The following is a 72089-nucleotide window of genomic DNA, read 5'->3' as shown; positions in this document are numbered from 1 at the left end:
ATTTTGATTTTCTATTGGTCGAGTGTTATTTTCAGACCTTTTTTTTATGTTAATTTGTATGTCTTTCTCAAAATTATCCAGTTTATGTGGCTCAGGCGAGATCGTTTTTTCAGCAGAAGTCTGTATTACCGATCTACCAATTTGCATACATTTCTTTCAGCAGTTCATCTCTCAAGTCTTTAATGTCTTTAGCTAATTTCTTTCCTACACACTCAGTAACATTTTCAATTTTTGATTCGATACTGTCTGCTTTCATTGTAGACTTGGCCAATCGATCGGCTAGTTGTGTTTTCTCTTTTGACAGTGTAACATTTTGCTTTTTTAATTTTTCATTGGATTCTTTCTACATTTAGGTGTAGCTTTACTCAGATTATGTTTCAGTTTTGATAACTCACTTTCAATCTTTTTCACACTTGTCACTTTGTTCAATGACTTTTATGCGTAGAATATCATTTTCACGTTTTGTATTTTCTAGTACATTGAGCAATTTTTCATGTGATAAATAACTTTTTATCATTCAATTCTATTATAATTAAAACAAATGTGTCATTTTTTTTCAATATAACTTCCATTTTTGTGAATGTAAGTATTTACAACAGTATAAATAATTTTCATTTTCAAGGAGACGCTTGAAGTTCTTATGAAACCTGTGCCTGGTGACGTGGAGTGTATAGGACTAGAGCGACGATTTCGTTGTCGGTATATGTTTCCGAAGATCGACAAAGATATAGATATAAATTCTCCAGCTACCACCGTTATCGTGTCCAAGTCCGCAAATGACCTGAATATAAAACCATCAGTCCAGTCTATGTCGTCTGCGGAAAGGGAAACTATCGGAGAAGAGGGGAAACGCAAAGCAAAAACAGGCGATCTTCAATCATTGTTGAAAAGTAAGAAATCAATATTGTTCTTAATGAAGCATGTTCGAAACTACTTAATAATGTTATTGCAACTGTTAAGTTACTTTTGATATGTATGTGAGAATAGTAGGCTTGAAAGAATAGCCCTTTAAAAATGAAATTATAAAATACTTGTTTTCTTCTTTCTTTTAATTAGAGGTTTAAGTCATTCTAAATGAAGTTAAATGTCACTTTCTGGGCGTACTTTACTGCCCCAAATCTTCAGCCTATAAGTTTGTATGTTCAACCAATTTTCTTTGCATTTTTTTATTTCTGATTAGGTCCATTGAAAGAAGCTCAGGTTGAATGCGAAGCATCATTAAGTTCTCCATCTCTACCGGAACTGACGCCGGAGAATGACGATACCGAGGGGTCAGAACAAGACAATAATGTCCATATGAATGTCGTTAGTCCTATTTCAAATGTTCTGGCATCGTATATTGGCGGAAAGAAACGAGCGTTGATCGGAAATATTCCGGACGCAACGAATAAGATGATCTGGAGCCTGGCCTCCGATTCATTTGCTAGTGGACCTTTTCATCAATATCTGGAACAAAACTGGAAAGATACAGACTTGAAATATTTGGAGTTTTGGAACGATGTGAGGAGATATCTTGATACAGAGGAACATGTTATTGATAGACTTGGACAATCCATTAAGCTTCAGCTGGCTCACAAGTATGATAATTATTTCACTTGTGGATTAATACTCTAATATTATGGTGGCTGATTTGTACCATGTCGTATTTTTGCTTCGATGGGCGCAAGGGGAAAACACGAAAGTACGACAAAGTGTCTATTTTGTCGTACTTTTACTTTTTCACCTTAAGCTGCGCGGGGCACCAAACGAAATAACGAAATCACGAACATATGATAAAATAATCACTTTGCAAAGGTACGATAAAGTGTCTTAATTTCGTGTTATTGCCTGGCGCCCCATACCATATATAAATGAATAATCAGACATTTCCCCTCACGACTATTATAGCGATCACATTTTCGGCCAGACATGACAGTAAGTGCGTGTCACTGTAACTACTGTTCAGATCGTAGAACACGAAAACTTTACGAAAGCTGCACAGTTCCCTTTTGATTTTTTAAAATATCTGTGTGACCTAGATATCTGACCAACACCGACAGCACAACAAAAAGCGCCATTTCAAACTCCAAAAACATCACACAAATAGTTAAGATTTCACTACAAATGTGACATTTTCTTCACATAACTCTTCTTCAAAATTACTTTCCCGTTGAACCAGTGATACATGGGCGCAAAGTTTATTCTTATGTTATTTTATTCAATTCTACCGATGTTGATATAGCAACGCAACGTCCGTTTAACTATACGCTAAACGGACGATATATCGAAATAACACAATTTGACGTCACGTAAAAAGATTACGTGACGTTTAATAAATAAATTTATAATTATTTTAGGATAGCTAACACATATCTTTCTAAAGAAGAAGACGAAAGCAGCATTTTCTCTGAGAGTTTGAAAACGTCTTTATTTACTGCAATCAGTACCAAAAACGACGTCTCCTTGCTTTGTATGACTCAAGATATTGTTGAAAAGGTATTTGCTCAAAACGTTAAGTAATTTCTGATGGTGCATCTAATTTTAACGTTTTAGTATATTTTATACTATCTAATTTTAAAGTTTTTTAGTATATTTAAACATATCTAATTTTAATTTTTTTAGTATATTTAATACAAATGATGTATAATGCAAGAAAAGATATCAACTTGACTGGACCTAACTTTTTACTGCATTTCTACTACATTTCGTCTGAAAAATCTCTCACTCGATGTTCAGAATTGGTTTGAAAATTGGTTTGTCATAAGCTGTTGTTATAAAAGAGTATTTTTTATTGTTCCTTTTGGTTTAAAAACACGCCATCATCAGATTTTGTTTATTTGTTTTAGAACTTGCAGGAGACACTCAATTTATATGTTGCTGCTGACAGAGAGCGGTTTTTGAAGCAAGTGGTAGGCTTAACAAGTTTACAACTTTTACAGTTTTCCTTTTTTATTCTGTTACTATCAAACGAGAACAATATGTGCATAATGGAAACACTTTTCTTTATTTAAATAATGTTCTTGCCTTTTTGCAACAATAGTTTCTTAATTTATGCACTTTTCTTGATAAAGAAAAACGATCTTGTCTTATTTTTTATGATATGTTATATGCTCTTGTAGAATATGAAAAACGATAACATAATATGTTGAATTATGTATACAGCTAGGTGACCGGTGCCAATTAAGTAGACGGCAACGGCACGCAATAGACCACACATCATCATACCGAGTAAAGTCTGCCAGATGTTCTGCTGATATAGATCCAGAGTATTTCTTCAACTGTGTAACCCTTGATTCAGAGTCTTCAAGGTTATCTTCAGACTGTCCCACAATGCCGTCCGACTATTCCACTTCTCGTCAAGAATCTTCGTACCAAGCGAAAATTACCGAGGAGCAAATGTTAAAGGCGATGGAATCAGCTGTACTTTGTAGCGAATATGGCAAGTTATATATGTTTTAGTCTGACGCAGATACTGTTTTAGTTTATTTATACATGTACAAAGATAAAAATATCGATTCTTTCCTTTGCAATATTTCAAGGTTTAAAATTCTCTATTTAGGTTTATTGTTTGAAGATATGTTACTATGAACTTGAACTGTTAGTCAAAGGAGAATACTTTCTTGGTGTACCAAAGCTAACTTTATAATGTATAATGCTATATATCTGTTACAAAAATAATCGTTTGAATTAAAAAAATACTGCCAAGATGTTTGTATGAAAGAAATATGGTAGTAAATTGCCTTTAAAACGAAAATCGAATGAACAAAAAAATCATTGCTAAACGGTTAAAAGCCTGATTGAAAAAGTAGCATAATATTTTGTTACAACTCTTCATCATATACTTACAAATGAAATATTGATAAAATGAAATGCTTATTTTCATTTTCCTTACTTTCACTGCAAACAAATATTTTTCACTGTAGTGAAATATATTTTCGTATTTTCACTGGTGTCTTGCCAGACTACTTTTTGCTATATTCAGCCAAATTAATTAAAGTCTTTCATATTGTGATGTCAAAAAGGAAAAAAATGTATATAATAAACAGAAAATTCAAGTATTTTCTATAAATACAGAATTTATTTTCATCTTGTGGTATGAAAATTATCATGTTGCACTCAATAAAAATAAATATTGCTTTTATTTATAGAAGAAACTTGGATATCCTCTATAAAGTGAATCGACCACCAGATTATGGAAACAGTATAATTTTACTGTTGAAATTTTTTTTTTTAAATATTTTATAAAATATTACTTTATACCCTTTAATAGGACTATGTCTAGCACTCGCACTGAGTTATAAATTTTTCATAGTATCCTTTATTTGAATCACTATCAGTTCTATAAAATTATGCTCTAGTCTGACCACACAGGTGTAGATGCTGGCCTAGCTTTATAACTGAGGGATATACCTACCCACATTATATCTATATCTGTCGCGAAACACAATGAGGTACAAATGTGAATGAAATTCTATCGATCAGTTTTCTTACATTTGCTAAATTTATTTCTAGGTGAACCTATGATGAAGTCTCAATACCTTATTGAACCGTCACAGCTTGTTCAAATCCTATACAGTGATTATGGCAGTTTGCATTTAGTTCGACATCCGACCGTCCGCCACAGTAAGACTGATTCACATTTGAGCCGCGTCACGACAATACCAACATAATGGGTTTGCGACCAGCATGGATCCAGACCAGGATCAGGATCCATGCTGTTCGCTATCAGTTTCACTACTTGTTATAGACTTTGTAAGCGAACAGCATGGATCCTGATCCTTGTCTGGATCCATGCTGGCCGCAAACCCATTATGTTGGTTTTGTCGTGACACGGCTCATTTCTTTTTTTATATTGTTACAGAAAAGCGGTTAAATGTCCAAAATATAACGGTAAAATATTCAACACTTCAATTGTTCGTAACGATATTATGGTCTAACAAAGCAATTGATATTCACGTATCTAAACATTGTCAGTAACGGTAGTCTAATAGCGTTACAAAACCACTGAGTTTCGCGATAAGGCAGCTCAATATGCTTTTTGTCTTTTACGGAAGCATAGTCAATAAACCTCTGATAGACACGACAGAAAAACAAACATTTTCGTTGCCAATTACGGTAGCACAGTCTAAAAACAATGGTTGACATCGTAAAACAGTCCAGCATTCCCGGTGTCCGATATTGAGGTATAGTTTCATTGAGTCCCGATCAACGCCCAACAAAAATCAGCTTTTCTGAATAAAAGAATAAACCTATAATATATTATGTGTTTGAACATGTTTCTAAATAGATTGAAATAAGTAACAACAATATTATCTTTGCAGAGTGGCTAAGGAGTTTGCTGGAGAAGCCAAAGATAGATATAGATACAATCAGAGTGTCAAAGCAAGTACTCTATGAAAGGATTGATATATCCAAGTTCAGAAAACCAGATGCTGTTCCTAGGAATAGAGGTCGAATGGTAAGGAGGGCTGGTGTCGTTGTCGAAAGACCTCCTAAACCAAAGTAAGTCTCCAATCACCAATGCAATTGATATACCTAATGAAAGCAATCCTATTACTGATAAAGTTAAATGTTGTTTAATTCCTCATGGAGATTTAAATATGAGCCGCGTCATGACAAAACCAACGTAATGCGTTTGCGACCAGCATGGATCCAGACCAGCCTGCGCATCCGCGCAGTCTGATCAGGATCCATGCTGTTCGCTTACCAACTCTATTACAAGTAGAGAAACTGATAGCGAACAGCATGGATCCTGATCAGACTGCGCGGTCGCGCAGGCTGGTCTGGATCCATGCTGGTCGCAAACGCACTATGTTGGTTTTGTCGTGACGCGACTCATTTATATCGTGACGTCACACTTAGTTGTATCTGTACACAATTGCGTCTATTGTACTGACAGATGAACAAAGTATCCAACATTTGCTAAATAAGTATCAAATATATTCAATATTAGAAACTGTTCTATCAAATTCTTAGCGAATATCTATATTTTATAGATGTGTACTTTAAAACATGTGCAAAAAATGTATGAAAATAACAAATGATCTATTGAACCCCTTGGCTTTAAATTCTTCCTCGTATTTCTGCAGATGTTAATGCACAAATATAGGGGCATTGACCCTCTTTTAAAACAAATAAATATAAGTATGTATATTATATGTGAGGAATAATTCATATAGTAGTTTCAATATTTAAGAACTTGATAAATCATTACAATTTCATTGTCAAATTGTGCTCTACAACTAAGTACATGTATTTTTATTCTTGGCTAGACGCAATAATATAATATCATGAAAAATTCTTCTCGTCTGATACAAAACCTGTACAAACAATCATCGCCTAGACAACAGGCATGTCATCATCGATACAGTTCTCTAGAAATTAAATAACCTTTGGGGTACTTCATTAATGTTTTCTCCTTTCTGCACTCATACCGATGGAAAACCGATATTTTCACACTGTCTTTTGTCGTTTATACAATATATTACAAAATAATGATGCTTTCTTTTTAATTATAAACAGAACTATTTATTATATACCTGAAACTCTTGCCACCTTTAGCACCTTCAGTCAAGATATCTTCATTATTTTTTTTCTCAGTTCCTTCAGATATGCTTAAAATGTTTATAATATAACAAGGTGAAACAAAAAACAAGTATATAGGATTGGTTAATGCAGCCGTTGCTTACTTACTAAGGGATCATATCACTTTCACACTTTGATGTATGTCATGTATATGCTAAAACTAAATTAACCGATTTCTTGTCTAATATTCATTTCTGTCGCGTTGTTTTAAACCAAGAGGTCGCTAAATGTCAGTTACAGTGCCGAAGTGACCCAGTATCAAATGCAATTAAATTAGGTAAGGAATTGATGACTTTTTCGAAGTTTTGTAAATATGGCCAAGAAATCTATTTATAATTACAGCATTAACTATGCCAAAATTTGTTTGTAGGTCATTGATAGAGGTGCTGACAACTCAAGTCCAGTTCGATTATTTCAAGAAATTTTTGACAATGCATAAAGTGACTCATCAGCCAATTTTGTTTTGGAAGGCTGTTGAAAAACTTCAGGAAATGAGTAATGGTAAACAACGACAGAGCCGGGTCACGCAGATATGTATAAAATTCTTCGGCAAACATGCCAAATATGGTAGGGCTGATTCACGTTTGTAAGACTAAATAACAAAATACGTCCAAGACAATGTAACTTTTGATTCTAATGGTTTGTCATAGGTATAAAATTATCTTTCATTTAAAATTGAAATTTTATCGTGAGATGTGCAGCGTGATTTTGTTTGGCAATAAAACCTATTTTTCGTCAACTATTTGATATTTTTAAAATTTTACAAGAACAACCAAATATATTGTTATTGTTTTTTTTTTCTATTTTAGTTATACTATTTGTAAACAAGACGTAACATATTAATTTGTTTTGTTGCTTGTACGTTACAAATATAATTTCTATAAATTTGTGACTAATTTAGTCGGTGAAGACGTGTTTATCTTTCGAGAAGTGATAGCTTGTTTGTCTACCCTTTTGTTAACTATTTCAAAGGACTGTCATATACACGTATGTGCTATTTTTTAAAAACAGCAATATGTTAAAATCAAAATCTTAGATTTTATAAGATTATCGAGGATAAACCAACCTTACAATTCTTTTACGACGTGTTTAAAATATTTTCTAAAGGTTTCTTTTTCTCGTTTTCATGTCATAATTTAAGTTCGTGATTTTTAAAGGTTCGGCTCTTCAATGCGATGACGAAATTATACGTCAAATACCACATTTAGAGAAAGTCACGCCGGGGATTTTAATGTGCGCTCAAGCTGCCGTATTTAGGACCATAGAACGAAAATGGTAAGAGTCCCGCTCTTGTATATGAATATATTTTGTAGTGAGATAAAATTATTCATGTCATTGTTACCATTTTCGGTAATTCAATCTATGCCGATCATTTCGGTAATTAAGTCAACATTCGTTTTATGCTAATCTATTCGGTAGAGCAAAAGCCAATCAGAACAAGGTCTTGTTTCACGTGACCATACTTAGCCAATCAGCGCACAGCTGATTCATATCGGCTTAATGTTTCTCACTTAAATCTTCTTCCATCTTATTTTTTGCACTGATTTTATTTGTCCGTTGGGTTGTCTTAGTAACAAGGGATAAAAACACTTAAGTGAAATCAATATTAACTGGTCTAGATCTGTACATTTAAATTCGTGCCGGTGAAATGCTAAATTCTTTCTTTATGAGATATTATTTGTATAATTCACATCTATCGCTTCTCCTAAACCTCATATTTCCCGCGGTAAAAAATAAACAAGATTTCCACTCGAATGTTGTTGTGTGTATTTCATTCAAGCAATTCGACTGATTTTATTTTGAGATTTAGTTCCTACTTAAGTTCGGTAAATAGGGCGTCCGTGGCCGAGTGGTTAAGGTCGTTGACTTCAAATCACTTGCCCCTCACCGCTGTGGGTTCGAATCCCGACAGGGACTTTGGATTCTTTCATGTGAGGAAGCTATCCAGCTAGCTTACAGAACGTCGGTGGTTCGACTTTCTGAACTATGCACGGAAGGGCACCTGAGGTCTTCCTCCACCAGTAAAGCTGGAACGTCGCGATATGACATATACTGTTTCGATGTGACGTAAAACCCAAAAACAAAAAACAAACAAGTTCGGTAAATCGTTTAATTTAAACAATTGTGACAGAAATGAATTAAATGTTGTTCATTTCACTTTACTTTCTGAAGTATGCATTCAATCATTTTATACATTTTTAAGTTTTCTATTTCATATCGTTCTCAATGCTATATTTCACCTATCATATGAACCACTATAAAACAAATGATAATAACGCGATACGAAGAGTTTTACTTTTGTCGTTCCAATGGCGATTTCAGACAAACATAAATGAAACTGTGTGCAGTATTTAGAAGCTGGTAAATGAACTGTCAAACATTGGAATCATGTCAGGTTTCAATATATAATTATACAACAGTTCATATTTCTGACAAAGTGTTGATATTTTGATGTAATGTTTCCTGTATGACGTATGTAACTAAGGAATTATATACATTTATGTCTGTATAGAACAATTAACAATGCACCATTGTTGATGGCATTGTAATGTTTACATACACCTATCATTTATATCATAGCACTGTTACATAGCCTGTTCGAACTTAGATAATGTAAGATCTAAATTTAGATGCATATAGAGCGGTTTACTGCGTAGTCGAGTACAGAGCGGTAAGCTAAGTGTAAAGCCGGTTCTTAGTTAGTTAATTTAAGAGTCGAATACAGAGCGATTAGCTAAGTGCAAAGCCGGTTCTTAGTTAGTTAATTTAAGAGTCGAGAACAGAGCGATAAGCTAAGTGCAAAGCCGTTTCTTAGTTAGTTAAGTTAAGAGTCGAGAACAGAGCGATTAGCTAAGTGCAAAGCCGGTTCTTAGTTAGTTAATTTAAGAGTCGAGAACAGAGCGATAAGCTAAGTGCAAAGCCGTTTCTTAGTTAATTAATTTAAGAGTCGAGAACAGAGCGATAAGCCAAGTGCAAAGCCGGTTCTTAGTTAGTTAATTTAAGAGTCGAGAACAGAGCGATTAGCTAAGTGCAAAGCCGTTTCTTAGTTAGTTAAGTTAAGAGTCGAGAACAGAGCGATTAGCTAAGTGCAAAGCCGGTTCTTAGTTAGTTAATTTAAGAGTCGAGAACAGAGCGATTAGCTAAGTGCAAAGCCCTTTCTTAGTAAGTTAAGTTAAGAGTCGAGAACAGAGCGATTAGCTAAGTGCAAAGCCGGTTCTTAGTTAATTAATTTAAGAGTCGAGAACAGAGCGATAAGCTAAGTGCAAAGCCGTTTCTTAGTTAATTTAAGAGTCGAGAACAGAGCGGTAAGCTAAGTGCAAAGCCGTTTCTTAGTTAATTTAAGAGTCGAGAACAGAGCGGTAAGCTAAGTGCAAAGCCGGTTCTTAGTTAGTTAATTTAAGAGTCGAGAACAGAGCGATTAGCTACGTTCAAAGCCGTTTCTTAGTCAGTTGATTTAAGAGTCGAGTACAGAGTAGTTATGGGGCTGTCACACCATGACGTTCTGGTCAGCGTTCTTTGACGTTTGAGAAAACGCTGGCAGTCGCCCATGGTTGCTGGGATAGCGCCAGAAGAACGTTGTGTGGACGTGGAAAGTGAACGTCGGTAATCGCAAAAATTAACGTGCACAAAAGTTTTTTCTCAGACTAATATGACAATGTGAGAAAGATGACAGCTACAGCTATCAGCAACACTTACAATTTATCATTACATTAATTTACTTTAAAACAAAATAAAACTTGAAAAAAGCCAAGCTGATTTTTATCTATGACATGGAATAATGATTTTGAAGCAATCTCGAAACATTTGCTTTAGTGCATCTCTCTGCCAGTTTGTTCTTACAGCATATACGAATGGATTTATTCCTGAATTTAGAATAAATATTGTATTAACTATGTATTTAATGTCCCTTGACATCTGTAAGCTCTCCATGCCGAATACTGCAATCAATGGTATGGTACAAATGTTGAAGATCATCACCAATGCACCAACTGTTTTAATAACATTCTGTTGTGCTCTAATGCTTGCACGATTATCGGTTATACTAGCTGTATTGTTGTGTTGAGTTGATCCTGGGAGTACTGAACGAGGAACTCTATTTATATCCACTTCCATTTCATTCACCTGAACGGGAATAACCTTCATCAAAATGCATCTTAGGCGCAAGCATAGAAATAAATAGAGTAAGTTTGTGAAAATGCATGGAACAAAAAACACAATGAATAGAAACCTTGCGGCGTTCCTGGCTTTCCCTTTAAATATTTCGATAAATTCACATTGCCTTAATGTCGTTTCCGGCCTTCCATACATGAATTGAAGCAAACAGTTAACAACAATACTTAAAATCCACGAAAATGCCACTAAAGCGATAGGAAAGCGGATGTCAGGTCTTTGTTCATTCATCCTATACGCTTTATTTATCAATATGCATCTGTGCACACATATTCCAAATATCTGATACAACGAAGCACACTGAGACCCGTAAAACAAGAAAAAGAACACTGAGCAAGTATCGTAATTCAAATCCCCGTTTAATAATGGTGATATTACGAATGGGAGGGTGGAAAATCCAACGAACATATCTGTGACGGACAAACACAAAACTTGAGTGGAAAAACTCGGCCATGTCTTTTTTCTGTTGATAATGAAGCACAACACAATAACACTGTTTGCTAGAAATGTCCACATAACGACGATGAGACCAGGAATAACTGCCGCCACACTGACGTCATCTATTTCGTCATCATATGTCTGGTTCTGTTCCAACATGTTCCATGTTCTATTCATAATTGACGATTTCAGTAACAAATTTTCCTTAAAACTTTTAGATCTATATATTCCATGGTTTAACCATAGGAGTGCTGCAAAAATACGAATTATTATTATTATTATTTTTTTACTCTTATTATCATAGATTTCTGGTGTCGTATAAAAACCAATACAGGAAAAATACCGCAACGTAATTCCTGGTTACCTATTAATGAAAGGTTTTATAAAAAACTAGAGGTGTTAATTGTAGCCTTTTCACTTATGACTGATACACGTTATCTTTAAATTAAATGGTCGAGTTTTTTTCTGTCTGAAAATCCTTCGCAACATAGTAGGATAATTGAAACTGCGTCACTTAAATTCTTGCGCACACTCAACAACACGTGGACCAGACTTGCTTAACTGGTTGGTTTTCTTGTCACAATTATCCATGCGCACGCACGCTAAATTCAAAAGAGATAGTAATCCAAGAGTCGATAGTTCGACCCTCTTGCGTGGCTAAGTTTCTATGGAATAACTGATTTCGGATATTGGGTCTGATGGTCGTTTGTCTCTAAGCGTTGGTGAGATTATTATTCTGTTGATTGCGGTTTATTACTGTTTTGTTATCCAAGAAAGCCGGTTAGGTTGTTCAACCGTCGAGATATAACCAAACCAAGACTACTATACTGACAGCTCGCTCCGCTTTACTCACTGTTAGGTAAATAGGAGCTTTATTCCGCAAAAATACCTACCTTAATAATCAACGACTATTTCAATTTTGAAGTGCTGTTGTTGTTGTTGTTTTGTTTTGTTTTTTAGAAAAAGAAAAAAGGCAATATTTACAATAAAAAGAGGAATAATTAATTTTTTTGAATATGTTCAGATTAAACAAGAATATTTTAAGTTTTAACTGATTTACTTTGGCAGTCTTTAAGAAATTAAGTGACCTTAAAAACAAAAGTAAAAAGTGGGAACATTTTGCAAAAATGAATTACAAAATAATCTGTCCTTAAAAAATATTCCAATTATAAATTAAACAAGTATTTCAAATTTGACTTAAATGGAGAAACTTTGACAACCTTTAAAATTTTGCCTTAGAAAAGATGAAAAATGGCAAACCATTGCTTCAATGTGTTTAGATAGATAGGTTATAGACCTAAACAAAAAGGTTAAGCAAGACTAACGACACTAACATTTTGTCAACTCCACATTGTTTTCGAACTAAATGGAGAATGTGTACTGTTTATATTTATCATTATTTGATATATGTTTTTTTTTTCTTTTTTCTTTATATTTTTTTTGTATTGGAAAACACTCAATGATTTATTTAAAAGTATAGCCAATTCAACTTCAGCATAAATATGCTACATTTTTACATGTTCACCATAAATTGGAAGAGTAATTATAATTGATGAAATGTATGTTCTGTAAATTATTTTTTTATTTATTATAAGTTTGATAGTGAGATGTTTTGCTATTGTTATCACATGTTACATACACAGAGTGCTTTTTTTCTGAATAGTTGAGAGATTGTCACAATTACTGGTGGACGACTGTACTTCCTGTACAGAGATCATGGCCTGGGGAGTCAATATTCTTTAAACATTGATGACCGCGCGTCATTTTCATTAAATAATACTGAATCCTCGGCCATAATGCTATACGACCCATTTTCCGTAAAATACTGCGAGCACAAAATGTCAACCTAATCACACGTAATAGAAATTAAATTACAACACTATCGAACTATTGCAAAACTTGTTTTTTTACTTGTTTCTTTCAGTAGCTCTGTTCATCTGAAAAGAAGGGTGTATTGAAAAAGAATACTGAGATCCCTGTCATGATCCTTTATAAAATGTGATCCTTTTTCTACATATACAAACTTACTTCTGCTGAAAAATTATTACCCAAGTTAAGCCATCTTATCTTAAACCTCTTTTATATTAAAAAAAGAACAAAAAAGCAAATAAATAAATAAATAAATAAATAAATGAATAAAAAGAACAAAACGAAAACAACAACAACATAGTCGTGACCCAAATAAGGCTATATATAAAGTCCCCTTCTTTGTAAACTTCAACCCTAATCTATCTATTGCTTAAAATTAGTACGAATTATCGACAAAAGGTAGTTTTGCTTCGGTGCTTATATATCTGCACAGTCCAATCCCCCCCCCCAAAAAAAACAAAAAAAAACAAACTTTGTTTGTAAAGATCATTCCACTTAAAGCTGCCCCATTCCATTTTAAAGCTGCTGCATTTAAGATAGTTATTGATCAAACTTAAAATTTCAGCTTGAAAAGGAAATTCTATTCTATTATAAAAATTCATAACAAAAAGGGTTACCTTTCTTTCAAAACGACAACAAATGACAGGGGGTCACTTTTTGGGCGTGGGGTTACTTTTCTTCGTGGGGGTCATTTTCATATAACATCATGACCCCCAGTATGTATCTTGTTAATGAATATTGAATCCTTGGTCATAGCATTATAACAAGTGGATCATAACATGATGACCTGAGGACTTAATTCTATCGGGGTCACTTTACTTCAATTCTATTGACAAATTAGATTTCTCTAACAATTATCCATGCGCATACTTACTGTTACGATTAAACCGCAACAATTCACGCGCATGCTTACAGACAATCTTAGATCATACTTCTTCGTCACAATAATTCATGTGCATGCTCACCGACATTCTTAAATCATACTCCCTCGTCACAAATAATTAACGCGCAGGTTCACCGACATTCTAAGATCATACTCCCTCGTCACAATAATTCACGCGCATGCTCATCGACATTCTTAGATCATATTTTCTCGTTACAGTAACTCACGCGCATGCTCAACATCATACTCCCTCGCCAAAATAATTCTAATTCATACGCATGCTCACCGACCGACATTCTTAGATCATACTCCCTCGTCAAAAATAATTCACTCGCATGTTTATCAGACTCCCTCGTCACAACAATTCACGCGTATGCTCACTGTCACTCTTAGATTATACTCCCTCGTCACAATAATTCACGCGTATGCTCACTGTCACTCTTAGATTATACTCCCTCGTTACAATAATTCACGCGTATGATCACGAGACAAATGATATTGAAATTACGTCACCAAGTAAATACTTTACTATTTTCCAAATGCAGCTTGCGCTGCGTAGAATTTGTTCATAGGGCATAGGGTAAAATCAGATGAAACATTTTTGTCAACATCATAGTGGTCACGATTTTAATTTGATATAAACTTTGTCAAAACGCTTGCCAATCCTTTATTTGTTATAGTTTTTGGTGTGCTATAAATGGAATACTTTATACAAATAGCTTTATTACTATTTTTTTAAATTAATTGAATAATATCTAGTGTTTAAAATAATATTTGTCATGTGCTCGCATAATATAATTTTATTCAACTCGTTCAATAAATAAATAAATGAATGAATGAATGAATGAATAAATGAATGAATGAATGAATGAATGAATGAATGAATGAATGAATGAATGAATGAATGAATGAATGAATGAATGAATGAATGGATGGATGGATGGATGGATGGATAAAATAAATAAATAAATAAATAAAAAAAAAAAATCCAACCTTCAATTCCAATAATCCGAACCAAACGTTGATATATCTTGGATATTGAATGCTACTAAAGGGTTGTTAGCCATTCCTTGCATTATTTATTACATGTGACAGCATTAGTATAACAGAAGATAGGAATATCAATATAAAAGTATATAATAAACAGAACATTCCAGTTTTTTCTATTTATACAGGATTTGTTTTCAGCTTGTGGTATGAAAATTATCACATTTCACTCACGGCTACTGCCACCCGTGAAATACTGATATTCATACCACTCTATGAAAATGAATCCTGTATTTAAAGAGAAACTTGAATATCGCCTTTATATTATATATTAACACTATATATATTTACAGTTACCAGTTTCACACATATATCATTATTATCTTGTATCATAGTTTGGGGACCATTCTGTTGAAAAAGTGTCAGAGTTAAATCGTATACATATACATGCACAGTGCGGTAACTGGAGTGCAGGTATCAGTTACCCGCACTCCAGATAATGCCCGTGGATTGGTTCATTTTTGCCGGGGTTTACATATTGTGACGGCAGAGAAAGGGAAAGGGGCAGAACTATCATATTCAAATGCTCGTTCATTGGTTAATTTATTCTGGGGTTTCATATTATGACAACAGGGAACGTGCTGTCATGTTTGACTATGATACAAAAGAGAAAGAACACCAAAACACTCGGCAATCTTTTATACTCGGGGGCTACGCCCCCTCGTACAAATCAGATAGCCTCGTGTTTCGGTGCTCTTTCTATTACTTAGCACGACACAATATACTGTGCGAAATTTACCTCACTCCTACATTGTTATGCTTTTGACAGTAATGTAGAACGTATAACTGCAAATGTTTTTTTGAAGAATGTCACATACCAAGCCCATGATCCATATGATTTCTGAAAACCTGTTTTTTTTCAGCACGTATTCTATATACTAAAGGTTACGTGGTATTTCAACATTAACTACGCCTTTTATTCAAGTGTATAAAGCTACATGTATATTTCTGCTGCTAGCAGTTTACAAATTTTTTGCTTCCATTTTGAAAAATACTTATGCTTAAATGCCTGTTTGAAAAAATGTCGGTATATATTTCCTTTTGAGTGAATTGTGCATGCACACAATCAAAATCATTGCTAAACGGTTAAAAATCTGAAAACAAAGTGATCCCTCGGAAGCATTAATCACAAAAAATTACAAGAGAATTGAATAAAACCTACTTAGCGGTATAATATTTTGTAAAGAAAAGGAAAACAACAGACAAACAAAAACACATTAAAACTACGATATTTATTGACTAATGGAAATTATCATGATACACTTTGAACGCAACACCTGAAGTGTGTTGTTACCTACCCACATTTGAGCCGCGTCATGACAAAACCAACATAATGGGTTTGCGACCAGCATGGATCCAGACCAGCCTGCGCATCCGCGTTTACAAACCCTATTGCAAGTAGAGAAACTGATAGCGAACAGCATGGATCCTGATCAGACTGCGCGGATGCGCAGACTGGTCTGGATCCATGCTGGTCGCAAACGCACAATGTTGGTTTTGTCATGACGCGGCTCATTTGTATATCTTATATCTAATGTATTTATTATTAGTTTTTTGTTAGCTTTGATGACGTTCTGATTTTGAATTTTCATGACAACAATACACTTGTTTCGACAGTATCAATAGGTTAGAGACACTAGGGAGTACTGGCGGAACTTGTAAAATAATATGCCTATTTATGCAAATATGTGATCATTATGCTGGCGCTAAAACTGACAAATTGAGACGTACAGACAAAAAGAAACAGAGACAGATGAACAGTCGTAGCTCGTGGTTATGAGTGAGACTAAAAAGGTTTCGAGCACCTCACTAAATACTGTACTCATGTACATACCGGACAAGACGCTTGAATTATTAAATGCTAAAATCCCGCCTTTTCACCGTACGGAATGAACTTTAAAACGTCTAATTTATCTTTTCACGCCGATTTATATACAATTATGAATGAAAAAGTAAGAATCGGCGGAAAAAAACCCCGATATTTGTCTTTTTTTGTGATCACGATTTCTGCAAGCGTTTAGAGGAACTGCCCCAATCCTGTATTGAGTTAAATCCATTAAGATTATTCTTACGTATATTTACAGGTACCCTATGTATTTAGATACTTTCCCTCCGGATTCCGCGAAATCTAAAGAGAATACCATAAGCTTTTCTTTAAGGACAGGTCTCGTAAAGAATTTCGAGGAGGCCGCAAAGTTAATTGACAGAACTAAGAAGGCCAAGAAACGCACACTTGGCAGTAGGCGAACGGTAATTAATAGAAAAATATTCTCCTACAAAAAAGTTCTTTGTTGTCATTGATATGTTATTGTACAATAATAGGATAAATTGTATTCTATGTGACTCTTAAATTTTTCTATAATATGTCACTTAATATGAGGAAAGAATTTATTCATTTATATTATTCTTTTATATATAATGCTTGTTTTCTGGTAACGTCATTTGTCTGCGTTTATGTAAACATAGTTGAGATCATTTCTCATAAAATGCAAAGATCATAAATGTATGAAACGTAAACAAAACATAAAAATGTTAACACAATCCTTTGGCCATTATTTTCAAAATGCTATCGATTGAAAAGAAACATATGCGAGCGCCTTTGGAATGCTTTCATTTATTTTTCATCATATTTTTCTTTATAGAATTTATATATACAATAATGGCATAACGAGACTCTTTTCATATAATTATATATACATATATTTATAATTTGATAGTTATTTGACGAACTCTTTTAGACTAGGTAGTATATAATCTATACAACGGGTAACCGGCGATGATATGTGCTTGACTTTTATATTTTTCTATTCCATACAAGCTGGCGCTGTGGAAGAACTTTTCATCAGCGCTAACAAGTTTTGTTAAAGCAACAAACTGTAGAACTGAGATGCAGTTATTTGAGATGTTCCTCAAGTACGAAGTAGAACGAGAGAAACAGGTGGCACCAAAAGAACCAACAAGTAAGTCTTCAACGCCTTATTGGTTTGTAAACAAATCATTTGTAGTACATGTCCTTATTTTGATATCATATGAAAACAAATGAATGATACATGCTTGTAAATTTGCTAAATAGAATAAGTTAAATTAAAACATAAGAAATGCATGTATATAGAAATACATGTACATGTTAACTTCCATCATTTTTTTCTAGAATAAGTGCGGTGCAGTTTTGATCCGAACCGCCGCAAACATATGTCAGATAGTTTTAATGTATATTGTACCGTATTCTATCATATTTTAAATTCTTTACCTTTATAAAGTAATTTTCAATGGAATTTTATATTATTACACCCGTAACTATTCTCTTACAACAGCGTCTGAAATTACAACTTCATTCATAGCGTCCAAATTACGTCATCCTTATCATGTCATTGTACAGCATGCGACTCATCTGGCAGTTCAACCCTGGCAGTTGTAATTCCCGGCATGGGTTAAAAACTAACGGAAACATCAGTCTGATATGCAAGAATAATGGGTTTTAAAGTACATTATCTTGTTTTCATTTTTTTTTGTTATATTCTTTTAGAATTGATACATAAATTATCTGTTTGAACTGGCTTCTTTTTTTTGCACAACTAATCTTTTGGTATATGCCTTTAGTACAATGAATCTTTTTACAGGTCAATTAGCTCAACACGACAGAAGTACAATGATGGCAAACGTGAGCACCAATGTCCAGACGAGAGTTGTCGTCTGCAACAGACTTATCAGTATGAACAGATTGCCGGCTGATTTAAGATTTTGGCTAGAGGTCAGAAAGTAAGTTGCGTTTGCCAATACAACACAAATAAACAAGTATCTAAAAAAATGGATGCACATTTTTTTTTTTTTGGAGAAAAAATTTGAAATATTCGGTTTCTGATCTGTTCATTCTGAACATGTATACGTTAAATTTGTAAATGATTTGAAAGTCAAACACACAAGCATTACCTAAAATGTCGTGGAAATCGAAATACCAATGGACATTTTTCATTTGATAATATGTTACAAAAGAAAATGTGCACTTGTTTACTTAGAAATTCTGGAGATCTACTTAAGCAAAATATCGGCAAGTTTGGTATCAAAATTTGCAGAAAAATATTGAACACAATGGCTTAATTAAGTTGTATTGAATTTGAATTTAATAGTAATCAGAAATTTGATTAAGTGTAAATAGCGGACGGGTGAACATTAAAAGTTGCAGATTGTCATTTTGTCTTGTAAGGAATTATTAACCTATAGCTCTTCAGCGCTTCTTATGTAAAATTCTTCCAAGTATAATTTCCAATAACCGTAAATCATACCATACCCAGACTATGGTATAATTTTCAGTTTTGAAGATCGAAGGAGTAAAGTGTTTCTGGGCGGAGCTATAGGTTAAAACAGATACACCATTGGTGCGTTGACGATTTCTGGGTTTGCGTAAATTATACCATAATCACGTGACCTTTCTTATGCCTTAACCTCACGAGACGAAGTCGTTTTAATTCTTCTAATTTTTAAATTATTTTTCTTTATTATAAAATTATATCCATCAAATTTAGCCGTCCAACTTATCCGACTTATTCGATACAAATGATTCCAGCACTTTAAGTCTTAAAAATTGAGTACCTCTCAAGCCGGTGCTAGAGGGCATGAAGGATATTACACTTTTCATTGTCCCTCATGTACAGGCTTAATCAAACCGGTTCTGCAATTTTCATGTTATTTTGTTGTGATTTATGTTTCCGAGGGATCGCTTTTTTTATCAGATTTTTTTTTGATTCTACGAACTGAAAACATACACCATATCCGAAAATGTGTTACCAAAATTCAATTCAAATTATTTGATCTATTTATCATATAAAAAATTAGTCATTACCATAAAGATAATATGTATTTTGTCTAAATTGCTAAATACCTCTATTTGGGCCTTTTAATATTGCCGAAATTCTACAACGCAATCATTTAAAGACTGTAATATACGCAATTACAAAGAGCAGAAGTTTTTCTACCCATTCTCTAGCGATTTAAAAGTCAGCAAATTTCTTATCATTATCAAATTTCAATTTAATGTACGTCATCGTGTTGTCAAAACATTTCTGCAAATTTTGATTCCAAATATGCCTATATTTTGCCGAAGTATACAAACATCCTTATTAACAAGTAACACTTTCTCAGTATGAGTGCAACTCGGCATATTTTCGTAAAACAGTAAATATCAACTGCATATTGCATAAATAATTTGAAGGAACAATTGCTATCACTTAAATTATCAACATGTTTTTTGTTACGACTATTGTCTGACTTACAAAAACATTACTATTACTTGCCAACGATCTAATAGTGACGAAAACCAAAAAGAGAATACATCATTGCAAAAGTGTCTGCAAACTCTAAAATTGTATTAATGCAATTTACATCATAATCAGATATGGCAATGCATATAGATACTTTGAACATTACATTCAAAGCTATATCAACAAAAAGAGTTTCGCATAATAAAATTTTCATGAAGTCGTTCTATAAAATTTTATACCAAATATATCATTATATCAGATCATGTATGTATAAATTTCAGGTATCAGTACCTCGTTGACAATGCCTCTCAGAGGAAGAGCGTTTCTACTCTAGAGACAGAATTCCTTATAGACAAAGCAAATTCTATTATATCCTGCTTTCTTTCCTCGGAAATATTACCGAGAGTACAGGTAAAATATATATATAATAAATAGTCAAGCATGAGTCTGTTACTCTTTTTGAATGTGTTGTTCATAAATAACACATTGCTTGTTATGTTAAAGAAAATTTAAAAAGTTTGTTTTGACAAGATAAAAAGAAACTGTTTATTGTTAAATTTTTATAAGTGTGGTGTTTAAGGTAAAATATTGTGTATTATTAAAATATGCACGGTAAAGTTAAATGTTGTGTACGTTCACATTCGGATTTCTTTATGTACATAGTGGGTATAAGGCAAGGGGAAGTAATTTCTCCCCTGATGTTTTCATTATTTGTAGAAGACATAGAATTGTATCTCCAAAATGATATTAATGTAGGTTTACACATTGATGATATAGTTATATTGTTATTATTATTTGGTGACGATATTGTAATACTAGGTAAAACACCAGAAGATCTGAGCGAACAAGTTTAGATAATCTTTACAATTATGCAACTGTTAGGGATAAGAAGTTTTACATTAAAAATAAAGGTAATGATTTTTAGGAAAAAAAGACAGGATGCCTACAAATGAAAACTGGTTCTACAATGGACAACAATTAAAAACAGTTGATAATTTTAACTAACCTTTTTCAATTTTACTGGCAATTTTGCTCGAAACCAGGAAAACGTAATTGGCAAAGGTCTTACGGCATTAAATATATTACTGTATAATTGTAAAATATATCATATAACACCTAAACTCAAATGCCAGCTGTCCGATTCATTTTCATTTGCAGGTACTATACTATCCTTAGTTGTTTCCCTTCTGAAGAATGGGTGGGGGCATTCTATAGCTAAAAAAGAAACTGAACGTATTCAACTTAGTTTTGAAATATGTTAAAATGTCAGAACAAGTACATATTATAATGCATGTATTATGGTGAACTAGAAAGGTGGCCACTATATGTTGCTAGTTTTGTTTAAGAAAAATGTTTTGTGTAAAACAATCCACACTGATAATATAATTACAGTAAACTTCACTTATAGCAAACACGGTTATAGCGAACTTCCGGTTATAGGGAACAATTTATTTTGGCCCGAATTTTGCCCTTCTTTGTTTAATATAAAAATATGGTTAAAGCGAACACGGTTTTAAATAAGGAATTATCGCTAATAAGGAACTCATTTCTTAGTCCCAATCTAGTTAAAAGTACAGAAAATTGCACTTTTATTACGAACTCTAAAATATTGGCTATCCGTAAATAGACATTCGTTTTCATTGGCACGGATTAAAACTCGGTCGAATGTACCGTTTATCGTTGTATGTACTTCAATACATCTATTAAAATGAATTTGTATAGTTTTCTATTTAGGATATTTTTAGCATGAGCTCTTTTCACCAAGATAAAACGGTTATTTATTTCTTTTCGTCAATAGTTTTGCTCGAGTAAAATAATTATAATAATTTATAATCGGTTTTCAACATAATCATGCATGCTTGCAATCTGCAATTTACGCTTGATTTAAATGAAAAGAAATCTTTATCTTCCATAAGTTAAAGTCACCCTTAAATTATAATAGAAGATATTCAAAATCTTGTTTATTCTCAATCATGGAAAGAAAACGAAAAGAGTTTAGAAACAAAATATTATATTTTATGAGAAATTGACATAGGGGGTAAATCTTAAACTGGAATAGCAATTATTTAAATTCCAAAAAGTACGCTCTCTGGTATTGTGTTAAAAATAGAAATATATGACTAATATTTCTTAATCAAATGCTCTTCAAAATGGCGGACAATGGTAAACAGTCAGTTCGTTATATGTAAATCTGTTCGCTATAAAAACTCCTGATACAAGGAACTAATTCGCTACAGTATATGCTTACAAGGAACTCCGGATATAAGAACAGATTTTGAATGTCCCAATGAGTTCAATATAAGCGAAGTTTACTGTATAAAAAAAATGTTTATGAGCAAAATGTTATTGATTGTGAACATATATACAATGAATGGGTTTCAAATGCTAAACGATTATTGTATACATATACTAGTAGTTTTCCTGATTGTTTTATGAATAGTGATTGTAGATTATTTCCTTGTATATTAAAACAAAGACTTATTGAACACGCAAGACGGGCATGGTTGCATGGGAAATAGTTGTTATATTTTAGATTTCTTTAGAATTTGCTTAACTAATATCATATGATATTTACCTTGACCTGCTAATAGTTGAAGAGTATGTTAAAAGAAAATAGGAGCAAAGCCAATTTTATTGCATCAATTCCCATATCTTTTATATAGATAAACGTTCCAAATGATTTGGCCTCAAACATAATCAGCAGTGTAGCCAGTGACGGTCCAAAACGAGGCTTATTTCACGACGCTTTTATTTTGATTTTTCCTGTTCTTTACCACTTTTATCGCAAGTATGAACTTTTTTTATCATCTTATTTATTAAACTTGCTCTGTCATGTTGGCGGTCAAAGCATACCACCACACTACATTATATATAGTGTACATGACTTTAGCATAAACAGCACATAGTTCTAAGTTCATCTTTCTTTTGCTGCATCTTAAAATCATCGCTATTAGCAAAGTTTTTCTTACCAAGTTTCTTTTTCCATTTTTTACTATCTTAGTCAAGTTTACGATGATTTTGTTCAAATATATATTTGTATTTATGTGACGATGACATATGCATTACATTTTGTTTTGTTTTCTATTGCTGTATGTCTGAACATTTACATCCGCGTTTAATTTAAATTTATAAATGTTAAGTACAAAACAGGAAAAAAAACCCAACACTCTATATAATGATGTATTCAAATTACTTTCTTCTTTTAAATTTTGTACCAATTCTTCTTTTATAGGTTCTCAAATGACTGGATGAAGGGTAACATACCGGATGACTATTTTGATTCGATAGAACAAACGCTTAATGATCACGTGTCAACTATCCCTCATCAGAATGCGGACGTCGTAGATTACACATCAATAGATACGGATAAAATTAAAAGAAGTACTTTTACGTCATTGGGTGAGTGCACTCTTACACACCAGATATTACTTCATGATGTAGCGATCAACAACTCGCGAAATGGTGTTTTATTTTTTTTTATTCTAGGTAAAGTTATCTCCCTTGGCGTTCAATTATGTGATGAAGATGAACGAATGAATAACAACTCTAATGAATATATTTTATTGATTTTACGTATTTTCATGGTAATATATAACCGATATAAAGTGTTGCTCACACTGTCAGTTATATATCATCATCTTCTAAACTTTTGTTAAAGGTATACAACTCGTCGTTCATTTTTCGCGTGGACTCCATAACTCCAACAGCAAAAACGAGAGGCGAGTTGTATACCTTTACTAAATATATATGTAGTGTATCGTTTTTGCGGTGTATAAAGGAAATAAATGCACCAAATATTAAAACATATTCGAAATGAAAAATACCGCAGTTGACGGTAGGATATAGACATAGAGTTTCTTATACACAGGATTTGGTAGGTAAATGACGTAAAATAAGTCTACTATATTGTGACAACGACCACAAAATCACTGTATTTCACTTATTATTAAACACAAATAATTAGGTTATATCTTGGCCCAATAAGCCGTTATATGCTAATAAGCGGAAGGGGTTAATATGATGCGTGAATGCTTATAGCCTCGTAAATCATTTGAGCCGCGTCACGACAAAACCAACATAATGGGTTTGCGACCAGCATGGATCCAGACCAGCCTGCGCATCCGCGCAGTCTGATCAGGATCCATGCTGTTCGCTTACAGACCCTTTAACAAGTAGAGAAACTGATAGCGAACAGCATGGATCCTGATCAGACTGCGCAGATGCGCAGGCTGGTCTGGATCCATGCTGGTCGCAAACCCATTATGTTGGTTTTGTCGTGACACGGCTCATTTAATCTTACCGTAAACCTCCTCAGCTATTACATAAAATATGTTTTTAGCAACCCACGTCATAACCGTTAGGGGTCGCGGCGAATTTTTACATATGTACAAAAAGACATAGACGATGAAAGGGGCTTATCAAGAAATGCGGTGTTCATTATTAAAAACTAATTATTTTTCATTTGATGTTCAGTGGCTATATTCTTTCGATATGATACTTTCTATATTGAAAAAATAATACAAATACGTTGAAAGGGCAACATTCAAAATGGAAGCATAGGATAGAAATTATCAAAACAAACAAAACTTCTTAGAATAATTTGTACCAGAAGTTAATGATTGCATCCGATTACATGATTAAACTTTCTTATATGAGCATACGTTTGCATAAGATATCGTTTTACATGTGCTTTTATATAAACCGAAATTTTACGAACGTGTGTAAAAATGAAACACGAAAGGTTATATTTTGATAATGTCTTGTCCATGTATCAAAGTGAGGCGTTTTCTTGAAATTATCGATTCTTTCATGAATGTCCAACAATGAAAAGAAAACAAAAATGCCGAACATTGCTTTCCATTTACTTTTTCAAGAATTTTGCAATTTCGATTTGTATAAGTTGTTATATGACATGTATATATAGTAAGAAAAGAATAATAAGTGACAGAAGCCCATGTGATTGATACTTCAACACGACTACCCTATTGTCTATTGTTTACTAAGTTATGTAACCGTTTTAAGGTCGTTTTACATATACAAGCCATTTACAGCGTTATGTTAATTAGCAGAATGATTTTATATTCACAGACGACAATACTATGAAATTACGCTTCTCACTATCTGAGGGTATCACGCTGTTATATCCCCAAGTCCAAGGTAATAAATCGCAAACAAAACATAGCATACACACGCTTCACGAAGAAACGTCTCAACATAGAGACAGCAAAGGTGGTCATGGCGATAAGAAGGCTAGCAAACATTCCCTGAAGAGCGGAGATAAGCGCCAAAATAATTTAGATGGAAAGAAATCAGGTGAAAATGTTAAAGACAGAAAGAAATCTGCGAAAATCGTGGTGAAAGAATCCGACCAAAGTCCACAAGGTGGTGATAAAGAAAGACATGGGTCGATTGATAAAGCCAGAAGATTGAGTTTTCTTATTGATTCCTTGAATAAGGAGAAAGAGGCAAAGATAAAAGAGCAGAATCGTCTTTTTAGCAAGCTAATGTCATTTAATGAAGTAGTATCGGCAGCTTTAGCAGAACTGTCGGAGCCGAGTTCAGCACTGTCTGTAAATGAAAGTTCTATAGTTAAGTCCTAAATCGTATTATCTTTAATATCGACATGTATAGTGTTTAACAAGCAAACTAATATGTAGTGATTTTCCCTTAATATGTCTTTAAAATTAGGTTGTCTTAATGTTTATACATTTTTTCTAAATACTTGTATATTTGTTTTAACACAACTGTTTTCAATGTGACAATAGTAAAACATGTAAATAAATCTTGAAATCATAACTTCTTTGCATTGGTCAATGTTTAATTTTATTGTACTTTATTTGTGTTTTAGATAATTGTTTTTAAGATTTGGTTGAACCAATCAGCTGGAAGTTTAAATTGATTATTTGAATCCCGTATTCAAAATACCAAGGTATATGAAAAATGGACGTTTCTTTTACCAATCATATACTATTTCTGTACAATTTCAAGTGTGTGTAAAGGGTAACTTCGTACATTCCCGTCCGAGAAATAACCCTGGCTGTTAGGATATCGACTGCTTTTAGTAGGATATTCAGCAGCTAAATGAATTTAATATTTGCAGTACACCTTTAGACATGTTTATTCCAAACGTAAAAAAAAAACATACGATGAAACTCAGTAGTAGTACTACAAGTACGTCAGGAGATGTAAGGATATACAATATACTGGATCGGACGATGAACAGTTTGATATTTAAAGTGACATTAAAACAAATGTATTTCCATCCAAGTGTAATACATGTAGACGGGTTTGATTTTCAGAAAAGAGCCTCCGTTAAGAGTCTAACGGCATTATTTTAGTACAAGCAGGTAGTCAATCGTTCTTACATAATTCGGGTACGCTGAAGCCATTTTTTGCTCTACCACGGCTGTACTTGAAGTCCTTGACCTTCTGAAGGTCAAATCAAAATGGCCGCCATTGTCCTCTACCATCTACTTAAAAAATTATCATTTCTGGTACATATCGTATCGTATGTCCGTTAATCTGCATGAAATCAAGTTTCAATTACTTTTAAGAATAATTGGCTGATAATTATTCATGCTTTACACATTGACTGCAATGCCGGCCATCTTTGATTTCAAAATGGACACCCTTTTTAACAAATATAAGTAATTTAAGTGCTTTTAAACAAATGGATCCTTCTGTAGGAATGTGTATCAATAATTGTATAATGACGTGAGCAACATTTCATGTCGAATTGTACACACTGTGTAGGTATACTGCACACTTTAATTTATATCATTATTTCAAACTATCACAGGTCATTCTTTTTGGACAATTTATCTTTATCAGGTATCTAAGATCCCAAATGTCTTACATAAAACCTGCACATTTTAATTTACCATTAGATGTTTAAGTTTTCTTTATTTTAATAGAATAGCATTTGTGTAAACCTTTATGGACTCTAGATCATTTATAATTTGAATGCCAAGAGTCAAGGTCAATATGTAAATATTTTAAAAATTGTCTGTGATCTTCATAGGTCAGCGACTATGTCTTTGAGCCCGCATGTCTTTGCAACAATATCTATTGTACGACCCGATTAAAAATAGAAAAAAAACAACAACAACAGAATCCCTAAAAAGGATCAAAACGGCAAAATTGAAAACGGTGTAGGCTCAATTTGATTGAGCCTGTACATGGACGTTACTGGAAATTGCAAGGTACCGTCCAAGCACCCTAGCACCGGCCTAAACAAAATTCATATATCAAAGGGGGAAATTGTGAAATTTGGAATTTAGAAACATGCGCAGATGTGTTTATACGATATGTTTAATTGTTGTATTGATATAGCTACTTTATAAAGTTTATAAAATCAAACTTTAAACATGCCTAGACATGGTTAAAAACAGATAATCTATTTATTATTTGAAATAAACTCAAATGAATGGTAAAGTCATTTTAATCTTTATTATCTTTCACTTTGAAAAGAAGTCTCGCAAACATGAACCATAAACAGTCTACGAGCTTGCACTGTCTTATGGTTAATGAATAATATAGAGTAAAACATCATAGGTCTACCGCGGGTATTTGATGATAGTACATACATAGAAGATTAGACAGTTAATTGATACCAATTCTGCAATTAATATATTGACGATTTACTGCTGTTTACCCCTTATTATTAACACAGAATGATTTGATACAGCATTTTGGTTTTTTGCTACTTAATCATGTTAAATATATGCCGTCGAAGCCTATGTCTTTAAATTTTATTAAATTAACTGAAAATACGATTTTTTGCGTTTTGTCTTTATTCATTGGTATGTATTCATTGTCTTAGTTAATATCAACGTCTACATTATAATTATGTCACTTTGTCAAGGACGCTGCGCCTTATTCTATCTCATGTTTTAATATCATTCAAGTGACTAAGATATATTCAAATCTTCATACTTATTTTGTTCTTGGCTATCTTTCAAGAAATTGATGAGTATCTTATTCCATTATGATATAACATATTATTGATGTCATTTGCCACAATATAATTATTTTATCTCATATTTTTTCAGCTATCACTCCATAAAATTACTTTGGTTTTTCTTAGTGTAATTTTAGTCACTAAAATGTATACCAACTTTTTTTGCACTATCCTGACAATTATGTAAAACAAAGATAAACAAGGGCGTGCCACTTGAAGTGTCTCCGAAGGGATGCATTACTTTTGTTGCTGGGTCGTGTTGGGGTGGCGTTCATTGAACGCCACCTTTCCTTGTTAATCTTGTTTTCCATTTTATTACATTGAAGGCATGGTTACTTTAGTCTTACAAGTTTTACAAAAAATAGAAAAATTAAGAAGCATTTATTTATGTTTTCATTATTTCTCATTATTTTAAAAAGCATCCATGAATAAATGACAAAGATATAGACACAACCATCAATGTTCTAAATTGACCTATCTAGCTATCAACCTAGTGTTTAAACATTACAAGTAGTCCTAATGTGCCACAAATGTATGCCTAGTTACGCCAATAGCCATCCAATGAATGACAGAATTCATGACCGGACATGACCTTCAAAGTATTTATATGAAATGAAATTGTTGACCGGGTTCCCCACTAATGAACTTTTACAAAATTGTCTTTCTTAATAGACATGACCCTGATCTTTGGACTGTTGAATTAGCTCTCAAGCACGACAAGTCCCAGTACATGTTCTTGCGCAATTGACATTGACATAAGAAATAACTAAACACTTTTCATGGTATCCCTGTTTGAAGAATAAGTAATACTATAAGGGACATCATTCCTAATCCTATATAGGCCGTATATTTATGCTTAACTATTTCAAAATCCATCTCTTAATGACAGAATACTAAAATGCACATCTTTTTTTAAGCACTTTCAAGTCTAACTTTAGGAGTTGAGCTTCAAACCTGGGTCTTTCTAATGACATTGTATCAATGTGACACACATTATTGCAATTTATTTCCAAATATATCCAAAAATGACAGATATGGACGGGATTAAAAACGGGCAGACAGGAACAAGCTCTTACTGAGAGATTTGTAAAGATGTCTGTTATCTTCATGTTTGTTTCTTAGTCAAAAAGCAGCCTTTTGCCTCCCATAACCAATGATTCATCCTATAGGTCGGGGTTATACGGAATTAATCTTAACGCCAAATTGTGATCGCAAATACCCTTTACTGACACAAGAGGACGCTCGGACAGATAGACAGACGGACAGACATTTGAGCAGGTCCCCCCTCAGGGCGATACAAATCGAATTTAAAAAACATTGCAATTATTTTTAAAAAACATGCATTGTATTCTTAGAAGTATATAAATTACATCTAAATGACAAGGTGAACGCAGTTATGACTCTCATTTACGTTGTATTAGGGTATAAATTGTGACCTTTTTGCACCATAAAGTTTGTAATTTTAATGGATGTTTTTCAAAGTCTGCGCTTGGAAGTCTTACTTAGTATCACTGCACTTCTAATAAAAGAAAACATGCCTAGTAATATGCCTTCTTGTGCTTCTTTACTTTAATTATAATACAATGTATAAAACTTAGGAAATTGTCAGCCATTTTGAAATCCAAGATGGCTGCCGCAATATTTTTTGTTTGTTTTTGCATCTATTCTTCTCAACAACACTTTAGCAGACTAAAATTAACAAAGCCTTAAATTAAAATGCCAAAAAAAAAGTATATATCTCGCCCACGAGAGAATTAAAGTAAAATTAAAAAAGTCAATGGCGGCCATTTTGAAATTGATTTTTAAAGGTCAAGGACTAAAAATACAGCCGTGGTAGAGCAAAAAATGAATTCAGCGTACTCGAAATAGGTAAGTAAGCCCAACTACCTGCTTGTACTAAAAAATGCCGTTAGGATGAACATTTTCCCAAAATCAAACCAGTCTATAAATGGTACTAGAAATGGTCAAAATAACTTTTGTCATATTTTTTTTTCTATTCACTATTTTGTTGCACATAAACAATCAATAACTTACGTGACCCATGGGAATTTCTACAAGTTTGTTCCTTTAAAAAGAAGCATGTGAGAGGACTTTTTGCTGCTGAGGAAGAATTGTTTAATGCGAAAACAAAATGGGGATATTTTTGCATAAAAGACACAATGAATTGTTAAAATTACAAATATTTAACAAAAAAGAATTTATTATATATATTGTATATAGTATCATAATGAAAGTTTGTTTAATACATGTTTTGAAAGACTATATGCCGGAGAAATAGACTTTTTTCGTGGCGCATTAGGGATATTTTTTCTACAATGGGAATTAAATTTATAATAAACGATATATATATATTAAAAGTAGTATCAAAATAAAAGTTTCTTGCAAAATTCAATAAGCAAATTTTCGGTTAATGTTTTGGTAAGTATATGGATACATTTCCTCTACATTTTCCAAAACGGGCATAAAGTATGTTAATCAAACAATTCAAACAAGTGCAGGATTTACATAAAAAATGTTTATATCATTTCATTGGAATGAACAGTATATAAAGCTGCATGCCGTCATGGAGCTTAATATCTGTGATGCCGTCAACCACAATATTTGAAGAAAATCAAACTTGAGTAAAATTTGTACCATTTGCGCCAAATTATCTCCGTTGCGTTATTTAGTCATACCGATTCAAAACGTTAAGGAGCAGCAAAGTTTCGGTACACGGTTCACTCGGTCATATAATGGTGCATGATAATATTGTAGCTATAATGTTCACTGTTACTATTTATCGGAAATGAAATAGCGAAACGCTATTCAGAAAACAATACGGTAATCGATTTATACAGTTTAAAAGATTAAAACGGAATGAAACATCCACGTAGCACTAAGTAACGTTAATGATATTTTCCGATTTTTCTATGTACCGATTTGTGCACACTGATGTTAATTTTTCATTTAACTTAAGTCGTATTTTAAAACGGAGCATGCGCAAAACAATATTTGTGGACTGCTCTTAATGATTTTACGCTCTTAAAGAGATTCATTCACTACAATCAGATACGCAAAAATGGATGCCGCCAGCAATCAGTCTGATCACTGTGGAGAGGTCTGATGACCTCTCCAATAAATAACATTTTTAAGTGGTCGGTTACAAGAGTGGCATGTAGAAAAAAATCTCTTTTTATCATCCCCAAAGGGAGAGCATATAGTGGCCGCTTTGTCCATACGTCCGTTTTTCGGGACAAAACTCTAAAACTACAAAAGGTATCAAAGAGAAACTTTGTAGGTAGATAGATCTAAATTATTAAAAGTGCAATGCAAAAGAATGGTAACTCTGTCTTGCCTATTTTTGAGTTTTTTTAGTTATGATTTGTAGGTAGACAGCTCTCATTCAGTAGAAATGCAGTGAAAAAGAACCGAAACCCTATCTTACTTAATTCTGGTGTTTTTTCCCTTTTTCATTTTTACACTTTGATCTTTGTCCGAGACAAAACCCTGAAACTACAAGAGGTATCAACAAGAATCTTTGTAGATAGATAAACTCTCATTGAGTAGAAGTGCAGTGGACAAGAAAAAGAACTCTGTCTTGCCTAATTTTAGAGTACGTATTTGCCCTTTTTCATTTTTACACTTTGAACTTTGTCCGCGACTCAAGAGATATCAACAAGTAACTACTTCTCTATGTCCAAAACCTATTCGGGGAGCATTACCCGACTTGACGGCATTTTTTAGTCAATTATTCTCAGTATGCACATTCTGTCAGCCGGCCGAACAATTGTACAGAATTGGAATCAATTCTTTTCTAATAAACGCAAACAATGAAGTTTAAATAAGATGAAAAAAGTTCAATCAATGACTATACATATGTATGTGTGTGTCACTTCAGTATTAATTCTATGTATATATATATTTCAATTTGTGTAGAAAATGACTTCATTTAATTGTACTGCCCAATGAGCATGATGTCTTTTCTTATCCTTATATGTTATGTTACTGTTATATACACAACAAGTTTCTCAAATATAAACAATATTTTATGTAATAGATATACCATTGCTGCGTTGACGATTTCTGGGTTTGCGTAAATTATACCATAATCACGTGACCTTTCTTATGCCTTAACCTCACGAGACGAAGTCGAGTGAGGTTGCATAAGAAAGGTCACGTGATTATGGTATAATTTACGCAAACCCAGAAATCGTCAACGCACCAATGGTGTATCTGTTTTAACCTATAGCTCCGCCCAGAAACACTTACTCCTTCGATCTTCAAAACTGAAAATTATACCATAGTCTGGGTATGGTATAATTTACGGTTATTGGAAATTATACTTGGAAGAATTTTACATAAGAAGCGCTGAATAGCTATAGGTTAACTTATCTTACTTGTGTTGTGTGTGACGTCACTCTTGTATAACGTTGCCCTGTTAGCTACACATGAAGTATCACGGGGCCCGGGTCCGGTTTTTAACAGAACTTAATCACAATTGATGCTTTTAAACATATTACAGTTCGCCAAAGCTTGTTTGCCAATGAAATCGCTATATTTTGTTTAAATTTTGCCAAATATTTACCATACAGTACTGTAATTCAACTGTATAAGTTGAACACGATAACGTTTACATTATTCGGTCATACCATTATGATATAATGGGTTGTGCAGGTTATTCAGTTATTATATTTTGCAATTTTATAGAAGAATAAACTATATATGAACATGTCATCCCGAGTAGAGTAGTGGTTAGAAAGTTCAGGCTATGACGCTCTCAGGTGATAAAGAATTTTTGAAGTTCCAATCTGTGGTTTTGAATTCAGAATATATATTCATAGTTTGTCACGTAAGTTTTGATTCTTTTCGTTTTTGAACCAGTAAATAAATTGATGATTTGCACATTTGAAACTTATAACGTTTAAGCAAAATTGAATGTATTTGACGGTTAACAGTCACTGGACAGATTGAATATTATTATTATTGTTATTATATTTGAAATTCTAAATTCCATTGGCCACATTTTTAGCAATTTTGGCTCATTCGTATACATCTATTTTCTTCCATTGCTATTTATTCGGTCATGTATCACTCTATTTATCGGCTGTGTTGACTTTAACGCAGTCGGTTGAATGCGAATCTGTGTAAAACTTAAGGTTCTCAAACAGTCTTGTGTGTATAAAATTTACGAGGAACTGAAATACTGTTAATTGAAAAATATCTCAAAACAAATAAATAAAAAGGGAAATATAAAAAAATACCTTTTCCAGAAATAGAACCAGTATATGTACACTCACGGAGCGAAAACTCTACCACAACGCTGTTACGCTGAACGGATAAAAATGAGTAATTGTTTAGGGGCGATAAATAGTATGCTTCGCCTCGGGCAATTTGTTGTTTATCCTAGCAAACTGTCTTCTTACGTCTGCAAGAAGACACTTTTGAAGAAAAACTCTTACTGTATCCATTACATAATGAAAGAAAAAGCTAAGTATTACATTTATACGTTAAAAGAGCCGACTAAATGGACTCCGCCTTTACTCGAATGTTAAGGTTATAAAAAGACAGCTTTATAAAAAATAAAAAGAAATCCTGTAATTTAGCCTCAGTTAGAAACAATCTTATTTTTATCTTTTGCATGATATAAGCAACACAAATAAAACAATGAAATGACCCTGTGCAAGTTCTTCACGTTACATAGTATAGTGCAGAACATATATCTTAACATATGGCGGAAACGGTCACGTGATATTAAGCTGTATTAGGTGTTAAAATAGAGTGGGATTTTCATTCTGTAGGCTTGACTTCTGTCCTTTAATTAATATAGGCATACATTTTATTTAAATTCGAAAACAATCAATAAGCAATTTTGATAAAAGGTTTTGTATTTAAATGATTTTATGCATGCTAATACATACAGTCTAGCTTAAGCTCTATTCTTTTTTGTTTTATGATATATAATTACAATTAAATTACGGTCATATCATCATATGTAAGATGAGAAGCTTTTAAAAAACTAAATCTGTATGCTATGACGTAGTCCGTTGATTCTTTATTTGGAGGAATAGATGATTCCAATCGCTCATCCAGGCGTTCTTTATATCTTGCAATGCTGGGAGTTGTGTCTTAATGCCAGCGTTGACAGATCGGAAGTTCTCCGTGTTACGGACATAAGTTTTATTTCCTCAAAGAGGTTTTGGTTCGTGGACGGCTACCATTCCGTAGATGAATATCCATCAGATTTTGGGGTATATGTTGTAAATGTTGTAAAGACAACTGCAGATTGGTTTGGAGCATGTAACGTTATATGAAATATTAACTTTAATGCAAGTGCATTTATTGCAATACATGTATTTAATTCACAATGTATATTTATAAAAGCATAATGTATTTCTCCAGCAACAAAGCCTATCGAAGTCTTGCCTACTGTAACATTGCGTTGTGTTATTTGTGAGTAGGCATGTAAAGACTTGCTCTTTCCTTCCTATCAAATACATTAGCGCCTTTTTAGTAACTCCAGTGAGCACTTTCGGTTTATTATTTCTTATTCATTGATTTTTTTTCAATAGAAGCAATTTTGAAAAGTAATTTTATATGAAAAAATAGTTAATAATATATCAGCGATAAAACAACACGGGTACTTTTGCCTTTTTATTTCAATTTTTTTTTTTAACAATCACCTTGGTGGAAATGATTTTTGTTATGTATTTTTTTTCAATTTATTCTTATTTACAATTTATCCCTCGACGACTTATGATATAAAGTGTCTTAACAATTGGACAGTAATTCATGATAAAATTAGCGGCGAACAGTTCGGGTTTAGCAAGGGTCGTTCTACGGTTGATGCATCATTTATTATGAACACTGCTGTAAATAATTTTAAGTGAGAATGTAGAATTGAAAATAACTAAGGGTAAATTAAAGCACTTTATAACAAATCATAGCGAAATGAATATTAGACATATGATAATGTACTGACAGAAATAGAGGACAACTAAAATTACTTGGGATCGTGAGCCGAGACACACAGGCTCGTAAAGGTATTAGTCTCTTAATATTATTATGCACAAAATAAAGGGATTTACTTTAACACCTGGCATAATATGTCGGCTGTTTGTTGCATTTAAAATTGCTCCTTTAAGCTATGACTCCGAAATTTTCGGAAGTCAAATCGTCTAGTAGATCTAATCATTTCAGATTTAACGTGAACTTCCTCCAAGTTAGAAGAGATGTTATGCATATACAATATGCTTATGGTAATAAAATGTGTTATTCCTTTTTTATCTTTTATCTAAAAACTTTAAAAATCATTTGCATACAATAATTGTACATTGATTTTAACATGTAAATATGACATTTTACAAAAAAGTATACATAGCTGTAACAAACAATTATAACACGTGTGATAAAGCATTTAAGTGAATGAGAATTTATAATCTAATTGCATACAATACGTCCTTTTTAACAGGTCTTAAAAAATCTGGAAACAAAGTGATCCCTCGGAAGCATTAATCACAACAAAATTACATGACAATTGCAGACTCGGTTTGATTGAGGTTGTACTTGAGAGATAATGAATAAGTGCAACATCCCTCACGTCCCCTAACACCGGCTTGAGCGGTACTCAATTCTTAACACTTAATAGTGTTGGCATTAATGATCCCGAAGGACCAGAAAATATAACAACACTAAAGCTGGTGTAACATAAGTTGTACATTTTCTGAAAAGGTATGTATAGCTATTACGCACTTTAATCATAATAAACTGACACAATTAAAATATGTTATAAAGCATTGAAATGAGAATAAGTCTTCTTTATTAAAGTCGTGTAGAAATATTCAATGAATGTTTACGGTATCGACGGGTTGATTATTCATCATATCAGTTTTGTACACACTAAAGCCAATATTTGTAAAATCAAATTAATTTGCCAAAGAGTTGATTGCTGCCTATTTTCAAAGCGATAAAGTAGTACAATATTATTGAGATTGAAAATAGTTTTACAAATTCCAACCGACTTAAAAGTTTCAATAATTCTTTTTCAGACCGCATCTAGTGATTGACACTGAATAAATGAAACTTCTGTGCTATCAGTACAATTGCATAAGACGTAGATCGGATTATATTTTTATTTACATTTGTATAAATTGTCCTATTACAGTACAGACCGAACAGAACAGAACCGATACTTTATTTTTGACTAGTACAATTATACATCGTCATACAAATATAAACAATTTTACAGTTTATATTAACATAAATCACAAGATCAGATCTAAACATGTCCCTTTCAAATCAATAAAGAGGATGGATTACTAATATTATTTAGTTGTATCTACTATATCTAAGGTATTTCTATGAGACATCGCATCTCGTACATACAAGGGTAAATATTAAAGTATACTTCTATGTCTAATTTCAGCATATCAATGAATTTAAGCATACTAGGTCTTGTATATATAAAATTATCTTTATATATATTTTTTCTAATATTACAAGGATAAATTAAGATGAAATGATATTCATCTTCTACCTCATGTAGATTACAATATTAGCAATATCTTTTATTTCTAACAGTTCTATTCATATGATATCTACCAGTTTGCACATGTAATAAATGCAAAGATATTCTAATTCTTGTAAGATACTTCCTTAAAGTATTGGGTATCATATCGAGCTAATTTTTATATACAAAAGAATCTTTAACATGGTTATACAAATACAAAATAGAACTTCTCTCTTTACCAGAAAGCCAACTTTGTAAAAAAACAAAACAGTCAATTCCCCTTTGCTAAAACATCGGTAAAAATATACTATTATTTACTGAGTGTGAAAAATTCCAAATATCACTGACCATGATTACATAATAACAATTTAAGATTTGATAACCAATTCTTCTTACCATTATTACAGTTTTCAAGAGCATTGTTATATACCTTTTTAAGAATGATATTATCAGTCTCAAGCAGTTTAAACCAAAATCTTATTACCTTGATATTATAACGAAACTGTTTATAAATATGTATTGTCGATGCTTGAGTTAATATATAATAAATTTCTATAAACCGGATGTGTACCAATGACCAATAGATAGTATGTAAGTGAAATAAAAATGATTAAACATAGAAATGAGCCACGTCACGACAAAACCAACGTTATGCGTTTGCGACCAGCATGGATCCAGACCAGCCTGTGCATCCGGATGCGCAGGCTGGTCTGGATTCATGCTGGTCGCAAACGCATTACGTTGGTTTTGTCATGGCGCGGCTCAAATAATATATACCAGTCCTTGGCGACATTGTTTGATTTGCGTTTTGATCTTTGTAATACCAGAACCATCAGCAACACACATTTACCAAAGGGCACAGAATAAATTGACAAAACATGGATAGGTTACGGCGAGGAAATACATGTATAGTAGCTTTAAATAGCATTTCTGGTTTTTGTTCTCAAAAATGAGTCACAACAATAGCACACTAAATCTTTTAACATTTGAATACAATATAATCGAAAATGAGATAAAACTGTATTTGAAGAAAACTGTCTGTTCAGCCATATATGTCTAATGTTTAACTGACGTTTCTTTCGAAATTGAACACAAAAGTGTTTTTTTTTACTTTTTTGTATTCTCGGTAATGCAATATAAAACATTATAACACGCTTTAATCTATTTACCTATCACAAGACTGGGCAATCAAATGCATATTATATGATATAATTGTGTACAACATGAAAAAGGAATGCTTACACATCATATGAAAATCACTTCCACGCTCCATGAAGTTTAACACATTTTTATAAATTTTCTTTTATATTAAAATGTTAGAATGGAAATAGACATTAATTTTTCTTGCATTGTACACTATAAATACACGGATAATCGTTCAAATTCTTTGTGGCCAATCAGCCTTCGTGATTATATTCTTACGCATTTGAATTCCAACCGTGCATTATTTTACAACAAAACTCTGTCAAAATAATCTTATCTTTGACATGTAACAATGGTTTTGAAGCAACTTTTAAACATTTGCTTAAGTGCAGCTCTTAACCAGTTTGTTCTAACAGCATATATAAATGGATTTAACGAAGAGTTTAAAATGAACATTGTACTTACGATGAATCTTAAGTCACGAGAACCATGGTGGCTGATTTCCAAGCGGAACATGACAATCAATGGTATGGTACAAATATTAAAGATCAGCATCAATGCACCAACTGTTTTAACAACATTCTGTTGTGCTCTGATACTTGCACGATTATCGGTCATGCCAGCTGTACTGTTGTGTTGAGTTGATGCTAGGGGTACTGAACGAGGAATTCTATTTATTTCCACTTCCATTTCATTCACCTGAACGGGAACAACTTTCTTCCAAATACATCTTATGCGCAGACATATGACTACATATAGTAAATTTGTAAATATGTATGGAACAAAATATACATAGAATAGAAACAATGCTGCATTTTTCGTATTACCTTCAAATAGTTCATTAAATAGACATTTAGTATTACCCACTTCTGGACTACCATATAAGAAATGAAGCAAAGAATTAACAATAATACTTAAAATCCATGAAGAAAGTATCAGCGCGAAAGGAAATCGATTATCAGATCTTTGCTCATTTATCCTAGACGCTTTATTTATCAATATGCATCTGTGGACACAGATGCCAAATATCTGGTACAATGAAGCACACTGAGAACTGAAAAATAAGAATAAGAACACCGAGCAAGTCCTGTAATTCAAAGTCTTATTCAATAAAGGTAATATAGCCAATGAAAGAGAAGCTAGGCCAACAAACATATCTGTGATGGACAAACACAAAACTTGCGTGGAAAAACTCGGCCATGTCTTTTTTCGGTTGATAATGAAGCACAACACAATGGCACTGTTTGCTAGTAATGTCCACACAACGACAATAAGAGCCGACACGACTGCTGTAATACTGACGTCACTTGTTTCATCATGGTATGTCCTGTCCGACACGTTCCATGTACTATTCATGTTGTCTTTACAGTAGCATTTTTATCACCGAGCATGTTGATCTGTTATAGGATAGTTTGGCGTGAGCTTCATGTTGTTACAAACATACAGCATGGTGTTGCATTTTTGATTGATTTAATAAAACGGGCTGTCTTTTGATCTTCAACTAAATATTGTTTTGTGTTGCTGGGCGTTTAATGAACGGTCTTACGTCTGGTAATAGGTAAGATAAAACGTCACCCTGATCTACTTCTCAATGGTTATTTTTGGTTATATATACTAGTATATTTTACGTTCAGGTATAATGTGTGCAGACAGGTAATGTCAAATCTGAAATTAGAATTTAAACTTTTAAAGTTACAAAGGACAAATACAAATATTCATTTATGTATGATATACTCATTGTTCTCGGCAAAACCGTTATTTATGCAGAACCGAGATGCATTGGTATCACAGAAATTGTTACGTCAAAAGTTTTTCGCGCATGTATACTGTTACTTTTGCTTCCCATAAAGTGATGCGAATACTCATCGACACGCTAATGTCACTAATCTTAGAATCAAAATGTTATGACAGTGCCTTAAAATTTACAAAAACGTAGCGTTCGTAAAGCCTGATTTTAACTACATGATTACTTAGTAAATGTCAATTGTCAGTCCGTTCACACGTTGAGGTGCTTTAAATTTTTTACAAATTAAGTGATATTTTTTCAAAGGCTGTTTTGCAGCGAAATAATCTTATTTGAAACTGCATTTTATGAATTTCATATAAACAGAAATAACTACACTTGTTTAATAAAATGGGTTCTGATTTTGGTGTCTAGATGACCAAATAAGTTTTAGGAGCTTAAAAGTCAGCCACTATATTGTGGCGTGTTGGTTTGGAATTGGAGTTCAGTAGCCCGGCATCTATACCAATATACCACCACGGGGGAGGAACTGTTACACGAAGATAACTTGTCAGAAGTTCTTGTGATAACTGTCACGGAGTTCGTCGGAAAACTTTTGTATTTACTACAAAAACGTTCATATTATCATAAGAACTCCATCCTTCGTGTAACAGTTCCTCCCCATTGACCACACCTTACTGACGTGTGAAGTTATAAAACATGTCGATATATATATTCGTTAGATACTGGTCAGTGCTTATCCAATGACCTTTACGAAAGTTATTATCAATATTGATGGACAAAAGCAGTTCGATTAACGGTATCTTTCCGCATTATATAACGAATGTTTTCATAATTTTATCAGTTGATAACTCTTGTATAAACGACAATCATAATGTACCGCGAAGCCAAAACAAATGGGAAAATCCTACATTTTCAGTTGTTTTTTTTTTCTTTCTTTAAAAAAACACTTTGCGTATACAAGAGCTAATAATTGTCTTTATTTGCATTTCAAAACGAACTTTAGTGTTATCGAAAACTGCATAATAATATATACATGTAGTTACAGTAGGCAAATGTGTTTTCCCCCAAGGTAATCCCACGGCACGAACAAGCTTTTACCGTTAAAGCTTCACGGTGCACTGCTGGCTTATTTTCGAAAGATTTTTTGTACTTCAGGATTAGCTAATCTTAATTCCGGAGTATGTCTATTGCAAAACATTTTAAATTTCCAAAGAATTCAATAAATATAGATGTCTGAAGCACAATGTGCCTTTAAGGAACGGTAAAATTTAGAATATTGTAGGCGTGGATTTACTGAGTCTGTCCGCGGAAGGAAGAGCACCCAAAAACGATGTTGACGAAGAAAACAACTCACAAGCACCACTGTGTATATTTTCCTACATTTTTACATTTAATGCCTAAGTATAAGTAAGACAGTAAGTCGAACTCTATATTAAGTAATAAGTATTCTACACGTCATTCAAGTCACGTAAGGTTCCCTCGGAGTTTGTTTTATCTATTTGTATATACATATATATTATACCTCATTTGCATACGCCCTTCTATATTTAATATGACGTCATCCGGTCCATAAACCGCATACAGACCGAGGGCGGTCCATAATTCTTATATGGACTGGATGACCTCATATTAAATCTTAAAGTTCGGGTTTTTTGCCTGTTTAATTTGATTAACACAAATTGAAAATTGAATAACAAAAGAAGAGCATGATTCTTTTGCTGTATCGCTTGAAAATAATAATAATAACTCCGACTAGGGTTTGAAATATTTCACACACTAAACAAATAAATTATTAATTGAAAGTAAATTATAGTAATAATGTCAGCAACAAAAGGGATGAAAGGATTTAGATTCGGTATAATATAACAAATAAAACATGGCCTTTGGGGCAAAATGCAAGTTTACGGACTGGTTGGTCAGACCTCGGAAGGGATATGTCCCTCAGCTGCGCTTCGGGCCATATACCTTCCCCAGTCTGACCAATCAGTCCGTAAACTTGCATATTGCCCGAAAGGCCATGTATTATTTGTTAAATAACATTTTTTGTGGGAACACCTCGATGATAATTCATAATAGATTTGTAGTTAATTTGGATTGAAAACAGTTCTATAATGTGGCTTCAGATGTAAACAAAACCAAAGGATGTACTGTTTATATTCTGAGTAACAAATATATTTATTTGACATCCAACGAAAGATAAAGACAAATTAGTTGTCAATTATATGTCTGACGAGTAGATTGAATTTAAAAATGTCCATTGCAATCAATTGTATGCAGAAATATCGTCAATAGGTCCCGGTTTCTAAAAATTAAATAGTACATGAAGTGTACATATTTTAGTTGTATAACTATATATTTATTTAGTTTTAAATGGACTTGTACACTATATAATGAAATAAACTAATCAATCAAATCCCAAATCTTTTACATTATTTTTGTTTACAAGATAAGTTTAGACCGAAAAACTGTACCTGCTCTGTATATTCTTACTATTGTGTTCGAGATTGACGGAAAAGGCCGAAAAGTTGCGATTGATCATCTAATGATTTCAAGGTGTAAATATAAAGCTTTGGTATATTTTTTCTTATTGATAATCGCCATGTAAGTATATCACCGTCGTACTGTATTTTCTGCTGAATAAGTTCATGTTTCTAACGCACGTCTTGACTGTCAAGTCCAAGTAGTCTCAAGCAGATATGTTTAGACATCATTCTGACAAATATGTGTCCATAGTGAGTTTGATTTTATGGAAATGATTTATACTCGGATAAGACAACAAGTGTGACTTGACCGACGTATTTAAGATAAAAAAGATTTTAATTTTCTTTTTAAAGATTTGTTTAAAACTTTTAATTTTTTGCTTTTAGAAAAAGTAAAAACGTCAGGCGATGCTACTCCTCTGTATTCATGGACTATTTTGCCAATGCAAATTTCATAAATAGAGTTTAAAACATTTCAAACAATGATCTCGCACAGTTCCTATTATTACCCTTCCAGATTTTTTCCGCCTTTTTGATTGGATATTGATCACCCGAAAGAAATTGATATAACCGAGCCAGACGGGTAATATACACACTAAATTTCCCCGCTGGGTACCCAACGTTGTACACAACATGCGCTGAGGTGATGCGCGTACGGTTCGATTTTACGCGGTGTAAATTCCGATTTAAAAGCACTTTTTAACTGTCAAAGAATAAATATTTACCAAAGTAGAATAATGATACATATTACCATCAGTATCGAAAACAAATATGACCTTGTGAAAGATTGATATTTATTACAAAAAAGTGCGTTCAATAGACTACTCCTTTTCTCTTGTTTACATTCGTTAGGTACGGGAAAAATACGTCATGTATTTATGTGACGTCATGTTGTGACGAAGAGGTACCCTAAAGGGAATCTTATTTCGACGTTTCATTTGAAACAGCAATGATGTTTTAAAAAATCGTCTAAACTTGGCAGGGGAAGGGTAATAAAATTATTATTTTGGTTTTGGAGTGATATATGTGGATATATTACCTGCCAAGATAAAATATCACCCTCGCCTAACGGCTCGGGTGATATAACATCTTGACAGGTAATATATCCACATATATCACTCCAAAACCAAAATAACATATATTATATGTTTGATATAATTCAGAACAGCACTCACAATCATTAGTAAAATATACACATATTTACATACTCTAAAATTATTATCCATGGATATCGGCAAGTTTGAGATTTATGATCCAATATTACATATATAGAGGATATTCAAGTTTTTTCTATAAATACATGATTTATTTTCATCGAGTGGTATGAAAATAAATATTTCATGAGTGGCGGTAGCCACAAGTGAAATATGGTAATTTTCATGCCACAAGATGAAAATAAATCATGTATTTATAGAAAAAACTTGAATTTTCTGTTTATTATATACATTTTTCTCTTTTTTGACATTAAAATTTGAAAGACTTTCCCTTAAATTTTGTGTACAGTGAGTGGCAGAATTTAAAAGAAAGTAGTCCGGCAAGACACCAGTGAAAATACGGAAAATATGTTTCACTGCAGTGAAAAATAAATTTTTACAGTGAAAATACGGAAAATGAAAATACGCATTTTATTTCATCAATATTTTTCAATATTTCATTTATAAGTATATAATAAATTCATTTATCACATAAACCGCGGCGCAGGAGTGTAATAAAGCCATTTAATAAAAACGATATTACACTAGTGTAATAACACTTTGACGTGACGTCATTTGCGCTGTATAGAAACATAGCGTTAAAGCGCGCTAATGTTAGCGTTACCCCATATAGGCGCGTCGTTGAAAAATTACTCATTTTTACAGTTTATTGTTCTTATTTTATATTATGTGATAAATAGAATATTATATTCGTGTAGATTCAATACTAAATTTATTGAACTTGTTGAATAAAACAATATTATGCTCGCCAGAGGCTCGCATAATATGATTTTATTCAACTCGTTCAATAAATTTTGTATTAAACTACACTCATTCAATATCCTCTTTTAGTGCGGTGCTACAAAACTTGTATCATTAGACAAACTCCATAGTGAAGTTCCTTGGGAATCCTTAGAATCTCGAAGAAATAATCATATGCTTATCTTACTTTATAAAATGAAAAATGGCTTAACACCAGATTACTTGTGTTCTTTACTTCCACCTACTGTAGGCGAAAATTCAAGGTACGATCTACGCAATGCTACAAATATTCAGACTATTCGAACACGAACTACTCTTTATCAAAATGCTTTTCTTCCAACTGCTCTGAATAAATGGAACGCCCTTCCAACTGAAGTGCAAAATTTACGTTCACTGTTTGCTTTCAAATCCCATTTGAGACGAAGCAGCTCTAGTTGTCCTATTTATTTCTATGAAGGCGATAGAAAATGGCAGATCTTTCATGCTCAACTTCGTACTGAATGTAGTTCACTAAATCAGCATCTATTTAAGAAAAATATTTCTCCATCTCCACTTTGTCAGTGTGGCATAGTGGAAAGTAATTACCACTTTTTCTTTGAATGTCACCGCTATGCTGACAGCAGGGCCTCTTTTCTTAACACTCTATCTACTATTTGTTCAGCAACTCTCCAAAAGTTATTAAATGGAGACCCAAACATTAGTGATGATGCAAACAGAAGACTGTTTGAAGCCGTTCATACATACATCCGAGAAAGCAGGAGATTCTCTTAAGCATATTCACATCAGCTCAAATCAATAAATACTTCCCATTTAAATCGCCGAACTATCCGAATGATCCACATTTAATTTATTTCTTCTTCTTTTCTATTTTGCTGAAAGTTTCTTACTTCATTTCTTTCTATCTTAATTTACGTTATTTCTCTTTAATTTTACATAACAAAATGATGCAGTCTTGTATTCTCATTCCTTTTTTGTATATTTTTGCTTTACATTATAACTAAATGTTAGAAAGAATTTTGACTTTAACTTCTTAAAAACAATGTAAAATCAGATATATTTCAAGCAAGTCACATATACTGTCATACCGTATTTTATGCATTGTAAATCTATAAGGAGAAGGCCTTTATAAGCTCAGCTTTCGGACCCAATCCTTTTTCAGCATATTATGTTTGTATTGTGTACATTATTGTCTGTATATATATTGTGAATTTGTTCGAAATAAACTATGTTTAAACTAATATCCTCTATATAGCAGATAATAGAATGTTCTAGAATAAAATACACTTTTTTTTCATCATATAAATGTTTATACTAAATTACTTTACCTTACTTTTTTTATATTTTTCGAGCAAAATTTTTTTATAAGAATATCCAAATGATAAGATTGCTTTGTCCTTATTGATATTTAAAACTCTGATGGAAAATATGCCATTCTAGACCAAATTATTTTTAGAGAAAATGTCATTGTCTTTCAATATCGCATATGTACACATATTAACAATTTTTGTTTTATATTCACTGAGTAAACACTGATATGAGTTTGCAAAAAGGAATGAGTGTACTAAAGAAATAAATGAAAAAGTACAAAGAAATAAATGAAATAAATAGATGAATATTTTTAAGAAGTAAAACAATATATATAAAAAACAACAACAACGTATTACCAAATAAAGCTATAAACCTGCTGTTTCAGTAATCCGAATCAAAAACTAGAAATACTTTCGATGCAAAATGTCAATAAAGGATTGTGAACCGTTGTAATATTCAAAGAACTTAGTTTGACGTATGACCTTATTAATTGAATAACTGAAGAGAAAGAATATCGCCATATTTCTATGTATCATATCTTTACATTATAAGTATACAATAATCAATATAAATAACAATGTTATGTTTTTCACATGTACTGATATAGTTATAATTCTCATAACTTAACTTGTCATCATGCTTTACAAATTACAGGTCAGTGTTTATTTTTCATTTCTCACATTACTTTGTTAAGCTTGATACACATACGGCTGTATCATAATGCAATAAATATTGTAAGCTGAATTATAAAGCAGCATAGAATTACTGATAATTACCAAACCTTGTGCTTTATTAATGTGTACTTGCGTGAAAAATCGATGTTTTAATGTAGTTGCAGATTAATATCTCAAAAAAAAATACAAAAAACGAGAAGGTACAGCAGAATGAGTTATAGATGTGGACAGATTAATATCCGAAAACAACAACAACAACAAAAACAACAATATAAAATAGAAATAGAAGAAAGAAAACGAGAAGGCCACAGAATGAGTGATATTTTATTTAAAGATTTAAGAAGAAATACGATATTCTAAGTTTGATTTTTATCCTTGTGATACCGTGTACATAAGTTGCATGTTGCTGCTGTTACGTGCTGCGCATACCAATTCTTTTAGTGTTAAGGATTAAACAAGGCTTAAGCCGGTGCTACGAAGGGTGGGGGATGGGATTTGTTCCACATTACATTGTTTCTCATGAACAGACTCAATAAAACCGAACTTAATATTGCATTTTTCATTCCACTCGAGGGTTATCCACTTTTACAGATTTCTAATAAGATATCAAACGTGTGGAATATCGAAACGTTATAGTTATCATACAGAGGTGTAACAAGTTTATACCTCTGAATTTAACGATCCCATTTCAAGTGTCCTCTACATGTTACACGTTTTTTTTAATAATGTTCTGCATGAGTATGTTAATTATTCAAAGGGGCCTTATGAGCTATTTGAAGATACTTTTGCCAATGTTAATCTAGATTTCACCTCAGTAATACGTATTAAACAATTTATGCAAGAAAAATAGATAGTACGTTTGGTTTGAAGATTGAAGACTGACAGAACAGGTAAAATAGAATGGCTCCTGGTATAAACAAATACGCGAGTGAAATGCTAGTCGACACTCGCCACATTACACACGCGTTAAGTAGGCAAGAAGGCAGACCGAAAGGCAGGTAGACGGAGAAACTCTCATTAAGAAAACATTTTTGCGATTCCTTATCATAAGATACTTAGAGATCTTTCAAGGATACCTGAAGCTTATATATAAAGGCATGAATCGGTACGGATTTCGAGAAAAGTCGTCAGATTCATGACAAAGATACATCTGGCTGTAGGCGAACGGTTATTGAATAATATTTCTGAACAATCTAGGGACAAAGGTTATTGTTACTAGTATGCTCCATATGTTCCTTTATTATTACAATATACATTGTATTCTATGTGATTTAATTTGTGTCATTTTCACATGCAATCAACGTATTCTGTAATAGGTATCGCAAGCTGTCGTATCTTTATCAACGTGTGTTTGCTTAATTACAAGATAATTGTCAATGTCGATCTTATTACTGACACTATTAACCAAAAATCTACAAAAACTACTGCTGAAACAAACTTAGTTGCCTTTACTTAACAATTTCCATTTACTTCTAACATATTACGGATATTGGTGTATGTATTAGATAAATAGATTCGGTGCATACTTTGATAACTTCATGGCATTGTCATTTGAACAAATGAGCCATGACTAGCTATAGGTTCAACGTATTCATTTCATTTAAGCTCGATAGTGAAACAAATTCTAGCAATATAAATTGATCATTTTCGAGTCATCTTCCAGGATTCAACCAGTACTAGTGTCATACGAAGAAACAGCACGGCTAGATCCCATGATCCATGGGGTGAAAGGCAGACACCTTAACCACTACGCCACCACTCCCTAAGCTATGTACATTAGATTGTCTATCAAAATGTGATAAGACATATCTAAAATATGAAATTATTGATACACAATGTGGCCATTGATGAATCATGATCGGGTTTTAATGTCATTCGACTATACTGGCTTGCAATAAGAAAGACATCGAAACTAAATATGATGTATGTGTGTAATTTTAAGGATTTGATAAATATGTAAATAGAGATCCTTCATCATCGTCATAACCAAGCACAGCTAACTGATGCGAGTTATAGGTAAGTCATATACAGAAAAAGCCCTCCAATAAGTGAGATCATCACATGTAAGTAGACTGATTTTAATTCGATTTAATTAGACGTTTAACATCAATTTATTCCATAAAAAAAACAACAAAAAAAAACAAAAACTTTTATTTCGCCAAACCTTTTCTCGATATACTTGTCGTTTTTGTGCAGACAAAAATGTATCTTTTCGTCTTTTGTAAAACATTTGTCTTTTTGACAAAATTTCGCCTGGACAAAAAGTCTCAAACGTTTTGAGATAAGTGACTTAGAATGACAAATATGACCTAGTCTTTGTGAATAAAATGAATTGATTTGTGCTCAAACATCTAATCAAATCAAACAAAAAGAAGACGTCTTACACTTAACGATCGCACTAAATGGAGGCCCTTTAACGTTTCCGTAGTCATAACAATAAAGTAATTTTGCTAGTGATACTAGCTTTTATATCGTTGTTAAAAAAAGTGTGTGTTCCTCTTTTGCTTTCGCTTTAGGTCACAGCATTATGATTTCACATCACAATATAATAATATATAACTTGCAAAGTTTTTTTTTCTTTTTCTAATTGATAAAAAGTGTTCAAGGGTTCTTTAAACTCATTTAAAATACAAAACTATAATTTTTGTGATGTTTATTGAGAATCAGACAGCCACATAAATACTGTATCTATTTTTTGTACCATAACAATAGAACGTCGTCATAGAATAAAACTAATTCGAGAATAAATATTCAATGTTAAAACAGAAATAATATTGTGTGTTTTTTTAAAGATCTTGCAAACAATGGATCGTTAGAACTGCCAACTGTCTCCAACCTGCTTCAAAAACTCCATCTTATCTGAAATTACAATTTGTGTTTTATTGTTGTTAACATCTTTATTGATACAAAATACAATAATAAGAATTCATATATACTCATTTGCAAAGATATTTAAAAATAAATTAATTAATAAATAATAACAACAAAAGGCTGCTTTGAGAACTGTTTTTTTTAATCTTTAAATGTGTTGTGTTAAGAGGAAGATTTCGAAATTTGAAATAACGTACAAAAATTTGTTTAAATTTGTGTAGTAGTATATTTTATATGGAAAATTTTAATGGCATTGCACACATACACGCGGGGAATATCGGAATGAACCCGTGTTCAGTTGTGCTAAAATTATTAGCTCACCTGAGCTTGCTCAGGGTGAGCTTTTAGGATCGGTGAATGTCCGTCGTCCGTCGTCCGTCGTCCGTCCGGCCGTCCACAATTACTTGTGAACACTCTAGCGGTCGCCATTTTTGCCTCAATCATCATCAAACTTGGTCAGGATGCTTATCTAGTTGAAAGCTCGGATGAGTTCGAACATGGGTCATCTCGGATGAAAAACTAGGTCACAAGAGCTAAAAATAGAAAAACCTTGTGAACACTCTAGAGGTCACATTTTTGACCCAATCATCATCAAACTTGGTCAGGATGTTTGTCTAGGTGATAGCTTGGATGAGTTCGAACATGGGTCATCTCGGATGAAAAAGTAGGTCACAGGAGCTATAAATAGAAAAAACCTTGTGAACACTCTAGTGGTCACATTTTTGAACCAATCATCATCAAACTTGGTCAGAATGCTTGTCTAGTCAATTGCTTGGATGAGTTCGAACATGGGTCATCTCTGATGAAAAACTAGGTCACAGGAGCTAAAAATAGAAAAACCTTGTGAACACTCTAGTGGTCACATTTTTGACCCAATCATCATCAAACTTTGTCAGGATGCTTGTTTAGATAATAGCTCGGATGAGTTCGAATATGGGTCATCTCGGATGAAAAACTAGGTCACCGGAGCTATAAATAGAAAAACCTTGTGAACACTCTAGTGGTCACATTTTTGCATCAATCATCATCAAACTTGGTCAGGATGCTTATCTAGTTGATAGCTTGGATGAGTTCGAACATGGGTCATCTCGGATGAAAAAGTAGGTCACCAGAGCTAAAAATAGAAAAACCTTGTTAACACTTTAGCGGTCACATTTTTGCATCAATCATCATCAAACTTGATCAAGATGCTTGTCTAGGTTGATAGCTCGGATGAGTTCGAACATGGGTCATCTCGGATGAAAAACTAGGTCACAGGAGCTAAAAATAGAAAAACCTTGTTAACACTGTAGTGGTCACAATTTTGACTCAATTGTCATCAAACTTGGTCAGGAAACTTGTCTAGGTCATTGCTGGGAATAAATCGAACATGGGACATTTCCGATGAAAAACTAGGTCACAGGAGCTAAAAAATAGAAAAAATCTTGTTAACACTCTCTAGTGGCTACTGTTGTGATCCAAATATTCTGTTAATTGGTCTGAAAAGTTTGTTTTGATGATTTCTAAGTCAAGATCGAACATGGGTCATCTTGGATGAAAAACTAGGTCACACCGCCCCAAATATGGAAAAACCTTGTTAACATTCTAGTGGTCACATTTTCGACTCAATTATCATCAAACTTGGTCAGGATGTTTGTCTAGGTAATTGCTTTGATGAGTTCGAAATCGCATTGTTGAAACTAGGTCACCGGAGCTAAAAATAGAAAAATCTTGTTAACACTCTAGTTGCTACTGTTTTGATCCAAGTATCCTGGAAATTGGTCTGAAAGTTTGTTTTGATGATTTCTAGGTCAAGTTTGAATATGTGTCACCTGGGTAAAAAACTAGGTCGCACTGCTCAAATATGGATAATCCTTGTTAACACTGTAGTGGTCACATTTTTGACTCACCTGTCATGAGACTTGGTCAGAATGCTTGTCTAGGTAATTGTTTGGATGAGTTTGATAATTCAGGTGAGCGATCTAGGGCCATCATGGCCCTCTTGTTTACTTTGGGGTCAGTCCGAGAGTAATATGAGTGACAAATATAAGGTATAAGATCTCAGTTTAATATTAAATTGATTAAAAAAATTGCTCATAAAAATAAGTTTTTGTTTTAATTTGGAATAATAATTGTTATTTTTATAATTACTTATTTAGTTCTACTAGACGTATAAATTAAATGTTTTACCTTAGAAGTTCTAATATCCCAGTCCAGTCAGCCATGACTGGACTGATGATAGGTTAGTGTCAAGCCAGTCATTCCATCTTTTCATATCTTCAAGGGCCAGTTGTAGAAAATAGTTAATGGTTCGTTTATCATCAATGTCGTCTTTCACATCTTCTAGAAAGCTCTCAAACTATTACCAAGGAATTAAAGTACGTTTATATAAGTAACAGAAAATAATGAAAACTTCAACCTTTTGTAATTAATCAAATAAGATAAATAAATGTTTTAATTGGAAAAGCATTTTGATTTCACGTGCATTTAATTTTGATGATATTCATGTTCATGTGAAATTTAATTTAATTTTGTTCAAGTAATCTTTATAATTTGACATACTATTCGAACAATTTACATTAAAATGTATTTAACATAAATAAAGACTTTTCCTGTAGTTTCTTCATTTTTTACACAGATAGAAAAGGAAAATCTAAACAGATTTTTTAAACATAGTAAAAAAGCATATAATTTAACGTAAACAATACTAAATTTGATTTCAAATTCATGGACCGTCCTTTAGACCCTATGCTTATTACAGTTACCCCCACCCTTTCTGAAGAAAAATGCTACATATTGACTGAATGAAGCATAGCAACTGCCCAGTTAAATGAGAGTAACAAAGAATAGTTTGGAATAAAGTATCAAAATGTTCGATTCTGAGTAAACTGTTCCTGAAAATAACCCATAAGGGTGAAAAAAGAACAACAAAAAAACAACCCCAAAAGGGTACTTTTGTAAATCAGCTTACGATACGATAGTGTTGTTTTTCAAATTGTAAAGTCTGTGATATGGATAAGTTATCCTACTAAGCTGACAGCAGAAAATTAACCATTTTAATGTGTTGCGAAAACAAATTTGCCCATAAAACATTAACTTTACAAAAAAAAACCACTCGCGAGGCGGCATGTACCTTTTAGATTTGATGTATAACATTATAATCTTCGATTGAATGTTTTAATAAAGTATTAACAACAAAACAATTTAATTTACTTTAAACAGTAAACTTTCGTGGTTGACTGTGGGTGATCCCCTAAATATAAATATAGGGAACGGTTGTAGGGCATTTTCTTTTCAAAACTAAATAGTGCGACAAAATTTGTTGTCAAAGTTCAAAAATTACCTTTGTTAATTCTTCATCTGTGGAAAATTCTTTTATGATCTGGTATATATTATACCCAACATCAAATTGTGAGTACTTCCTAAAATGTGCAGAAAGTAATCTATAGCTTATCTTTTCGTAAAATTTCTAGTGATATGTAATTCATTAAATAAAATAAGAGAGCCCGCTTTAAAACTTTTAAACATATTCAAATGTATCAACATCATTAGCATATCTCACATTGAACTTTCTGCAAGTTGTTTACCTTACTTGCACGAAGCTTTAATGTCATCATTGGGATTCAAATAAGTAGTTATTATGGCCAAGAAATCTAAATTCAATTTTCATGTAATTTTGCCGTTTTTAATGCTTCCGAGGGATCATTATTTCCAGATAAATTTTATCCTCCTTGACCCTTCCTTTGCTCACCAACGAGTAAGAACAGGTCTATGTACCTGTCTCAGTAAGTCAGAGATTCTCGCATGGAACAAAAATCCGTTGTTAAATATATTTAGCACAAGGTGTTTTTTTTGTATACGTGTGACCAATGATGTCTTGTTAATTATTGTTGAACATCACGATATTTACAATAATTTTCAATACAACAATCTAAGTTTGCTTCGTGAAACAGAAACACCAAATTAAATTTTATAATCTAACTATACTAACTCAAGCCAGGTGTCCCAGACTGATAACACATAATTCCAGGCAAACGGTCTGTAACAGAATATGATACAGTGTCTATAGAATAAAACAGTAACAAAATAAATTCAACAACAACACAATGTCGATAAATGCCCTATTTTGCATGAGTTTAAAATACAATCGTATTCCAATGGTTGTTTTATAAATACATGATTAAGTACCAAACAATTTGTTAACTGTCTTATTTGAGAAAGTTTTTGTATATATCATTTTTATTCTTGCAAACCATGCAGTAGTTTATTGTTAAATCTCTATGTTCTTTTTGCAATAGTATGCAATAGTTTAGAACCCTATAAAATCATTTTCCCCATGATAAACTAAAAATTAGTCTTAAAAAACATAGACATATTACTGTGTACATGTTAAATAACTAAAGACTACCAATAGGGGTTTAATAGTATCTGAAATAAATTCGATTTCAAAAACTTCGAATATACTATGTGCTGATTTCTTGTCAGAATATTTTTCCAAATGTCTGATGTTTGGGATTCAACTGTAAATCTACTTGTATATATCTATGACACTTTTTGTAAAGCACTCTATAATGGCCTTGAAGCTAGAGTTATATTCTTTGACATAAGCAAGACATTTGATAAGGTCTTGCGTAAAGGCATTCTTTGTAAACTAAAATAGTATGGTATATTTGGCAATTTGTTGGACTGGTTTCGAGACCATATAAAATCTAGACATCAGCCGGTTGTTTTAACAGATTCAAAATCTTTTTGGGGTGTTCTTGAGGTCCTTCAAGACCTTTGCTTTTTCTAATTTAATATATATATATATATGACATTGTTAAAGATTAACCTCTTTGTTGATAATACCAGTCTCTATCTATTCATTGAAAATCCACAAATTGCAGCTTAAAAATACAATTAGATATTCAAAAACATACTGCGTGTGCAGACAAATGGCTTGTCACTTTTAATCCATCTAAAGTCAGAATTACTTATCATCTACAGAAAAAGAAACAGTTATCACCAACCACTCCAAACTGCTTAACCACCAAAATATACCAGAAGTAATTGACCATAAACACTTGGATTTATTCTTATCTAACAATGGATTTATTTTTACCTAAAAATTAAAAATGTCACTCACATAATAAATATATTGGTGATAAAGCCTGGAAACGGTTATCATAATGTGAAAATTAAAAGTTGTATTAGATTGTAAATCTTTAGAAATACTTTATACGTCGTTTATAAGACCAATTCTCGAATATGCTGACGTTGTATTGGGAAATGCATCTCATTATGAACTTGATCTTTTAGTATTTAAAACGAATGTGCTAGAATAGTATCGGGTGCAACAAAGCTTGTTTCTACAGAAAATCTCAAAAATAAAAGCAGTTGGGAAGCATTAGAGTAGAGGCGTCATAACCATAGACATTTTTTCAAACTTAAATATGACATAGCAACTGAATACCTGGCTTCGCCTATACCAAATCATCCCACAACACTCGCTACAACTTAAGGAACTCAAATGACACAAGCGATATATCAGCCAGAACTTTATTATATTTTTAATTCTTTTCCCAACTGTCATAAGTGAGTGGAAACATCTACATCTTAACATACGAAATTTCCAACACTTTCAATGTTCAAAAGTTATCTACAACGTAACAAGAAATGTGCCCTCAAAATACTTCTATCATGATAATAGGAAACTTGAAATATTACTTGCAAAATTACGCACAAAAAAGCTTCTTAAACAATCACCTTTTTCTTTAAATTATAAATTATGTTCCCTACACCGTTATGGAAGTGCGGACAAATAGAAACTAATTTCCACTATTTCTTTGAATGCTCAAATTTGACCAAATACAGACAAAAGCTATTTCAAAGACGTAACAATGTCAACATTACTCCTAATATTCTTCTCTTTGGCAACCCAGATATCCCTGATACAGATAATGCCACTATTTTCAAGTATGTTCTTAATAACATATCCATAACAAAACGATTTCTATGATGTAATTTTTGTAAGACACTCATTCTTTATTCCCTTAATTAGTCCAATTTGCTATTTATGTATTGTTTTTGTTAGTAACAACATCACATTTATCAGTACTTTTCAGTCATTTTTGATTGCTATTTGGTTTCTAACTTGTTATACATTTTCGCATCTTCATCTTCTGCAAAATATTTATATTCCCCATTTTCATACTTTTTAATATTTTGATATAGTACAAAACTCAACATATTAAAGAAAGACACTAAAAACGAGAAGTATTTCGTTCTAATCCTTTTCGTGAATATAAAAATGTTTAATTTGTTTTGTATATGTATAAATATAGAATATTATAGAACTAAAATATGTTTAAACTAATGTCTAAAGGAAAATGAAAAGTTACAATAAATTGATATCAATTTGCAGTGACTCCACCTTTTTAACATTCGAAAAATGTTATGGAAATGTGTATTTAGTGGTAATACTAAAAGATCGATTTATTCATTGTCAATTATCCTTAGTTTGATTGGACATATTTTATATGTATTAATTGCATCTATGTCGGTTTCATTTGATGTCAGGTGTGTTTAGACGTTAATCAGTGTATGGTCTGGTCGTAGGGATTAAAGATGTTCTGCGCACCTGCAACAAACACTTTTTGAACTAGTAGTTTCAATGGCGGTACAATTCATTGACAGCTGATAATTTTTGTATTATATACCTTCATTTGACTTGGAAAGTGTTTTTTTTAAGTGTTGAACCATATTTTTGTGGAATCCATCCTCAAATGTATGTGATTTACTATAACGTATATAGAGAAGTATCGGTGGAAACCAGTAGTTATTTGCTGATATCATATTTTCGCTTTAGTATTAAAATCACAAATGTAAATGTTGTTGTAAATATATTTTTTATTTACTGAAATAAAAATTAAATGATAGAAATAGATTTATTAAGAACGTCCTCTTTGCCCATTCTCCTGCTGACATATCATATGTTTTGATGACATGTGCAAAGTTCACTATAGAAAATATTCATTGAAACAGTGAAAAAAGACGAGTATTTCAAATTTCATCTTACCGACCAGCAGGATGTCTCCCCAGAGCATACGCTATATTCACAGCTTCCGGAACTGACGTATTTTTACCAAACTCTAAAAGCCTGAAATAAATAACTAATTTCAGATTATTGTGAATGGAAATAATTTTGACATGTAAGCCGTCTAAGCGATATAAATTTAGTACGGTTCACCTTTTGAGGCACCATGAACAAACTTTAAACTAATAAATTACTTTACGTTTTCTCTTTTGACTAATATACATTTAAAGAGTTTAAATCGTTGCTAATTATTTGTGTAAATTTTAACTATTTCATGTTCAAGTCATAGAAACAAAATATTTAAATCCAAAGTTAACCATATTTTCGTTTGCAAGAATTAATTTATTTTCCTTTATTGCATGGCAGGCATATTTGTGTTTGCAATCGTTGTTTTAGGCATGTCTCGATTATGTTTGCATACCGCCTGTTTTACATGAATATTATATCGTTTCTTTTTTGTTGAGAAGGAGAGACAATACCTTTCAAGATTGTCCTCGTTATAGCTGCAAGCTAATGCACCTCTACGACGTTTCCTTATTTTACTGTCATTATTACTCTTATACTGTTCAAAAACGAATTCCCAGTAACTTGAATTCACATCAGATAATGCTTGACAATACGCTACTTCATCAATGGCTTCATCGGACCTGTGATTGTATAAAACAAACTAGCATACATGATAAATGTTTGTTTTATCATTGAGTAAGATTTACAGAAAGTGAATAAATTTAATTTCTGTTACATATACACACAATGAAAAAAATATTATATTGCAAATGTAATGAATATTTATATGTATTGATAAAACCAAGCGGCGGTATCATATTGAGTAGTTGACAACCACATGTCGAAATGTAGCATGACTGTTAGCGTTGCATCTTATTGTTAATATTAATACATTGCGATAGTTAGATGAAAAGTAAATGAAAGCTAATGTGCATAAGTTGTATAAAATATAGCCATTTCAATAATAATATAAATATATTGCAATAATGCATAAATCTCATAGAGCAATAGCCGATAAAATTAATGTAGTTACAAGTTTTCAGGATCAAGGCTCCAGGCAGCTATTTCCTGTATCGTCGCATTAACACATAACGGCAATCCATAAGAGCATCCAATATCATATATAATGTCTTTCAATAACCTGCAATTACAACGTTATTTACATACTATTTAGTAAAATCAGTATATTAGTATACTCTGATCCTACATGTACATAACGTATCAATGTATAATAACCTTTTCCAGTATGTACCGTAACATTCCTAGGCAAAATCGGTTTTAAAATTTTAAAATGTTTGGTTTGTCTATCACCCTTCTTTCTCTTACTTTTTTTATTGTGTCCATAATATGAATGAACAGAAGAAAGCGATCACTTTTTGTTTTTTAGTATACAAAAATGAAGGAATCTTTACAAAAATATTTAATTTTAATGCATCTTTCTTAAGTTTCCTTAAAAGACATTATGTCCGTGCCATATTACGATAAACATCTGTACACACCAATATGAAGCATATTAATGTCAAAAAACAATTAAATATAAGTCGTGCAAAGTGCAATGCTTTGAAATATATATATATACTTTAAAGTTTGGAATGTGGCACAATTTTATACCTATAACCTGATAACCTCCATAGCGAGGCAATATACTCTCGATTGATTTTTACATGCAACCAAAATAATATTTTAATAGAAGAAGATAGCTACTCATGTTTTTATTTAAAATATTTTTATCTTAATTATTATTCTGATACTAAATGACACCGGCATTTTTTGACCCAAGGTGCATGATTCACAAAACTTATGTAGAGGTTTACCAGACAGTGCTACATACCAAATAGATAAGCTTATGGCATTATAGTGCTCGGTATGTTTTCATATACATTTATGAAGACTTAATAAAACAAGTGATCCACAGTGCAGGGTCAATTTTGACCTCAGTGTAATGATCGATATTATGTTCTGTTGAAGTACTAGACTACCCAAAACGTGGCCAATGGGGCACGATTGGCATCAGTTTTGTAGTGGTCTTCATTGCAATTCGACGCCAAATATCTGGTTTTGTAGTTTCATACAATAAGAATAAGATGTGTTTTTTTTTCGAATTAATCAAACCTGTTCTCTGTACATAATCTCATTAACGTTAACATCTCTGAAAAGTAGCTAAAAATTCCTACCAGCGAATCTAAAGACACAAAGCGGATCCCAATTTGCTAAACGAAGGAAAAGAAAAAATGGTAGTGAAAAAGATACAACGTACAATTGTATGTGTGTGTAATTGTTGGTGTTCACAATAAGGGTCGTGTATATCTTCTCAACTTTGGCTAATACAAATGCCTGTAATAATGGAGCAAAAACTGTTATTATTGTTAAAAACAAGTAAAGCATTGTTTGGTAATATTAACCTGAGACAACTGCATTCTCAATGACCTTTTGTCGATAATCATCGGATTCCGAAATACGGATTTTAAAGTATGGCATAACGGTATACATGCATTGTGTATAACTTGAAAGTTACCAACACAACACTTGTTTAACTAGCCTTAGCGATAAGGAGTTAAGACTTTTAGTTTCAAATTGAAGGTCTTAATAAAACATTGAACAGTCTAAGTTGCCCATGCGACCACGTGTATTAAGCGACTTTTGTCTTAAACGACCACTTTCTCTCTATATCTTTAATGTATTAAGCGACTTTTGCTCAACGCGACCAGCGACCGCTAATAAGTCACCTTATTGACATCAATCTTTTCATTAAACGACCACTTTTACCTGTCAAGTAATTGTGTTTTTAGAGAACGCCACCTCGTTATGTCACAAGTGTCAGCAATCAAAACACAACAATAAACGTGTGAAAAACTCTATTTCCCATACCGTTTTAGCGTATGCAAATGAAGTTAAGTATACGCGTGACGTGTATTATCCAATAATATCGGATAAACAATGCAACGCTCCGCCCATACTGAGATGGTGTATACGCTTCGCTTGTTGACATTTAGACTGCATTGAATTGACCTTGAACTTGATCAGCCATTAAATTAATCGTAACAAATAGATGTAGTTTGTTTATTTCAAATGAAAAATGCACAACAGAAAACATCTTCACTAATAGGGTTTTCGTGTTGGAGACAAAGAAAAACAACGGAGAAGTTAAAAAATTCTGGAAAAAATGTCAAACATGTACGTAATGGATCAAAACTGTTTTGTCAATAAATATGAGAACGTTATTTTTACATTTGCATCCGTTTAGATTATCGAAGCGTATTTATTATTCAACATTTATATAAAAATGAAGTTGAAAAACAATCCCATCGAATAAAAAAGATGTCATTTATAAATTTTGACTTTTATATCATGCTGACTGTCTTAAGAGACCGTTTCATTAAGCGACCGTTTTTGGTGTTTCCCTTGCCCAGTCGCTTAATACACGTTTGACTGTATTTATATTTGCTTTATATGTATATATTAAATTTTGCAAAACTTGACTACTAAGTTTTTGTACATGCCGATCACCCATTGTATGATTGTACAAATTAAAATAATGAAAATTTACATATACATGTACATCTATATGTCAACGTTACAATTGTTTTAAAAAATTGACACACGAATTTAAAGAAATGATTTATGCATGTAATTAAAAAAGGTATCTGAAAAAAAGTTTTATAAGGATTCGAATTTCAGCTTTGCCATGCTATCATACATGTACTTAGCACTAGGCCATTGGTACGTTAGAACAAAATCAAGTATCGAGAAGTTTCCTATCATTAAAATCAATTAGTAAATCGTAATAAATTACGGAAAGAAACGAATATTAAACTTCTGATAGATAATGAGTCTCAGGTAAATATTGCCAAACAATATTTCTTAAAGCGAAATGTAGTTTACAAAATAGGATTTCCATAGAATATTTTGTAGCAAAGTATTTATATCAAAGACATTCATTTTATCCGCCTCATTCATGTAATATGTTGATTTTATTACGATATAAGGCATTTACGAGTTTCTTTACGGGAATACTAATCTTAACTACTATAGATAAGCAAGAACAATGAAAAGGCAACTTTAAACAACCATTTTTTTCTTATCGACAACGACAATAATAATATAAAATTTCTTCGTGGTATAAATCTTAATTCATATTATATCTTGTATACACACTATTACATTACAATAAATCACTACAATAGACTCAAATATAATAGTCAAAATTTACCTTATATTTATCAAATTCTGCGGTACTTTCAATATTGTATCCAATATAATCTATCCATTTTTGAGCAGTTACCCAAGGCAGCCATTCCTCCTCATTGTTCACATACTCTAGAGATCTCAGTGCAATAGCTAGACTTTGATAGTCAGACCTTTAATTGATTGATCATAAAATAATACAATATCAAACAGGAAAGTATTATAAGAATAATAGAAAATTACATTTTAGATTTTTTCTTGAGAAACAGAAATATTGTTTAGACACTGACACACATTTTCATATCGGGCTTCAATTTTGTAACAATGCGTTTTACACACGTCGTGCAAATTCAGAAATTTTTGCCAAACTTAGATTTTCTCGCATACCAATTGCAATTTTTTCAAGCTTGATTAGTTTTAGATCTTGTTTGCATGTTAAAGAAGGTCTACGGACAACGGTCCAGCACACAAAGCTAACATTAAACAAATTAATTTTAAATATTTGTAATTTGATTACATTTATCTACATTGTATATTTAATTATGAATTAAGAAAAGTAATATCAAACGTTGCATTTTGCAAGTACTGGGATAATTCGCAAGTTGTTTTGACAGTTTTGTAACAAAAGTGAACAGTACATTCAAATCACCTAAAACGTATGTTTCAATAAAAATAACTAATGTTCTGTGAATTTAGCTCACTAAAATGTAAATGTTTGAAAACTTTATTTAACGAAGGAAACACAATAAGACACATTGTCATATATAGTTATGACTCACGATGACAGTAAAAATGTAATCTTTTTCTTTGAGTAACTTACTGCTATTTATGATCATAACTCTAAACTCAACTCAATTTTATTTAAGTAAATAAAGGCCTCCGGCCCAAAATACACAACAGTATAAATATTATAGTGTATACATGTATTGAATGTAGTTGCATAACATATAAAATTAAAATAAAATAAGTCAAGAGCTGGTACTTTTCAACAAGTGATATACAAACAGAGATAGTTTATAAATATTTTCTTCATTTTGTGTACTCATCAGCGAATAAAAATCGTTAATTGTAGTACCATTTGAATACCAATTATAGGGATAATTATTTCGAACGTCATTATACTTAGAACATTGAAAAAAGGCATGAAATTCACAATCAATAGCAGTTACATTATTTTGGTTAAAACAAAATAAACATATTCTTTCATGAAGTGGTATATTATTTTGTCTTCCCATTTCAATCGTTAATTTGTGACAGGAACATCGAAACCTTGCAAGAGCAACCATATATTTTCTTGGAATATCACAGTAAAGATAACGTTCAGGATTTAATTGACTCTTAAAAAAATTATAATGGTAACAACGGGACGCAATATTTATATCATTATGCCATTTTTGTTCAAAACAATCTTTCAGCCGTTGACGAAAAGTTAAAATAAATATGTCTATATTTCCAATATCTTGTGCAAGCCACACATATCCAAAACCATAAGTATAAAGTAGTGATTTTACTTTTGATGCCCAACAATTTCGACCGCTCTCATCTAGGGACTTCAACATTTTATAACATTGTCTGGGATATCTATGATCTGGCATAGTCAACAATTTACACCAGTATTTTATACAATTAACAAAATAAGTTATACACAATGGCAAACGTCCACATTCTCCTAAAACTATACATGTATTTGTTGTCCTTTTTACACTTAAATGCTTTTTACAAAATTTATTTTGAACTGCCTCGATAGAATCAACAAGTTTGTATCCCCATATCTGTGACCCATAGCATAAAATAGGTTTAACCATACTATCAAACAGAATGAAAAGTTCGTTTGTTGGAAAATAACCATATGGTTTTTTATAACTATAAAAAGAAAGTATTGCACGTTGTGCTTGTGCACATAATTTATCTTGTGCTGCACTCCATGATAAACCTGGTGTAAATAAAAGTCCCATATATTTGTAAACGGAAGTTACTTTAAGAGTACTACCCCGAAAATGCCAATTTTCATATTGTCTAACCGGTCCCCCATTTCTAAATACCATAATTTCAGTTTTATTTAAATTTACTTCCATCCCAGTATTTTTACAAAATTCATCGACAACATTTAATTGTTGTTGTAATCTTACTGCCGTTTCAGCACAACTTGCAACATCATCAGCAAACATGAGGCAAATAATATCGTAAATTTCTTGTGTAATAAAAATCCCAGAGTTACATTTATCACGAAGCATATGTGCTAATTCATCAATAAAGAGAGCAAAAATTGTGGAACTGGATTTGTCCCCCTGTCGGGTTCCTATGTTACATTTGAAAAATTCAGTTATCATAGGCCTATTTCTGAAACTATTTTGTGTATCTAAATCACAACAGAAAGTATTTCGAACCTTTACACATGAATAGAGCGAATTATACATTTTCTTTAATAAAAACAAAAATCTTCCGTTTATTCCTTTTCTTTGTAAAGCTTGAAAAAGTATCTTATGGTTAATCTTATCAAAGGCCTTACGGAAATCAATGTACAAGCAATAAAATCTACCCCCTTTTTTGGAAAGATATTTTTGCACCATAGCTTGAAGACAGAAAACATTATCAATTGCCGAATACCCAGCTCGAAAACCTGCCTGAGATTCGTCAAACTTATTGTTATTTTCAGCAAATTCATACAAACGCTTATTAACGATGCTTGAAAATATTTTATATAGTGTATTAATAAGAGATATTCCTCGATAATTACTCGGGTCACAGGTTGATCCAGCCTTATGTATAGGACATATTATGCTAAGACCCCAAGATTGAGGGAATTCACCTGTTTCAAATATTCGATTAAAAATTAATACTAAATAAGGTGCAATACTGTTTAAACTATTCTTATAAAATTCAGATGGTATTCCATCAAAGCCGTAGCTTTTGCCGTTTGCTAACTTCCGAATAGCTAACTCGACCTCCGTTAATATAAATGGTTCGTTTAAGTTTGATATATCATGTATATTATCAACGATGACGTCATCATTATCATTATTATATTCTAAAGGTGATATATCATTATCAAACAATAAACCACGAAAATATGTATACCAATCATCGGCTCCGATACTTGAATCTATAAATTGTTTTTGTTTTGCTTGTTTAAGTTGTTTCCACATAAAACATGGATCGTTTCTATTATTAATGAGCTTTTGTCGATTTTGAGACTGGTACTGATAAAATTTATTCTTACAATAATTTTTAAATTCATTCCTTTTATCTTTATAAATTCTTAAATCAGATGCAAGGTTTGATGTTCGAAACCGTCTTAAGAATGAGTATTTCTGTCTTTTAAGTATTTCACAACGTTCATCCCACCAAGGCGGTTGCAACGTGTTTGATGAATTAGAATTAGAATCATAAAAGGATTGGGTAATAATAAGGAAATGTCTATGAAATATTAGATGGATTACTATACATACATATTCTAACTTTTGCTCACACATACATTCATCTTAATTTATTTGCTATAAAATTTACTGCGATTGGCGGAGAACACCATGGAGGCTTATATGTCAGCTTAAATATTCAAGGGCCGATGATCAGAGTCTTACAAATATTTTAACCATGTTTCCTTCTATGACAACAACAAGTCCGGACAGCAGACTCGAAATTGTTCTAAATAGGTGTTAACCTCATTTGAGTCAAAGTAGACGTGCTAAAAAGTATTAAAAAAGTATTAAAGAACTGGTATGAGTAAACATTTTAAGGTTAAAACTATGTTATATTAATGAAACGGCTCTGCAACATTTTTAAGTCTGTCGTTTTATGCGTTCAACAGAGATTCTAAATTTTTCCTTCAAACATTTCTCTACTGTCCAATAATAGACCCTTCTTAATATTACCTCATACATATTCATAGATTTTTCAGAACGAGGCTAACAGGGCAAGCTTCGGTATCTGCTCTATGTAAACATATCACGAATACATGACCGAAAGATTTTTCTACAGTGTCAAAGATCTTGATAATGTTCTGTTTGCTACATACTTGTTAAGAACTATATATTTAATATTACAAAAATCTCTTCTGGTGATAAATAAATCAACAAAGGGTTTAATTTACACAATACACAGTGAAGGGTATACAAAACCTGATAAGTCAATTAAAGTTCATGATAATTCCAAGTAATTTCTAATATTCTTTGTCAGTATAAATATCAGGTTAACTCTTTGCAACTTAAATAAACATTATCTGTGTTATCAGTATTTTATTGCTAACCTAAACACATGTTGGTCAAGAGTTTATAAAGCAATTAACTGATAATAGATGTAAACAGTTGGATGCTGAATTCTGTACCATACTTCCCCTAAATTTAGCTATTGAAATAAAAAAGTTTAAAAAAGTTTTATTCACTTTATATTTAAAAGTAAAAAATTCTTGATGACTCTCTAGAACATGTAGAAACTTGTTAATTTTACAGACAGCCTTATCAAATCAAAATAATATTTTGTTTAAACATGACACACCTGTCTTATACATTTCAATTGATTTTCAGTTTCATAACACATGATGTTGTTTACAGCAATATAAAATACATTTCATGCTAGTAAGTAAGGAAGTAAACCTTATATATTATCAACTACTTAATTAATTACAGTATAAAATATTTAGTATATAACGAAATACAATCATTTGATTGCAAATATCAGTCAAATCTTAAGACGTGAAGCTGAAGTATCATTAGATTATTGCATTGTCCAGTTGGTCCGACTTGATTATGTGGTCATATTGTTGGAACCCTCAACTGGCTGGTATATAACAAATCATTGGGGAACATGGCACATCCAGAGGATGTTGCCTGGACTTACCAACCCCAAATATTCCATGTACTTAGGGGACTGAACATTTGCAGAAAACCTGTGCAGGACCTTGCAGTCGGAGGTTATTAGGAAAGGCAGCATCAAGTTTTAGCACTTCTTTTAACATTCCAAGAAATATTCTCTCAACAATATAATGCAATAATAGGAAAAATATTAAATGTAATTAACATGTTGACATATTCCCTGCAGCTGTACCATATATGTAACAAAGCACAATGTTAAAAACAAAGTAATGCGATGATTTCTTTTTAAGTTTTTATTTAAATTCAAGACTGAACAAACTGTCCTTTAAAATATGCTTAAAAACATTTCGTCAGTCAAGCTGATTGTTTTGCTTGCATCATAATAAACGCTCTCAATGTTTTTGCTGATGTTTTATAACATTGAAAACTGTAATGGATATGTAGTAAATTTTGTTGGAAATCCTGTATAACATTACAAAATATACAACTGTCCACATTTGAAAATTTGTTTGTATCAAACGTTTAATATCACTGTTTGTTTTCTTCCTTAGTTTTCTTGAACTGTTTGATAGTTTCTTTTTCATCTGTTATGCCACTGCCATGAAGAGATATTACAATTAAAGGTGATTTAAATACCAATTGTCAATTTGTGTTCATGACTGTTACCAGTGTAGTGGAATTCCTGAAAAATATATACCTTTTATTTAGAAGTGGAAACAAGAATTATGACATTTCTAGAATATATCAATTTATATTTTAATTGCACATATATTTTTTACAGGGGCTGAACTTTGTTTATGTTTAAGAAATGAAAGTTGAGTCTTGTGTATACCTTTCATCTGGTAATGAAATCTTCTTCTTTAGTGTTCATCTTACTGGTCTGCTCATTATCACACTAGTCGAACCATCTACAGGGTGCATCTATTCTCTTCAGACATATATGAATTTATGTCCATGATTGTTAATCTTATTGTGTGAAATGCTTCAAAACGAGCAGCTTTTGCAAAATATTGATCTGAAATAGTACATAAAATAACCGTTATTGCTTTTTAGTATAAAAACGGTATTGATTAAGATTCTGAAGCAATTATGTTTTAAATGTTATCATTATAAGTGTGATATTTTAAATGAAATTTATGAACAAAACATATAATTATGTTTATAATTTAATGAAACATTTAAATCAATGAAGAATCAGAGTAATTAATGTAAGCAGTAATACATCTTAAGTAGCTTGGTTTGATAAGAAAAGAAAAATGGTATTTTACCTTGAAATGTTCTTTCATCCATCTTCACAATCCTCTCCTTTATTAAACTCACATCCTTAGGTATTTTATGAAAATTAACGGTATAATCATATCTACCTATAACCTGATAACCTCCATAGCGAGGCAATATACTCTCGATTGATTTTTACATGCAACCAAAATAATATTTTAATAGAAGAAGATAGCTACTCATGTTTTTATTTAAAATATTTTTATCTTAATTATTATTCTGATACTAAATGACACCGGCATTTTTTGACCCAAGGTGCATGATTCACAAAACTTATGTAGAGGTTTACCAGACAGTGCTACATACCAAATAGATAAGCTTATGGCATTATAGTGCTCGGTATGTTTTCATATACATTTATGAAGACTTAATAAAACAAGTGATCCACAGTGCAGGGTCAATTTTGACCTCAGTGTAATGATCGATATTATGTTCTGTTGAAGTACTAGACTACCCAAAACGTGGCCCATGGGGCACGATTGGCATCAGTTTTGTAGTGGTCTTCATTGCAATTCGACGCCAAATATCTGGTTTTGTAGTTTCATACAATAAGAATAAAATGTGTTTTTTTTTTCGAATTAATCAAACCTGTTCTCTGTACATAATCTCATTAACGTTAACATCTCTGAAAAGTAGCTAAAAATTCCTACCAGCGAATCTAAAGACACAAAGCGGATCCCAATTTGCTAAACGAAGGAAAAGAAAAAATGGTAGTGAAAAAGATACAACGTACAATTGTATGTGTGTGTAATTGTTGGTGTTCACAATAAGGGTCGTGTATATCTTCTCAACTTTGGCTAATACAAATGCCTGTAATAATGGGGCAAAAACTGTTATTATTGTTAAAAACAAGTAAAGCATTGTTTGGTAATATTAACCTGAGACAACTGCATTCTCAATGACCTTTTGTCGACAATTATCGGATTCCGAAATACGGATTTTAAAGTATGGCATAACGGTATACATGCCTTGTGTATAACTTGAAAGTTACCAACACAACACTTGTTTAACTAGCCTTAGCGATAAGGAGTTAAGACTTTTAGTTTCAAATTGAAGGTCTTAATAAAACATTGAACAGTCTAACTTGCCCATGCGACCACGTGTATTAAGCGACTTTTGTCTTAAACGACCACTTTCTCTCTATATCTTTAATGTATTAAGCGACTTTTGCTCAACGCGACCAGCGACCGCTAATTAGTCACCTTATTGACATCAATCTTTTCATTAAACGACCACTTTTACCTGTCAAGTAATTGTGTTTTTAGAGAACGCCACCTCGTTATGTCACAAGTGTCAGCAATCAAAACACAACAATAAACGTGTGAAAAACTCTATTTCCCATACCGTTTTAGCGTATGCAAATGAAGTTAAGTATACGCGTGACGTGTATTATCCAATAATATCGGATAAACAATGCAACGCTCCGCCCATACTGAGATGGTGTATACGCTTCGCTTGTTGACATTTAGACTGCATTGAATTGACCTTGAACTTGATCAGCCATTAAATTAATCGTAACAAATAGATGTAGTTTGTTTATTTCAAATGAAAAATGCACAACAGAAAACATCTTCACTAATAGGGTTTTCGTGTTGGAGACAAAGAAAAACAACGGAGAAGTTAAAAAATTCTGGAAAAAATGTCAAACATGTACGTAATGGATCAAAACTGTTTTGTCAATAAATATCAGAACGTTATTTTTACATTTGCATCCGTTTAGATTATCGAAGCGTATTTATTATTCAACATTTATATAAAAATGAAGTTGAAAAACAATCCCATCGAATAAAAAAGATGTCATTTATAAATTTTGACTTTTATATCATGCTGACTGTCTTAAGAGACCGTTTCATTAAGCGACCGTTTTTGGTGTTTCCCTTGCCCGGTCGCTTAATACACGTTTGACTGTATTTATATTTGCTTTATATGTATATATTAAATTTTGCAAAACTTGATTACTAAGTTTTTGTACATGCCGATCACCCATTGTATGATTGTACAAATTAAAATAATGAAAATTTACATATACATGTACATCTATATGTCAACGTTACAATTGTTTTAAAACATTGACACACGAATTTAAAGAAATGATTTATGCATGTAATTAAAAAAGGTATCTGAAAAAAAGTTTTATAAGGATTCGAATTTCAGCTTTGCCATGCTATCATACATGTACTTAGCACTAGGCCATTGGTACGTTAGAACAAAATCAAGTATCGAGAAGTTTCCTATCATTAAAATAAATTAGTAAATCGTAATAAATTACGGAAAGAAACGAATATTAAACTTCTGATAGATAATGAGTCTCAGGTAAATATTGCCAAACAATATTTCTTAAAGCGAAATGTAGTTTACAAAATAGGATTTCCATAGAATATTTTGTAGCAAAGTATTTATATCAAAGACATTCATTTTATCCGCCTCATTCATGTAATATGTTGATTTTATTACGATATAAGGCATTTACGAGTTTCTTTACGGGAATACTAATCTTAACTACAATAGATAAGCAAGAACAATGAAAAGGCAACTTTAAACAACCATTTTTTTCTTATCGACAACGACAATAATAATATAAAATTTCTTCGTGGTATAAATCTTAATTCATATTATATCTTGTATACATACTATTACATTACAATAAATCACTACAATAGACTCAAATATAATAGTCAAAATTTACCTTATATTTATCAAATTCTGCGGTACTTTCAATGTTGTATCCAATATAATCTATCAATTTTTGAGCAGTTACCCAAGGCAGCCATTCCTCCTCATTGTTCACATACTCTAGAGATCTCAGTGCAATAGCTAGACTTTGATAGTCAGACCTTTAATTGATTGATCATAAAATAATACAATATCAAACAGGAAAGTATTATAAGAATAATAGAAAATTACATTTTAGATTTTTTCTTGAGAAACAGAAATATTGTTTAGACACTGACACACATTTTCATATCGGGCTTCAATTTTGTAACAATGCATTTTACACACGTCGTGCAAATTCAGAAATTTTTGCCAAACTTAGATTTTCTCGCATACCAATTGCAATTTTTTCAAGCTTGATTAGTTTTACATCTTGTTTGCATGTTAAAGAAGGTCTACGGACAACGGTCCAGCACACAAAGCTAACATTAAACAAATTAATTTTAAATATTTGTAATTTGATTACATTTATCTACATTGTATATTTAATTATGAATTAAGAAAAGTAATATCAAACGTTGCATTTTGCAAGTACTGGGATAATTCACAAGTTGTTTTGACAGTTTTGTAACAAAAGTGAACAGTACATTCAAATCACCTAAAACGTATGTTTCAATAAAAATAATTAATGTTCTGTGAATTTCGCTCACTAAAATGTAAATGTTTGAAAACATTATTTAACGAAGGAAACACATTAAGACACATTGTCATATATAGTTATGATGACAGTAAAAATTTAATCTTTTTCTTTGAGTAACTTACTGCTATTTATGATCATAACTCTAAACTCAACTCAATTTTATTTAAGTAAATAAAGGCCTCCGGCCCAAAATACACAACAGTATAAATATTATAGTGTATACATGTATTGAATGTAGTTGCATAACATATAAAATTAGAATAAAATAAGTCAAGAGCTGGTACTTTTCAACAAGTGATATACAAACAGAGATAGTTTATAAATATTTTCTTCATTTTGTGTACTCATCAGCGAATAAAAATCGTTAATTGTAGTACCATTTGAATACCAATTATAGAGATAATTATTTCGGACGTCATTATACTTAGAACATTGAAAAAAAGGCATGAAATTCACAATCAATAGCAGTTACATTATTTTGGTTAAAACAAAATAAACATATTCTTTCATGAAGTGGTATATTATTTTGTCTTCCCATTTCAATCGTTAATTTGTGACAGGAACATCGAAACCTTGCAAGAGCAACCATATATTTTCTTGGAATATCACAGTAAAGATAACGTTCAGGATTTAATTGACTCTTAAAAAAATTATAATGGTAACAACGGGACGCAATATTTATATCATTATGCCATTTTTGTTCAAAACAATCTTTCAGCCGTTGACGAAAAGTTAAAATAAATATGTCTATATTTCCAATATCTTGTGCAAGCCACACATATCCAAAACCATAAGTATAAAGTAGTGATTTTACTTTTGATGCCCAACAATTTCGACCGCTCTCATCTAGGGACTTCAACATTTTATAACATTGTCTGGGATATCTATGATCTGGCATAGTCAACAATTTACACCAGTATTTTATACAATTAACAAAATAAGTTATACACAATGGCAAACGTCCACATTCTCCTAAAACTATACATGTATTTGTTGTCCTTTTTACACTTAAATGCTTTTTACAAAATTTATTTTGAACTGCCTCGATAGAATCAACAAGTTCGTATCCCCATATCTGTGACCCATAGCATAAAATAGGTTTAACCATACTATCAAACAGAATGAAAAGTTCGTTTGTTGGAAAATAACCATATGGTTTTTTATAACTATAAAAAGAAAGTATTGCACGTTGTGCTTGTGCACATAATTTATCTTGTGCTGCACTCCATGATAAACCTGGTGTAAATAAAAGTCCATATATTTGTAAACGGAAGTTACTTTAAGAGTACTACCCCGAAAATGCCAATTTCATATTGTCTAACCGGTCCCCCATTTCTAAATACCATAATTTCAGTTTTATTTAAATTTACTTCCATCCCAGTATTTTTACAAAATTCATCGACAACATTTAATTGTTGTTGTAATCTTACTGCCGTTTCAGCACAACTTGCAACATCATCAGCAAACATGAGGCAAATAATATCGTAAATTTCTTGTGTAATAAAAATCCCAGAGTTACATTTATCACGAAGCATATGTGCTAATTCATCAATAAAGAGAGCAAAAATTGTGGAACTGGATTTGTCCCCCTGTCGGGTTCCTATGTTACATTTGAAAAAATTCAGTTATCATAGGCCTATTTCTGAAACTATTTTGTGTATCTAAATCACAACAGAAAGTATTTCGAACCTTTACACATGAATAGAGCGAATTATACATTTTCTTTAATAAAAACAAAAATCTTCCGTTTATTCCTTTTCTTTGTAAAGCTTGAAAAAGTATCTTATGGTTAATCTTATCAAAGGCCTTACGGAAATCAATGTACAAGCAATAAAATCTACCCCTTTTTTGGAAAGATATTTTTGCACCATAGCTTGAAGACAGAAAACATTATCAATTGCCGAATACCCAGCTCGAAACCTGCCTGAGATTCGTCAAACTTATTGTTATTTTCAGCAAATTCATACAAACGCTTATTAACGATGCTTGAAAATATTTTATATAGTGTATTAATAAGAGATATTCCTCGATAATTACTCGGGTCACAGGTTGATCCAGCCTTATGTATAGGACATATTATGCTAAGACCCCAAGATTGAGGGAATTCACCTGTTTCAAATATTCGATTAAAAATTAATACTAAATAAGGTGCAATACTGTTTAAACTATTCTTATAAAATTCAGATGGTATTCCATCAAAGCCGTAGCTTTTGCCGTTTGCTAACTTCCGAATAGCTAACTCGACCTCCGTTAATATAAATGGTTCGTTTAAGTTTGATATATCATGTATATTATCAACGATGACGTCATCATTATCATTATTATATTCTAAAGGTGATATATCATTATCAAACAATAAACCACGAAAATATGTATACCAATCATCGGCTCCGATACTTGAATATATAATTGTTTTTGTTTTGCTTGTTTAAGTTGTTTCCACATAAAACATGGATCGTTTCTATTATTAATGAGCTTTTGTCGATTTTGAGACTGGTACTGATAAAATTTATTCTTACAATAATTTTTAAATTCATTCCTTTTATCTTTA

General features: G+C 32.2%; 2 protein-coding genes across 2 annotated transcripts in view; one reads left to right on the top strand and one right to left on the bottom strand.

Moving 5' to 3' along the window:
- The window catches only part of LOC132731464 (regulator of G-protein signaling protein-like), a 36613-nt gene extending 10588 nt beyond the window's left edge, over nucleotides 1–26025 (top strand). Inside the window, exons 7-22 of the mRNA XM_060717658.1 lie at nucleotides 623–890; nucleotides 1181–1577; nucleotides 2337–2475; nucleotides 2826–2888; nucleotides 3142–3418; nucleotides 4492–4602; nucleotides 5301–5481; nucleotides 6935–7131; nucleotides 7722–7839; nucleotides 17056–17221; nucleotides 17790–17931; nucleotides 18592–18730; nucleotides 20511–20640; nucleotides 22893–23017; nucleotides 23462–23628; nucleotides 25318–26025. Coding sequence (XP_060573641.1) covers nucleotides 623–890; nucleotides 1181–1577; nucleotides 2337–2475; nucleotides 2826–2888; nucleotides 3142–3418; nucleotides 4492–4602; nucleotides 5301–5481; nucleotides 6935–7131; nucleotides 7722–7839; nucleotides 17056–17221; nucleotides 17790–17931; nucleotides 18592–18730; nucleotides 20511–20640; nucleotides 22893–23017; nucleotides 23462–23628; nucleotides 25318–25829 — 3132 coding nt within the window. The 3' untranslated portion in view covers nucleotides 25830–26025. The remainder of the gene's footprint in view (nucleotides 1–622; nucleotides 891–1180; nucleotides 1578–2336; nucleotides 2476–2825; nucleotides 2889–3141; nucleotides 3419–4491; nucleotides 4603–5300; nucleotides 5482–6934; nucleotides 7132–7721; nucleotides 7840–17055; nucleotides 17222–17789; nucleotides 17932–18591; nucleotides 18731–20510; nucleotides 20641–22892; nucleotides 23018–23461; nucleotides 23629–25317) is intronic.
- A 22618-nt stretch (nucleotides 26026–48643) lies between these two features.
- Nucleotides 48644–62129, bottom strand: LOC132731443 (aminopeptidase N-like). Its single transcript, XM_060717628.1, has 10 exons — nucleotides 62119–62129; nucleotides 60123–60270; nucleotides 58170–58246; nucleotides 56946–57053; nucleotides 56386–56553; nucleotides 55889–55969; nucleotides 52823–52870; nucleotides 52175–52253; nucleotides 51022–51190; nucleotides 48644–48840 (listed from the first exon to the last, which is right to left on the bottom strand). The coding sequence occupies exons 1-9, from the start codon at nucleotides 62127–62129 to the stop codon at nucleotides 51032–51034; spliced, it is 879 nt and encodes a 292-aa protein (XP_060573611.1). The 3' UTR covers nucleotides 48644–48840; nucleotides 51022–51031.
- Between the last annotated feature and the right edge of the window lie 9960 nt (nucleotides 62130–72089).

Source organism: Ruditapes philippinarum, unplaced genomic scaffold, assembly GCF_026571515.1.
Source record: "Ruditapes philippinarum isolate M1 unplaced genomic scaffold, ASM2657151v2 ctg2332_1_1_1_1, whole genome shotgun sequence".
In the NCBI taxonomy this organism is placed as follows: domain Eukaryota; kingdom Metazoa; phylum Mollusca; class Bivalvia; order Venerida; family Veneridae; genus Ruditapes; species Ruditapes philippinarum.
Note: the sequence above shows the minus strand (reverse complement) of the source record. Positions and strands in the feature narration are given on the sequence as shown.

What these genes read in the sequence shown, in the direction of transcription:
- LOC132731443 (XM_060717628.1), bottom strand. An exon ending in AATTACACACACATACAATT is followed by an intron (nt 57,054 to 58,169) that starts GTACGTTGTATC and finishes TTGTAATTGCAG; the next exon opens with GTTATTGAAAGACATTATAT. An exon ending in AGCCTTGATCCTGAAAACTT is followed by an intron (nt 56,554 to 56,945) that starts GTAACTACATTA and finishes ATACAATCACAG; the next exon opens with GTCCGATGAAGCCATTGATG.